Source organism: Falco biarmicus, chromosome 4, assembly GCF_023638135.1.
Source record: "Falco biarmicus isolate bFalBia1 chromosome 4, bFalBia1.pri, whole genome shotgun sequence".
Lineage (NCBI taxonomy): Eukaryota > Metazoa > Chordata > Aves > Falconiformes > Falconidae > Falco > Falco biarmicus.
Genome location: NC_079291.1, coordinates 431,582 through 501,840, shown reverse-complemented (window position 1 = coordinate 501,840; position 70,259 = coordinate 431,582). Strand labels below are relative to the sequence as shown.

The window sequence follows — 70,259 nt, the reverse complement described above, 5'->3', positions numbered from 1 at the left end:
CGCTGGCCTGGGGTCTCCATTGGTGGTGTCTTACTCTGTTTTCCTCTGCAGCAGGAGGGAGCAGCAGCGGGAGCAGCACCAGCAGGAGGAGGATGGGGCTGCCCTGGCCCTTCGCCCTGCGGCGCACCCCGGCCGCTGCCCAGGCGCCAGGGCAGGCGGGCTCCAGCTGCAGCAGGGTGCTCTTTGGGCAGCCCCTGGCAGCCCTCTGTGGGGAGGACAACACGCTGCCCCGGCCCATCCAGGTAAGCCAGCCTGGACAGACGGGGTCCCCAGCCCTCCCTCCGGCTGCTCTGGAGAGGGCCTGCGTGTCCCCAGCAGCTGTGGGGACAGGGCACTGGACTCTGCACCCCCAGAACCTGCTTCTGGTCCCAGACCCTTTGTGGTGCTTAGGCAACCACGTCTGGGGCAGAGCTCTGGTCCTTGCCACCGCTTGGTTCTTCAGCCAAGCAAGTGGCCTCCTGCCTCTCCTGCAGGAGCTGCTGGCTATCCTGCGCCAGCAAGGACCGATGATGGAGGGGATATTCCGCAGAGCTGCCGGTGGGACAGAACTTCGGCAGCTGCGCGAGGCCCTGGACCGCGGCAAGGACATCGATGTAGGAAGCCAGCCTGCGCTGCTGCTGGCCGCCATCTTGAAGGTGAGCGCTTCTGACCTGCAGCTGGAGGAGCTCCTGGCTGGCCTGCAGCGTTCAAAGGCTCACCTGCAGCCCTTGGCATTGCAGGAATTCCTGCGAAGCATCCCCACCAAGCTCCTCATCATCGACCTCTACGAGGACTGGATGGCAGCCATGGAGAGGGCCAGCAAGCAGGCCAAGGTGGAGGAGCTGAAAGCGTAAGTGTGGGCAGCAGCCTGCCTGGTGAGCAGGGACCGGGAGAGTTCTGGGACCTGCCTGCAAAGGCACGGGCTCCTCAGAAAGCTGTCTTTTCGGGCAGCTGCAAAGCTGTGCAACACGGCCACTGGCTCCCACCCGCCTGGGGCCAGCTGCGGGGACGGCTGTGGGCACCCTCTGCTTCATCAGCCTTGTCTTCCTCTTCCCTCAGGGTGGCTGACAAGTTGCCTGCGGCCAACCTCCTCCTCCTGAAGCGGCTGATGGCCCTGCTGCAGCACATCGGCCACAACGCAGCCACCAGCAGAATGAGCTGCAGCAACCTGGCCATCTGCGTCGGGCCCAACCTGCTGAGCCCACCCAACGAGGACCTGCTCCCGCTGCAGGCCATGCTGGCAGTGACCGAGAAGGTACGCCCTACCCAGCAGCCAGTGCTGCCTTCCCGGCCCATCGGAGCTTGGCTGTTGCGAGGTCCCTGGCTGCCTCCTCCCTTGGGCCAGTGCTGGTGGGCTGGGTGCCTGGAAGAGCAACCCCCAGCCGCAGCCGCCTGCGCAGACGAAGGGTCAGCAGTGGGAAAGGCTGCTTGACACATCTGCAGGCACCTGGCTTGAGACCAAGGCTTTGATGTCTGCAGGTGAACGTGCTGGTGGAGTTCCTCATTGAAAACTGCGGGGACATCTTTGGGGAGGAGGTGGCGGGCCTCTCCCCTCCATCAGCCGAGGAGGTGCCAGCACCCATGGACAGGGGCACAGGTAGGAGGCGGGACTGAGGCTTGTCACAGGCACTGGGGCTTGGGATGCCAGAAACCTCAACGTTGAGGAGACAAGCGGTGTAGGGCTTGTCTGGGCTTTGCTTAGGTGTTCTTGACTTCCAAGAAGTCACGCTGCTGCACGTGTTTTTGCTTTCCAGAGCTGCGGTGCGAAGAGCAAAGTGGCCCTGCAGGCACAGCAGAGACCCAGCTTCCAGCAAAAGCCTTTCTGGATGCAGCCGCCTCTCTGCTGGACATCGACAGCGGAGCTGGGGGAGACACAGGGGCAGGGCCTAAAGCGGCAGAGGTACGGAAGCTCCACAGACGCTGGGGCAACGTGTCTCAGGTGGGACAGTAATTTCCCAGGAGGCCAAGCAGCCGCTGGGCCTCCTCCTGGCAGCCGCTCTCTTGTGCCTTTGGGGCTCCTCCTCTCCCCCCAGCGTGGTGCGTGTTAAGGAAAACTGGAAAGGCTGTTTCTTGAATGCACTTCATTAAGTATGATCTGCTTCATCAAACAAAACATACCTACAAAATACCCACAAAAGGACAGAAAGGAGTAGCTGCCACCTTGAGAGGGCTTTCGCTCAAATCCTACTCCGTCGCAGCTTCATCAAGTCTAGGCTGCGTTGGCTGGACTGTGCAAAATGTGCACGATGCAAACCAGCATCTCCTCTGTAGAGCTAAGATGGCAATTTGGCAGTCAGGCCCTCACTACCCCAGGCCCTTACTTGCCACCCGTTACCTCCCAAGTTTCTGGTTTAGGCACCTCCAGATTTGCCTCCAGGCACCCCCGAGGGCACGGCACAGTCCCTGGCACGCCTGCCACAACTGACCAGCCTGCCCCAGGAAACCAGGTAGGAAGAGCTCCCCTTGCCTGACCTGAGAGCTCGCTGCAGGGGCTTGGGGCTTTCCCCATCTCATCACGCTGTGGGATGGAAAGGTTTGCAGGCTCCCACCAGGAGAAGGAAAAGTCAAGGAAAAGGAAGAGAAAAGAAGCCTGGGCAGAGGAGAGGGACAGCCAAGCACAAATAAAAAGGAGAAGAGAGGAAATGATTTCGTGGACCCAAACCTGAGAAAACGCAGGAAGCTGCAGCACGTCAGGAAGGCCAGGTGCGTACCACGCGCTGCTGCCCATCTTTCCCAGCCCTGAACACGGCCCTACGTCAGCCCAGCTGGCTGGCGAGGGCTGGCAAGGGCTGGTGCTGAGCAGGGTTTGGGATGAGCCCCATGGCAGCTCCCCGGGGGCTCCCCGTCGAGCCCTGCTGCGCAGCACAGGGGCACTGTCAGCACCCCTGCGCACACACAGCTCCCTAGGGACATCACCCCTGGGGAGAAGGCACCGGAGCCGGCCTCGAGTGGAGGCCAGCAAGAGCTGTCCCTTCTGGGCCATGAGGAATTCCTCGGAAACAGCGTCCCCCAAAGAGGGGGGAACCAAATCCTGCCTCTTCCTGCCTCTGGGGGTTTATCAGAGCTTTTCTGGCTCTGTCCTTGCAGGTGCTGACTGATTTTCACCGGCTGAACCGCTGTGACTCCTGGGCCCCTGCAGCTGCTGTTGACAATAAAAATTTTTTTCCTCTCCTGACTGTGTCTGCCATAGGGTCTTGTGGAGTGGGGAGCGCTTGTGCTGGGGTGGACCCTCGGGGAGGAGATTGGGATGGTCCCTTGCCCCAGCACCCTTTCCAGCGGGCATCGGGGCTGAGCTGAGGGGCTTTAGGAGGAAAAGCAAAGCACAGAGCCACACAGGAGGGGGGGGGGGGGGGGTTGGAAAGGACCAGTGGAGGTCCTCTGGGCCAAGCCCTCTGCTCCAGCACACTCACCTCGAGCAGGTTGCTGAGAACTGTGTGCCCTTGGCCTTTGAAGATCCCCAAGGACAGAGACTCCACAACCTCCTTGGACAACCTCTGCCAGCATTTGACCGCCCCGGGGGGCAAAATTTGCCATTTCTATCTCTCCTTTCACTGTACCACATTCCAGAACAGCCATGACATGACCAGCTTCAGGCTTGAAACCAAGTGCTGTGGCCAGCCTTCAGGGCCAGCAGGGACCGGGGGCGAGGGGAAGTGTTTTAGGGACGGACCGTGGGGGCCAAAGGGAGGGATTTGAGGGATGGACGCCGAGGAAGGCCTCATCCCTGCAGCGATGGCTCAGGCCCAGGGCAGGGCCCGCAGGGCTCTTCTCTGGATGCCACGGGGTCGATTGCAAAGGACCAGGCCGCCCCACGCAGGGAGCAGGTGCGTGCCGGGCTGCCAGGGGCCCTGCCTGGCTGTTCCCAGCCCAGCCCCGGCTGGGGCCAGCCCTGCGCTGCAGCCCTGGGGCCGAGGCGCAAGGAGCCGGGCATTGCTGAGGGTGCTGCACCCTGCCGGGCCCCGCCGCCGGCTGCCGGCTGCCCTGGGCTGCCCCTCGCTCTCCCCAGCTCTGCCTGCTGCCAGCGCCGGGGGCACCGCCACGGGGCTTGCCCCCTGCCCACAGCTGCCCTGACCCACAGCTGCAGCTGCACGTGGTGCCCACATCGCACAGCTGGGGCGGGGGTGGCAGGTCTCTCTGGTGGCAGCCTGGGACTGGGGGCAAAGCCAAGCCCGTCCCTCGCTTGTGATCTTTGTCCCCAGGGAGAGCCAGTGCAGACGTGTGCTGCGCTGGGGAGTGTCCCGCGGGGAGGTGACGGCCGACTGCAGAGCAGCACTGAGACCCGCGCGACAGCAACGGCAGCCGGTGGCCGTAGAGCAGCCCAGGGGAGATGGTTCCCTCGACGGGCCCCAAAGCAGCCTTCCTCAGCCCCTGCTTTTGGTGACGTGTGGAGCAGTGCAGGGATGTCTCTCAGGCTTACAAGGTTATGGTATGCCACTGGTTAAGCGAGTAAAGTGTTAAAGCGTGTTATTGTTACGGACAGAATCTGGGTTTGTTGGCCCTGGGTTTTTAGGGTAATGGTAGTGTGATCTTATCTTGTGTTTGTGGATTTGTTTTTGTTTGTTTGACTTTGTTTATTGCACCTTACAGTCACCTTTTATGCCTTCTTATAATTAGCTCATACATATTACAAAAGTTAAGCTCATTATTGGTTAGTTGCCTAAATACCAAGCCCGCCCCTTGTTTCTCTTCTGTAGTTATCTGTTCCCACCTGCAACATTCTTTTCCCACCAAAGTCTTCCTGTTACTGTATAACAAGGACAGCCAAAGACAGTGTATTTTGCTTTACTTCAGATAAGCTGAGAGCAATGTGCATTTTTGTCCAGCCAGCTGGACTATGTCTATGTGACCCTTTTCAGCTAGCCAGTTATCCACACATAACTTTAACAGGATGAATAGTAGTGCACAAGTCCTTTGTTGTCCCTTGTTGATGATGCCTCAATAGAGTTGCACTGCCTATGAATGGGGGCATTTCTGTGGGGAGAGCATCTCATTTGCCTTGTTTGCTTCACCCCAGTAACAGCTTTAAACTCTGAAGAAGAGAAGGATCCTCCAACCTACGAGGAAGCCTTCCCTGCGCTCCCTGAGAAAGCACCATGTTTGGAAGCTGCCCAGGAACCTGCTGGGCCCTGGAGTGAAATCCGACCAATAAAGGCTTCTGTCATCACTCAGGTTGGTGGGAGTGGGTGTCTTATGTCCCTCCTTTTCATCCCTCCAAAAAGTAGGTGAAGTGAAGCTTTCCCTGGAGTATGAAATCCCTTAGTGTGTCAGAGTAACTGCCTCTTTGCTGTACTTTGCCCTGGGGCACAAGGAAGACCGCAGCTGAATGCTAGGACTGCTCTGGAGGGGGAGGGATGTGTTGAAAAACTGCCCAGAAAAAGCACTGCATCCGTGTTGCACAGATAGCTGGAACAGGCCTGAAGGGAGGATTGCAGAATTCAAGGAGTGAGTGCTAATGCATTAAAGTATTCCCCCTCCCCCCCAGTAGCACGTTCGTTAGGAAGGCACTCAGTTTGGGACACACTGCCTGCTGCGGTGCCCTCGTACTGCAGCTGGTGTCTCCACTGGAAAGGCTGATGGGTCGCCTAAATCTGAGAACTTAGTACACCGGTGAAGTCCTCCTGTATGGCAATAAGAGAGGGAGGCACTGACAATCAAAAGCACACTGACACCTTGCTGTGCCCTGCTTTTGTCTGTCCCGTGGCTGAGCAGGTGTTCCATGTGCCACTGGAGGAGAGGAAATACAAGGACATGAATCAGTTTGGAGAAGGCGAGCAGGCCAAGATCTGCCTTGACATCATGCAGAAGACGAGCTCACCTGGAGCTGTCTCTCGCAAAGGACCAGGGCCTTTCGATCGTGGTCTCTGGCAAGCTGGAAGCAGTCACGAAGGCTCAGAAGCAGATTGTCACTCGACTGCAGACTCAGGTGAGGGCATCTAACTGTTTCTGCCTTCATCTTTGCTTTTCCCCAAGACTCGCAAATGCTTTGAGACCCTTGGGCACGTGTGCTTGTAAGCCAAAGAGGTATGTTGTTACGTGACTAATTCAGCTTCGCCATACGTTTTCAAAGCATCCAATTGGCAACTTGGAATGGAAATGAGGCTTAAAATAGGGTTCCAAGGTAATTACAGGCCGTGGTTTTGCATGACGCTTGGAGTCTGCAATCTCTGGAACACTTGAGTTGCAACAACTTTGTGCTGAGGTGCTGGTGCTGGAGGGGGTGCAGGAGCCTCACACACAAAGCTTGTAGTGTGTGAGAACGGGACTGTGCTTTTCCTGAAGTCCTTCAGAGGAGAACGTGGAACTCTGGGAGAAAAAAGTAGAGAAAAGGAAGTCCTGCCAAAAGCCGAAAGCTTCGGGGTCAGGGTTCTGCATTGTGTAACTCAAGGCACACTGGTAAGGAGCCACAACCCTGTTGTTTCAGTTGCTTCAGTCCTCTAGGTTTTAGTCTCTTACCTTAAGGTTCTTGAGCTCATAGTCAAGGTAGTAGCTCTTGTTAGGATGTATCGCAGCCAGGTGTTGCAGTGTGTTTTAAAGTATAATGCCAAAGGTAGTTAATGCAATGTTAATACCATGTCTGCTTAGTGCTGTTCAGCCCCTGTGTCATACCCTGCCGGAGGGAACAAAACCCTACATCCACAATGTGCATCTGAAAAAACAGTCAGGTCATACCTCCACAGATCTATGAGCCACTGTTCTCAAATATACCTCCTACTGCCCTGTTCCCAGGTCTGGAAGGTGTGTCTGTATTCCAGCTTCTCTTAGGCTTGGCTGGCTTCAGGACAGGAACACAGAGCTGAAAAGTCACACCGAGTGATCTTTTCTTCATCTTTTATTTTTTCCATTATAGCTTGCATTTTCATTGTCTGATTGCTGTTAGTGGTTACCTAATCAGAGGGATCAGGAGCATGATAGCAGTCATCAGCTACCAGACCTGTAAAAACTCAGTGAGAAGGGAAGAAGTCAGGAAGCCCTTGTATAGACCAGCCCTTTAATGGTAGATTGAGAGAAGCACACAGAAGGACCCTTTTTCCATGTGGGCCCTTCTAGAAGCAGTCCCAGGAGCAGCATGCGCTACACTTGAAGACACCTTAGCACTTAAGTAGCGGTAAGCATCTGCTAGCTGCCTGCCTCCTGCAGTGGGTTTCTGGTGTTGAATTTTTCTTTCCTAGGAGTCATACTGTATGTCTTGTTCTCTGTAACCTTGGCAGCAGATGTCAGAGTTCAGATAAACTCCACCTGTGAGCTGTCATCTCAGTTGTTGTCTGGTGTACTGATGCAGTATCTTACACTGGAGGAGAGGCACCTCCTCGTCTGTGTCGGAAGGCCTTTGCTAATTCAGAGTACTGCTCCTGTGCAAACAGAAGGGTTTTGAGGGAAAGGTGGGGTTTATACTCCTGGCATGGAGGCACTGTAGATCAACTGGTACAGTGTCAGCCCTCAGACAGAATGTGCTGGGAAGGCGTTGTGTTTGCTCCTCAGTAGTACCACTGAGCTGCAACTACCTTGCTTTCCCTGGCTCTGTTCCTGTGGATCTGCCAGTGCAGGCAAGGCTTTTCACAGATGCTTGGTTCTTCTGCTGCAGGCTTCAGCGACAGTTGCCATCCCCAAGGAGCACCACCATTTTGTCATTGGAAAGAAGGGTGAGAAGCTGCAGGACCTGAAGCTCAAAACTGCAACCAAAATGCAGTTTCCCCGCCCAGATGACCCCAGCAACCAGATCAAGATCAGCGGCACTAAAGAAGGGATTGAGGAGGCCCGGCACGAGATCCTGCTTATCTCCGCTGAGCAGGTACCTCAGTATGATCTCTCTCATGGCATTAGCTGGTCAGCCATTTTGCTTCCCCACGGTATAGTCGGAGTTTGCAGCCACCGTGGCTACAGTCAGTGGCTAACGTTAGCCTGAACGGAGACGTATACTGTGCCACTCACTGGCTGTATGAGCACCACTGCCAGGTCCTGAAACTTCTTGTGCTGCGTTTTGTCCATCTCTGAAGTCAAAACAAGCATTTAATAGTTGAAGCAACGCGTCTTAGGTGCCAGCTGAGATAAGGCAGGAGATCACAGGAGTGAATATCGTAAATAAGGAGCAGCAGCAGCAACTGCATTTGTAGCTTGAAAGAGGTGGAGATCTACAAGCCCGCAAACTGAGAAGGTTGCTTGGGCCAGAGTGTCAAGCAGGACACCCCTGGGAACTTAGCTGTGCCTGGCAGAGACTGTAATATAGAGGGCAGTTCCCACCAAGGTCTGTTGTGGGCTCTTCCAGGATAAGCGTGCCGTGGAGCGGCTGGACGTGGAGAAAGTGTACCACCCTTTCATTGCCGGCCCTTACAACAAGCTGGTGAGGGAGCTCATGCAGGACACAGGGACACGCATCAACATTCCTCCACCCAGTGTCAACAAGACAGAGATAGTCTTCAGCGGAGAAAAGGAGCACCTAGCCCAGGCTGTGGCTCGCGTTAAGAAGATCTATGAGGAGAAGGTACGGATGGTCCATAAAGCTTCCCACCTTCCCCTGGCACCTGCTCCTAGGCACTCTTCCCTTCTTGTTCTGCTTTTGTGCATCCCTCTGTTGCATCTGGCTCAGCAGCCCTTGCAGTACATGACCCTGAATCTTACTGTTTCCTCACTCAGCAGAGTAGGAGCTGGGCTGATACTATCAGGGAGGTGACAGATTTCTCACTTTTCTGTATTGTGGGAATTAGCAGGCCACCAAGAGCTCCCCTGGCTCTTGTTCACACCGGTGCTACTAAGGAAGGAAAGAAGTGTGAAGTCTACAGTGGTGGCCAGCTGACAGTATCAAAGTTGCTACCTAAGTAGAAGTTGCTGAAGAGTGAATGTCACTCCAGTTTATTTCCCACAGCCAGCGCTGCTGTGAATATCCTTGTTGTGGGTTGCTGGGCTGTTTTTCCTCGTGGTTAGGTCTGTATTTGTACCAGTCTGGATTTCAACAGAGATAATCAGCTTATAGCCTGCATAGTGTTGCATTACAGCACTGCCTGGGAGATGGCTGGGAGTTGAACCCTGTTGTGCAACAGGGGGACGGGGACGACGACAACGACATGTCTGTGTGTGTTTGTGGTCTCTTCCATGCCGTGTCCCAGGGAGCTTGACACAGCATGCTAGTTTTGTACTTCCACTGTGAATTTTTGAGCACAAGGCTTTCTGTAGGCAGGGGTCCAAGGGGTGCTAGGGTACTGCTGAGCCACTGTGCTCAGCTTGGCTTTTCTCTTTGCTGGGTGCAGAGTTTGACTGCATCTTGTGCCTCTTCCTGTCGCTCTTGTCCTTCCCCGCCCCCTTGTGATTGATGCCTCAGTGTCTCTGCCCCTACAGAAGAAGAAGACTACTACCATTGCAGTGGAGGTGAAGAAGTCCCAGCAGAAGTATGTCATCGGCCCCAAGGGGAATTCCCTGCAGGAGATCTTGGAGAAGACTGGAGTCTTTGTCGAGATCCCACCCACTGACAGTAGCTCGGAGACGGTGATACTGCGAGGCGAGCCTGAAAAACTTGGGCAAGCATTGACTGAAGTCTATGCAAAGGTACTGACAAGATGGGCTAGGCCTCCTTTGAAGGTCCGATGAAGATACATTTGTGAGCACTGACAGGTGTAGTGGGGGTGGTCTCTCTTGGGCCATTAGAGGTGCAGCTTAGAAGTCAATACTGGAGGTGCAGCATGGGAATTGGAACTGAATTGTTGTGAAGGCCTCTTCCAGTTTGCCCATCAAACAGCTTCTCTGTTTTTCTGTCTCTCAGGCCAACAGTTTTACTGTCTCCTTGGTCTCTGCCCCCTCTTGGCTTCATCACTTCTGAGATGATTTTTTTTTTCTGTTGTGGCAGATCTGTAAAGAAAGCAACACCAAAATTGATCTCCCAGCAAAGAACAGCAACTTGGAGACGATTGTTATCACAGGCAAGAGAGCAAACTGTGAGGTTGCTTGCCACAGGATTCTTGCCATCCAGAAGGAGCTGGTTAGTGAAGCAACTAGCCTTTTGCAGTTGAGGGACTTGACAATGTTGCTAGAAGACACAGATAAAGACGTGGTTGTAATGGGTGAGGGCAGGGAGGAGACAAATGCGTCAGTCTGTTCTTGACTCATGAACCAAAGTTTGTGACTGCTCCTGTCAGGAGTAGCCAGTCTCAAAGCCCTCTGCTCAGGCATTTCTTCCAGATCTATAAAGCTCCTAGCAAGGTTGGGAGTTAGAGGGTAAGCAGAGTGGGTGCAAACACATTTCTGCAGCTTGACTGAAGAGGCTGGTACTGTACTCCCTTGGGCCAACAGCACAGAGGTGGAGGTCTCTATTCCTTCCAAACTGCACAATTCCCTCATTGGTGCCAAAAGCCGCTTCATCCGCTCCATCGTGGAGGAGTGTGGTGGAGTCCACATCCACTTCCCCACCAAGGGCTCTGGCAGTGACACCGTGACCATCAGGGGCCCAGCCCAGGGTGTGGAGAAAGCCAAGAAAGGTCTTAATAAACAAACAAACAAACAAACAAACAAACAAACATACATACAAATAAATAAATAAAAGGCAATGCTAGTCTGAATAACTAGAAAAGGTGGGCACCTTAAGGAGGGAAGGAGACCAAGTCAGGAAATCGTTGAAGAAAATGGAAAGGTCTATTCCACCTAGATCCCCCCCCTATTATGAATGGAATGATTGGGTGTCCAAATCAAAAGAATATGTATGTAAAGATGTTGTGTAACATCTCAGGAAAACTGTATAAAATACCTAACGTTTCATTGAAAACTTGGGAGCTAGTTTGGTGCGAATCGGCTAGCTCCCCGACATTGCACGAAATAAATACCTTTGCTGCTTAAAGACAAAATTGGTCTGTGAGCAGTTACTCTGTGCATCAATTTGGTGAGCCCGGCAGGAGAACTCTCTGCTGGTGCTGGAATTCAGGGGCCTGGGGACCCTCTGAGCCCTCAACTGGATCTCCTGTTGGTGAGACTCCCCTACACCTCGACTTCTCACACAGGTGGGTAAGGACTACTGCACAACACAAAAGGTATTTATATTTATTCTTTGTTTTGAGTATTTGATAGTCTTAAGCTCTGGGAAGCTGAAAACTTCATTTAGGGTGTCTTAAGATTTGGGGAATTCCTAGAACATAACAACTGACATAGTGCTCTGTGTCTTGTTTGTCTATGTGTTGTCTGTTACATGTTCAAAATTGGAGATATGAATCGTGAGTAAAAAAAAAATAAATATTCTAGCAATTCTAGGCGAATAGCTGAAAACTTAACATGCTGCTTAGCGCCAGAAAAAATCAGAACTTGGTTTTTGGCAGTTGTTCGTTGAAACACGTACTTTGTGTGCTAACGCAAACTGTCAGCATTCCTAGAGTTGTATGTAAGTGCACGGTACCTTGTAACATGCTGCCTGTGTGGCTGAGGGCTGCCCGGTGAGTGTGATGTGTGTGAGAGACACAGTTAACTGCAAAGCAAGTGGGGAGTCCTGATCTGCATTTCCGTGTTCCCCGTGAGGGGGCTGGCCAGAGACGGACAAAGCGATTGAAAAGTCAATGTATGAAGTGGTGGAATGCACTATCAGATATTAGAACGGGGAACTGTGGACCAAACACTAGAACGAATATCATTTGGGAAAAGCATGAATGCGGGGGCTCAGGTCAGTAAAGGGGAGTCAGAGGTCTTGGGAATACAGCCTATTAAACCCTGTTCCACAAGCAGTAACGTAACATTTGAGAACTGAACGGCAAGTCAGGAAGATCCTTTCTTGCTGTGGCAGGCTGCTTGTGTAAGGCTTTTATTGTCTGCTGAGGCTGCTGGAGTAAATGAAGAGAACCAGTCCTTTGGGCGGGAGCGCTGATTCAAGGCACTTTGTAAAGCGTTCCCCAAAGCAAGGGCAACCAAGTCACGCCTCGTCCTGGCTTTGTGGCTTTAGCAGTGCTTCCTGGCTCTTATTGTTGCAGGTGCTGTTTTCCTGCCTGAAGCCCTGGGGCTCCTGGGTAGCCACCACCCCCCCAGCCCGCAGTTGATGTCCTCAATAAAATGATCTTTCCTCTCTTCTGACTACGTCTGCCATGTGATAACTGGGGACTAGGCAGATATTGTTTGGTGGTGCGTCCTAGGGGAGGACTTTGGGATCATCCCTTGGCCCAGACTCCTTGTCAGTGGGCATCATGGCTGAGCTTTAGGACTCACACCGCAGCACAGTCACACAGGGAGGTGGGGGCCGGATGGCACCTCTGGAGGTGTCACTGTCCTCTCAGCTCCTGCTTGGATTCTGGCTAAGACACAGCTCAGGCTCGATGGATGCTCCATTGGGGAGCAGCGCCATTAGCTCAGAGCCAGGACAACACACAGGCAAACACAGTGCCACCGCTGACCATCACCTGCAGCTTGCTGTCCCCTGTGGCCGTCATCCCTGCACACTGACTGCCGGGCAGTTTCTCTAGATGCCCACACGCAGGGCAATGGTATAAAGCAAACTGCCACGCTGGCCACTACAATTACGTTGGCTTACCCAAAAAGCTTTTCCAGCAGCTCCAACAGCAGCCGGACTGCTGAGGCTTTTGTTTGTCCCAATGTGATACGGGAGATGCCTGTAGCCTGATGGAGGATGAAGAATGAGCACTCTCACCATCAACCAGCTAACTATTTTGCTCATAGGCTGCTGTGGTTCAAGCAGGGCTGCCAGCTGCGCACCACACAGCTGCTCGCTCCCTCCCTCCCTCCCCAGGGGGATGGCAGGGAGAACTGGGAGGCTCAAAGGGAGAAAACTCGTAGGCTGAGACCAAGGCTTTGATGTGTGCAGGTGAACATGCTGGTGGAGTTCCTCATTGAAAACTGTGGGGACATCTTTGGGGAGGAGGTGGCCGGCCTCTCCCCTCCATCAGCCGAGGAGGTGCCAGCACCCATGGACAGGTGCGCAGGTATGAGGAGGGGTTGAGGGTTTTCAAAATCTGGGGACTCTGGTCCTATTCCTTATTGTGCTGCTGGTGGATTTTGGTTTAGGTGTTGTCCACTTCCACGAAGACACTTTGCTGCACGTGCTTTTGTGTTCCAGGAGTGTGTTTGGAAGATCAAAGGAGCCGTGCAGGTGGAGCAAACGCAGAGCCCCAGACAAAAGACTTCTTGCACACAGCACCCTCTCTGTTCATCCTCTACAAAGAAGCAGGGGCAGGTATGGTGGTGAAATCAGAAATAGTAGAGGGATGTCAGGCCAACAAACACTGACACGTTTCTCATGTATGACAGTAGTTTCTGATAGGTCCAAGCAGCTGCTGTGCCTCCTCCTGTCATTAGATCCCTTGTCTGTTTGACTTTTCCCACCCTGTAATGATAGAGAAGAAAAACCAGAAAGGTTGTTTCTCAGATGCATTGGGAATGTGCTTAATCTAAATACTTACAAGAAGTCAAATACAAAATCGCAGATTTAAAAATAAAAGGCTCACGCCCCAGAATGGGATAATGCTGCCCAAGGGATAACGGCAGAACTGTGTCCCAGGAAGGCAGAAGAAACCCCAGCAGAACGAAGCTGGCAAGGCTTTTCTTGCCCTCCTTTCCCCGCGTTTCTCTGAGGTCTGTCCTACCCTCCAAGACCCCTCCAGTTTGTGGTGCCCCAGCCCGCAAGAAGGGGCAGCCCATCATCCCAATTCATCAGAGCTCCTGAAGCCTATCTTATGACTGTGCAAAATGTGGATAATGCAAAGCAACCAAAGGGATCTTATTTGAGGAGCTAAGGTAGCAATTTGGAAAACAGTAGCTTACTACTCTAGGTGTCTTGCCACCTGTCAACTTCAACCTTTCCGGTTCAGGCGCTTTGCCTCCAACCACCCCCGAGAGCACAGCAGACTCCTCGGTAGACCTGGAACAGCTGATGAGCCTTTCAGAGGAAAGAAGGTAAAATGAGCTCCCTTTGTCCAGTTGATCGTGGTTTTACCTCTTTAATAACACTGTGGAATATCAAAGTTTGCAGGGTCTTTCATTTCAGGAAAATGAAAAGCAAAGAAACAGAAAGGGAAAACAGGCCTCTGGAGAAGAGGTGGAAAGCATACCAGAAGAGAAAAGGAGAGAAGAAAAGCTTTTGGAGATCAACCGCTGAAAAAATTCAGGAAGGTCAAGAAGCCCAGGTGTGTACCAGACACTGCTGTCCATCTTTCAAAACTCTGAACACTGCACTAAGTGCATGAACTATTTCTAGCGTGCACAAAGATGGCCCCAGATAGGAAGCAGACACCTGCCTTTTGGGAAAAAATGCGTGTCAGCAGGAAACTGCCATTCCCAATGTTGCAGGTTTGGTTTTGCACTTATTGAAGTACTGTTTGCTCAAGGGTAAGCAGACACAAGAGCCTCAACCCTTAGCTATTTACCTAGCTACCAAAATAAAGAGGCAAAGTCAGTCGCGCTCTTTCGTCCGTGTTAGCAATCCTCACGCTGCCCTGTATCATCTGAATCCCAAATATGCAGCAACGTTGTTCCAGGTCACTACATACACTTTAGATGCTCTCCTGGGGATGCATGCCCAACAAGAAACCTTCTCTCATTACAGTCATCATCCAGGTAAGCCTGATACAGCTGCTCGTGCAGAGAAGCAATACAAGGAACTCCCCAGCACCCCCTCCCAAAGCCCTGCTCGGTCCCCTGGCAGGGCAAGTGCTGCTACCAGCATGGACTCCCTGCCTTCTCAAATGCTCCCCTCAACATTCCCTCTTGCCCCAAGTCTATGTACAGCTCCATCTGTCAATGCCACAGCAACAGCAGTTTTCTTTGCAGTTAAATAAATTCATCCAGAAGAAAAAAGGCAGCTAGCATCTGCTCCCCGGCAGAGCTTGCAGCACACAGGAATATTGCTCCATTTCTACATGTTTTATAATGTTTTTTTCTCTTTCTTTCACTCCTCAAAGCAAACCACACAGGTCAGTGGGATCAGGCGCAGAACCACAGAAAAATACAGGTGGAAAGGACTCTGGATGCCTCTTGGTCCAACCCCTCCACACAAAATGAACAATTTCAGAGTTAGAACAGATTGTGCAGGGATGTGTCCATCTCCAGGATGGAGGTTCCCCAGTTCTCTGGATCACACAAGCCTTTACCTGCCTTCACAGTCACCAGACACGCGTTTGCCCTCAGCTTCAGCACAGGCTTCAAGCAATACTGTGTCTTGTGATTCTGCAGCCCTTGTTCTGGAAGTTAACCTCAGCTGTACACACCTTCAAAGTCCTCGACTCCTTGAAAAGAAGAAAAAGTCTCCTTTTTTGGGGGTGTTTTTTGGTTTTAAGCAGCCATCTGTTGAACTATTGTCTGAGACCAAAATGCCAGCCGCTTCATACCAAAAAGGAAAGCCAGTGTACAGCAGAAAGACATTGAGGTTATCTGCCTTGCACACACAAGTGCCCGAAGATGGGCAACAGACCAATAATCCCATGGAAATAAAAGCAACCCGTTTTAGCAGCCGTTGTCTTTGGTCCTGCACATGTCATAAGACACCCACCTCTTCTTCATGGTCTCTTGCAAGCCAACAGCACCAAGGCAGCCAGGCACCAAGGCCATGCCATAAACACTAGCACGTTTCTCTGTACATGGGGTGCTACTGGGGAACAGCGGGCAGAGAAGCCCCTGGTTACATACCTGTCAGAGAAGCTGAATATTAAGATGGAAGAACCACCAAGGTTCTCAAAACTAAGGACATAGAGTCACTAAAAGAACAGTAAGTGCCACTGTTTTAAGGAACTACTAGATCTTTAACTAGCAGGCGGGCCAGCCATAAGCAAACCCAGCTCATGGGCTCAGAAAAGCAGAGCCATAACATGTACTAAGCTCAAAGAATTGCTCAGCTAATGTATGCCTAACACTTGATAAAACAGCAACTCTGGGTTTTTTCCACTGGATGACAAACATTTTCTATCAGGATGCAATCAGGAGCCCAACTCAGGTTTGGCTGGAACAGCCTTTCCTCTGATTAGGAACCTGGAAATCTCAGCTCAGCCACTCACAAGTGTCTCGCTTGCAGGAAGATTGTTTATAACAGCTCAGCAGATTAAATACAACAAGCATTCACTGCAAAAAAGCAAGGCAAAACCAGAGCTGCAGCATGCCTATTCATACAGCTGCAGAACATTTTAGTTGAGGGAACAGAGCAAAAGATCATTCTTGCACCAATCCCTGAAAATTAACAAGTATGCAACTGCTTTCCATCACTCCTTTCTGCCCAAATTTACGAGACTGAAGGGGTTTCTTTCTTTCAGGAGTCAGGGCAGAATAACGAGGACTTGTCACCTCCACATGCCTGCACCTGGGACTCGTCCACATGTGACTCACCCAGCCACTGCAGTAACATCGTGCAAGAACAAGAGTCTACCCCGACACTTGATAACCAAGACTAGAAGGGTACAACTCACGAAACAGCAGGGCCAAACCCTGAAACAAAGATCTGCTGAGGACAGGGAAGAAGATGCAATGCTGGAAGCACTGGATCCTGAAGCTAATAGCAGCAGGGACGCAATCCAGACAAAAAGCTCTCCGTGTTGCACTCCCATGAAGCAACTCGTGGGAGGTTTAGCTTTCTGTACTTTTAAGGTTGTCCTGTACCTTGCTAGAGAGGTATCTCTCCTACAAATCTGCAGGACACGATGTCTTCATTCACTCAGCCTTGGCAAAACAAAGCTGCAGCCTCCTGGCAAAAAGCAGACCTGAGCTGAAAGATGGGACCGCTATGAAAACCACTGTCTGAAGTCCAGGACAGAAAAGCAGAAGTCTGTGGTCTCCATCAAAAGGGGCTACTTCCAAAGTGCCTCCTACCTTCTGGTCAGGAAAGTGGGCACTTGCAGACCAACCACACCCTTGAGAAAGTCTCAAAGCTCCCATGTGAACACCAGACAAGCACAGGGCTGGCTCAACTACTCACAGTCAGGCAATTAGCTAAATGCAGTTTAACTCATTTGCCTGCTTAATCTAGAGCACTGTTAAATCCCCATATATTGACCCAAGCTGCCAGAGATATTTTAACCCTTGAGACCCCCAAACTGTAAACACTGGTTAAGAAAACAATTTTAAATATACAAATATAATTTCCTTTGGTGTTTAGGTGGCTGTGAACGAACCGCTCATCCATCCTTGCTGACAGCTCTTGCTAGGAGGATTCATTCAGCTCTATCTTGCACGCGATGCCCGCTTAAAATACTGAGCTGAATCGGCAGATCTTGTCCTGGAGGAACAGATAACCCTGCCCTGAACCTCTGTGCATCACACAGCCTCACTTTGTCTCCACAAATTACAGGGCCAGAAGCAGGACAGAAACAGAACAATTAGTAAGCCGGCACAAACTGCTGGAATTTGGGGCCTGGTATCCCCCTTCCAAAAGACATGTCCAAAGATACCTGGGTTAAAGGATTCTTCCTTCGAGTACAAGAAGCAGTACAGCAAATGCTCTGATTTTCTCCTGAATCTGGTCACCAGAGAGCTGCCCATCAGCCCCTGGCCAGAAAAGCACGTATCCTAATTAAAGTCAACATGTAAAAGCCCAAAGCAACAGAAGCAGAGATTCAATGGTGGCATCTGGCAAAGTGCGACAGAAATACAGAAGCTTTTGGTAAACAATTCTTTGAAGGGAAATCTAAAGTTTAGAGGTATCACTGCTGAAAGGCTCTTGTGGAAGACAGCGTTAAACATCATCAATTGGCAGATTTAAGCATCTTCCGGAAAAAGTCCAGACACCGTCAAGATGACAAAGCTCTCTGCAGCAAAGCACCTAGCAAAGGACTCCTGCGGGCTCATCTCTGAGAACACAGACTGATGGGCCATCAGCCCTGCCAACAGAAAACAGCTTACTAGCAGGTGATACAAAGAGCTTGGCTTGCAGCAGCTGCACAGCTCCTCCCCACCCCTGCAGAGGAGGCAGACCCTCTGCTACTACAACCATTAGGGGCTAATACTCCAAGAAAAAAGACACCTGTTATCTAGTCAGTATTTGAGCGACAGGTGCCTTAACCACCTCTCTCACCGGTGATGTAAAGATGACAGCTATCCTTTGACAGGAAAGAAGGCAGAAGAGAGCAAACTTAGGGCAATACACCTTCCAAAGAAGATTAAAAGAATTAAGGCTGCATGAAACCAATCCGTGACCTTGACGTTCTCGCATCTATGCAGATATTACCGTGCTTGGACTGGCATAACATTAAAATCCATTGCACAAGGGAGAACAGAAAAGCTTTGGAGATGAGCACAAAGTACAGCACTGCAAACTCCTTAAAAGTCATCGGTGCACACCTCCTGCCGGGGGTGGCCAGCTCTAATTGCCACGTTGCTTCCCAGTAATGATAGGGGGAAGTGTCAGGACAGCTACAAAACCTCAACGAGACTTCTCAAAGGGGAAAAAAGGCAAAGAGAAAATAAGCAAGATTTTGACCATGCTATTTGTGACAAGAGCCATCAAAACATGAGTCTTGTGATGGACAGGTAGGAAGAACAGTCAGGATTCGACCACACAGTTCAGACAGCATGAAATCAGAATGAGAATTAACATTTGCCAAAAAAAATACTTAGTATTTTGCCTTGCCTTCGAGGTACCTCTGTGCCACAAGGTAAATATCCCACCCTGCTGGCCAGACACAGACCAAGACCACCCCTTTCCCAAGGGCCACAGCTCCAAGGCAGGGTGAGGATGGGACACCATCTCTTTTCCAGCTGGGGAACCTGGGGAAGTGGAGCTCCCTCCTGATCCAGCACACTCACTGACAGGTGCTAGAGTGGGCTGTGCTGCTCAGGCCTGTACGGTAGGATGGGCAATTGCTCATGGGCTTGTCACAGCCACAGGGGAAGCTAAATCCAAAGCTCAGTCACCCTAACCTTCCCCTTCTCCGATTTCATAAAGGTAATCAGTCTTGAAAAAATCCCACACAACTCGCTTTTTGTGCCAGTGATCCCACCCTCATTAGGATCTGCTCTCTTCCATTAAGAAAAAAGGAAAGGTTGGGGGGAGACTGAAGAAACTGTTTCCCTTCCACGGGGAGCATTTACTCAGCTCTCCAGCACTGGGAGGCAAATTATCTTTTGGTGCAAAGGCACAGAGCTCAGCACAGCTCTGCTCGCAAAGAGCTTGGCTCAGGTCTCCCTTCTCGATTCCCGCTTGCTAACAAGCATCCCATCACTGAGCCAGGAACAAAAAAAACAGGGCACCCACACAGCTGAGGAGACCCAGGCTCCCACTCCCTCCCTCCTGCCTTCCACAGCAGACCTAACACCCAGGGAAAAACAGACCTGAGACTCATCAGACATAACATTTCATTTATTGCTTACAGCTGCCCCTGTTCTTTCCCCCCTATCATTATGGTCAAAATACATGGCAATTACAGTCCCCCCCCGTGGGTACGTTCTCCACAAGGTTTTGAAACGCAGCTCTGAAGCACAGCTCCATCTGAATACAGCCAGCTTTGAGATCTGTATTCCAAAGCTCACTGGGAAGCGGGCATGTCAAGTCCTCAAAAAAATGTCAGTCCCCCCCCCGCCCCCAATAAGCCACCCAGGACACAGATTTCCAGGCCCTCTGCCCTGTGCCGCAGCGATTCCCTTCGCCACAAAGGTCTGCCATGTCTGATAGTGTAATTCGACACACTGCTGCCTCTTGTTGCTTTACAGCACTCCCGTTGTCACAGCATTGCCTCCAAAGCTTCCTGTGTCCCCTACAGAGCAAGGTTACCCCAGCATTTAAACATCAGGCAACAGGTTTCCCTGATCTTTACAGTCACCTAAGGTACAGATCAAGCCCTCAGCATTTTACGGTGCCGCTAGAAGCTGGCGACTACAGGTCAGGTAACTGCATTTATACAAATCCCTTCTCCATGCACAGCCTCACCCCACCTGCCATGGCCCCCTCACTGAGCCCAAGGGCACATTTTTCATTGCCCCAGACTCCAGAAGTCCCCCTTCTCCCTCCACACCTTCACATGCCCAGGCGCTTGGCAGCTCCAGGCATGTTACTGCCTGGATTGTGCTCCATCCCCTGATTCAGGTAGACACAGCCTACACATGGCAGCCACATGACCTCAGATGAAGACATCTAGTTTTCACCGTGAACTACCTTGTTGTCAAGGAGCTCAAAAACTAGGTAGGCCAACCCCAGAAAAAAGGTCAAGACTAGAAAGGAACAGGACACAGAGTGGCCCTAGCTGTAGCAAGGGAATAAAAATGTCAGACACAAACATAACACCTCTTCTATTTAGTTTCCAGAGATCCTCAACAACAGATAACTACTCCACTAACCAAGGGCTTTTCTATAGAATAACCTCTGCAGCTCGCGGCAATGCAGCTGTGCATTTCAGTATATGCACACTCAGCATGTACAGGCTTGTAATTGAAAGCTTTGCATCCTTCTCTTCATCGCTGCTCAAACATTTTGTCTCCCCAGCTCTAAACTCTGGTTCTGCAATAATTCCCCATACACTCAGACCCGGCATATCCCATTACCTGCCAAGGACGTGATCCTGAAAGTGTGGCTGTTTGCAGCTCAGTTTTTCTCTGTAGGAAACAGCAGGACAGAATGTGTGCAGGCACTTCAAAAATGCACACAACCTAAATACAGAAGGATAGCACATGCAACATGGAAGACTGAGAAACAGAAGCAATATCACTGGGGTTGTCAGCTGCCAATTCAACACCTGGTAAATGACAAAAGTAGTAAAGGAGATTCCACCTGCTTTTGGAATACTGACAAACAACTGCTTGCTTGCTTGCAGTTTAGAGTGGAAAAGTCCTTTATAACACAAAATTAAACTTCACGATGCCCTGAATCTGACCCATCTTCCAACAGATCACCATTCTGGAAGATCTCAGCTGCTTCACCTACGAGACTGAACACCTGGCAAATCTTTCACTGCCAGTGGTCCTGCTGCCTCTTCCAATCCATTACATTTTCATCATCACCTTCAATGCCTGCTGCTCACCAAGGTCAATTAAGGATGAATAATGAAGAAGAACAGGACAATGACAATAGTAACCAGAGTAGGGACTGACAGCAGAGCTCTGAAGCAGAAGCGACGGATAGCAAGGCATTACTGTACACAAGCTTTCACAACGCAAAGACAGTATAAGCAGGGGAATAACCTGCTCCCCAGGTCTGGAAAACCCAACCCCCTCAGCAGCAGCACTGCTGACACCTGCAAGCTTCCTTTCATAAGTTTTAAGGACAGAGGAGCTTCACTTGATCCAGATCCAGCTCACCTCTGCACTGTGCTGCCATTTTGAGGTGCTCCCTCTGCTGTGTAGCATTCTCAGTATCAAGGTACAAAATCTGAGACCAACATATATGCATGCAAGGTGGGGTGCAAGGCATCCAGACATCCTATTCCAAACAAAACGGCAGAGCAAGGAAGGCTGTCTTATCCTCAGACAGCCTGCGATAAGTGTTAACACTTGCGCTACCACTTTCCCTGCTTAGAGGAATCCTTCCCATCCCCACTGCCTGCTTCACCAAGTAGAAAATACTGCTCTGGGATCAACCCCTCCTTGTTGCCTGCCTTCTCCAGCACTGCCAGCTCGGGCCTGGGCACCATTGCTCTCCAGTCACGGCTTGTTTTAACAGTGGGTTTGATTTGTTCTGCTTTTTACATTCTACACTTGCTGTGGTACATTGTGCTTCTAGGCTTGTGTTTTCCAATTCTTCTTAGCAGTTTCAGGCACTAACCAAAAAAACAAAACAGAACAAAAAGTTCTCTTAGTGATAACACAGACAGCCAGGGACTCCACAAAAAGCCCAAAACAGAAAGACTGCTCTTCCGCACTTCAAGCAGAGTCCTCAAATATAACACAGCAGAACTGTGAAGGGTCCCACAAAAACACGTGAAGCCCTAACTCACGCTTTGCTTTTTTTTTTTAACCATCACCTTCACACAAAGACCAGAGACCATATCCATGCCTGCCACACCTGCTCAACAGTGCTCCAGATGCGGGAGTCCTGCCACAGTCTTGCAGGGTCCTAGAGAGTCACTAACTTTAATACTAACTTGATTGATTGGCTTCAGAATATTTTGCAACAAGTCGAACATCAGGAAGCTCAAGGGTTGCTTTTAAAACAACTAGCTGTGATAATGCCAATGAAAATTGTAAACGGGCAACTTTCACAATCGCAACCCCAACATGTGTCAAATGATTGTAACACAGAACTCACAGCAGACTGTAATTCTCAGGCTGAGTTCTGGAATGCAGCATAACACATTTTTGCTCCTCTAATCTCTTCTGTAAGAATAGTACACGCTCTTAACTTGCTTAGTAAATTAGGCTGCTAGCTTGCTAAACAAAGTAATACTACAAATACTATTCTTTTTTTGTTTTTCCTGGCTTATTAACAGATGTTGATTCTGTCCATCATATGTTGCTACAGAACCGAGTTGCTATTGATTTTTATTATTAGCACAGGGACACAAGTGTGAAGACTTTGATAGGATGTGTTATGTGAATCTGAGTGATCACTCTGAATTAATTTAAAAAAGTATACAAAACTCAAAAGCCTTAAAACAAAGATCTGCAACAGAGCCAGGGGCGGGATGCCTTTGGTCTCTTCTCACGGCTGGGAAACTTTGGGCCGTGACTCAAAAGTATTACAGGATTTATTATAATTATCTTTAACCACCTTATTGATGTTTGCCTTATGTCTCCCATGCTTTTTTTTTCCTGTATTCAGTGTTTAGTTGATTGTAACATAAATCAGGTCATGGTCACCCAGCTACACACACCCTTTGCCTCGTCGCAATTAAGCAAAAAAGAGGATAGAGAATGTCTGAAGAGAGAGATAGGAGAGGAAACTGGAGAATATTTGACCTAACAAGAGATGAGAGAACAACTAGGTATTGTGAAGGAGACTAGGAAAGATAAACATGGTTATCTAGTGTTTAATAGGTGTCTGCACGCTTGTAGTGATATATAGCTATGTAACTGCATGAATGATTCCTGCCCTGAGCCTGGTGGAGCATACAGCTGCGGTTTGTGTCCGGGCTCAGATGTAAATAGGGGCTTCTCTGTTATGGTAAAAGTGTTTCTCTTTGCATAAAAAAGAGAGGGAATGAAGGGAATGACCCCAGAGGTATGTTCAGAGAAGGCATGCGATGTTTCCAACTTTTTGACTGAACCAGTTTTTGTTTGGTGTGCCCTTCCAGCTATGTATAATGTTAATCCAAAAGAAGCTGATATTGTTTACACTTTGAATGTCGATAATTGTCTGCAAATGCTAATGTAGTAGGAGGCTATGATGGGAACGTGTCGCAGCGGTTCTTCTCTTATCCAGAGTAACAGCAGGGAAAGCATTAAAGAGTTAAATCACCTTGTTTGGTAGGCAGTTAAGAACGTGAGTCAAAATTGCCACTGCTTTTTGTTGTTGGTTCAAGGACACGGCTGTGAGGATTTTGATGGTATGTGCTGCGTGGATTTTAGGCGCCCCATTGCAGCAACATGTTATCAAAATCTGAGAAAATTTCAGCCTTTTTTGGCATCCATTCACTCAATTGGCAGTATTGTTTGTTTGCTATTGCCTTGGTTGCTGTCACGTTTGCAAGGGCCCTGCAGAACATGGCAAACCTGGTACTAGCTGTTCAAAAACAAAAAGGGGAAATTGTATAATTGTACGGAACAGAGACAGTGGGTTATTTTGACATTGATAATATGTCTCAGTTGGTTTTTTATTTGTTCTATTACTTATACCTTGTTTTTACTCTTTCAGTTTCAAAGGTTTTTTTTGTGCAACAGGAAGGGGGAGATGCGGGAGCGGGCTGGAAACTAGGACCATGCATGGCAATCAGTTAGCTGAGGGGAATGTGCTCGAGCTTGTCTAGACAACAATTAACATGATGGGACATGTTTACAGAGCACAGGGGAGTGGGGGACGGATGGCACCAAGGATGGCGCCAAGGAAAAGTAACAGCTTGCTGTTAATTGATGGCAGCTAACCACCAATCGGGGATTGCCTAGTATGCAAGGCTTAGCTTCAAGAACCAATCTGTTTAAAACGCGCAGCTTCTGAAAGTGTATAGAAACTCGTGCTTCTGTACAATAAATTGACATTTGCTTGCATCAAGCTGCGTCCCGTCTCTTCATTCGCCGCAGTCTGGCTGTGCTGCTCGCGCACCCTGCATGAGAAAGTCAGTAGCTACAACAGAGGAGCACAGAGGCTGCTTGGTCACACCGAGGAACCCTTCCCACTCCCAGCCTGACTAGCTCTGCACCAGCACCTGGAGCGCAGGGAGCAGCTTTTCCTTGGCATATACATGATTTCCATTTGGGAGATAGCTTTTTAAGTAAATCAAGTTGTTTGGCCTTAAAAAAGGGAGAGAACAAGTCTTTTGCATGCTGCATGAAAGAAAACAGGGAGTCCTGAAGGAAACTCTCCTGTGCAAGGACAAGAGCTGCAGCCGCGCACCATCTCTGTGGGCAGGCTGAAGAGCAGCTCTGGGCTGTCTTTTGGCAGCAAGAGCCAACACCTCCCAGCTGCACGCTCCTGCAACACCTGTGAGGGCCAGGAGTCCTCCACGCTACATCCCTGTGGCCCCCAGGAGCTGGATGCAGTTGCCTTACCCGCTCCTAATGCTGAATGCCCTCCCCTGCCCTGACAGGGAGGAAAAGTGTGGCTGCGGGTGCAATATCGGGGGTATAGCTGGGTGGCTCTGTGGGGAGGGTCTCAGAAGAGCCCTGCAGGGCGTCCCCACAGCAAGGGTGCTGCAGTGCAGAGCCAAGACAGCTGAGGTGCTCACTGGAGAAGCAGCACCTTTAACAGGGGAGGAAGGCAATTACAGGGCTCAGAAACTTTAGGAATCCTGCCCAGCAGTTTTCTCAGCTCTCTGGGACACCCAGGCAGGAGAGAGGCTATGCACATAAACATCCTCCAGTCCCTGCCTTGGGAGCAACGTGGTGCAAATGGTGGGGTAAGGGAGGGACCCATCCTCTGTGCTCCGGTTACCTCTTTGGTCACAGGGGTCTCCATGCAGCACCCTGCCAGCGTAAGCTGCACCGGCTCACTGCCCTGGATGAAGCACTGCACACCCTAGTACTGGGTGGCCTGGCTCAGCTTAGAGGGGTGGAAGGTCACAACAAGGGGACATCCATTCCTGGGGAGTTGTAATCCTTTGTGGGGCTGATGGAGAAATCTGGCTTGAAGCTCTCAACATCCCACTTAAACCTTGCCAAAGAAAACACAAGGACAGGGAGGAAGGATTAGCAATCGGAGGCTGCAAATTCCATGTGCTGTTTCTAAGCCTCCTCTCCCACAGGATCTCAGGCATGATGCTGAGCCACCTGGCAATAAGGCTTCAGAGGCTGGGTAGGACTCAGCTGCACCCTTCTGTAAACAAGCTTTTGGTTGCATCCCTTGCTAACTTCTAGGGCCTGACTGCACAGCCTTGGCTACACAACTCTCCAGCGGGATGGAAAAGCAGACAGGAGCAAGCTGGCTAAGCTACAGCTCCATGCAAGCCTCATCCAAGCTCTCAGCCCTCAGAGAGGACAGGTTTCTGCATTACTTGACTCCTATGTCGCCCATGTTCTGCATGATGATGCGCTGGGACACGTAGATCTGCTGCACCACCGCTCCAAAGCCGAGGTGTTCCTGGTTCAAGCTCACATGGATGCCCTGGCAGGAGCCCTGCACTGTGAACAGGGAGTGCACCAGGCCACTGCACTCCAGCATCACTTCTTCGCTGAATGGCTGGATGCGGCATTTTCGGGAGAAGATCACCTCCACCTTACAGGTGTCTCCTTTGGGCTTCAGGCTAAGTTTGCTGGTGGGGTTCAAGCAGAGAACCTGCCCAAAGAAATGAGGGGAGACTACTTCATCTCGCAACCAAGCTGTGAAACCTCCATTGCTAAAGTCAGAGAAGAATCTTCCGATTCCTGTTCCATCCCCACCAACACTGCCCCAACCCCATTCTCTCTCCCGTATGCATTCCCAGGTACCAAAGGTGCTTTCCTGTGGTGTGTCCACCTGGCCGTGGTGAGATGAACTATGTCTTCTAAAGTAATTTCTTGTAAGCTCCAAGAGAGCTGTAATTCTTAAGTCTTTAAAGATTCATTTATCTCCCTTACCTTTCCAGATCTAAAGTACATGGCTGCATCCTGATGTAGTTGTGTCTAAAATTCGTTAGAGGAAGTGTACCTTCTCTCTTCTGGCTACTAGGTGTGATAAACGCAGTCATGATTCATGTCAAAAATAAAATGTAGTGTGATAAAAGTGTAATTGTTGTGCCTGTGTGTATCTGGGACCTGTATCGCAGTTGTGGTGAGTGGGCACGTGTGGTTCTCCTTGAGACAATGTGATGACTTCGCCTTCCCCTGAGGCAATTGCTGCTTGGAAAAGCCGGCCAAAGGAGATAAGGGAAGCATGCCAGGGAAAGCCTGACAAAGGAGACAAAGACCCTGAGATTTGAAAAAGCGTGCCAAAGGAGAGCCAATAGGAGGAGAAGGCGTACCGTGACGACTCAACTGGGAAAGAGCTGGACGAACATCCGTGAGAAGAGATTGGTCAAGATCCGGGCATAAAAGACGCTGCTTTTAGGACTCAGGTGTGTGTGTGGTGGAACTAATTGAGTTCTCCGTGCACCCAGCACTGTTTTTGCTTATTGTTTCTCAACCTAAATTGATTGAACCCAAAATAAAAATGTTTTAATTGTTATCGTTTATAACATAGGGGATCCCCAACACCTCACTCAGATGAGGTGTTCACATCACATCTGCTGGTGGAGCAGTCCCAGCAGGGAGGACAGGACAGTGTACAGGCAGCCAGGACAGCATACAACTGTAATTAGCTACTAGCTCCTGCCCAGAGCAGCTCACAGCTACCTGCAGGCACACTAAAGTGCTCTCCAGTGAAGGAAGGGGCCTTACCCCAGCTTCTTGCAGCTCGGGCGTGGTGGACATGATGCTGAGCTTAAAAGCGAGAGGGGCAGCACTGTTTTTTGCCATGGTGACAATCTTCTTCATTGTCTGTCATGGGATCGCGATGCCGTCATATACCGCTGCCAACCCGAGTGGGGAGGCGCCACCGCGCATGTGCGGCGCCAAGGCTGCGGTACCGATTTTTGGCCGCCAGGTGGTAGCAGCAGCACGCCACCAACAGGGCGGCTGCAGTACCCAATTTTTTTCTCTAGACGCCAGCATCGCTCCACCCAAACTGAAGGCAGCGCCTGCGCAGAAGCGGCTTGACCCCTAGGGGCGGGGTTTCCGGCCTCGTACGCATGGGCTACGCACACGGCCCCGGGAGGTGGTTCATTGCCGGCCAGTGCGGCGCCCTGGAGCGGCCGTGGCGGTGCGGGGCCTTCGCCGGGACCCTGGAAGACTTTCGGGCCGGGACGTGTGGCGGCGCACTGGGTGAGCAGGGCGCCTGGGGGCCGGTGGGCGAGCCCGGGTGCGGCCGTCGGGAAGCGGCCGGCTGGGGGGGACGTGGCGGGCCGGCGCTCGGCCGCGGCAGGGAGCGCCTGGTGGCGGCGGCGGGCGGGCTGAGGTGGGGCTGAGGTGGACGGCCCGGCCCGGGACTGGTGCGGCTGCCGGCGGTTCTCGTCTCCCCGGCAGTGGCGGTGGTCAGCGGGCTGCTCACGGTGCTGCCTTTTTTTTTCTCGGAGCCGCGCCGCTGCCTCAGCGAGGAGGCGAGGCGGAGCGGCCCCGGTGCTCCCTTGTGGCGGCGGGGCCCGGGAGGGGCGTCGGCCCGCGGCGCCCTGCCGCCCCCCCGCCGCCTCCGGGTGCCCGGGCAGCCGCCGCAGCTCTGCGCGGGGCTTTGTCTTTCCCCCAGCCGCCGGCCGGGGCCGTGGCAGCGGGCTGGGGCCGCAGGGGCTGCCCTGGGGCCTGCGGTAACGCTGGCGCAGGGGGGCGGCTCCGGAGCCTCTTCAGCCCCTGCGAGCGGGCACGACGAAAAAGAAAGCCGGCGGCGGAAATTCCCCCCCGCCCCCGCGGCTGCTGTCTTTCTGTACAAAGTATTACAAAGGGCAAGCGCGAGGAATTGCTGGTGCCTCGTGGTTACGCAGCCAGGCCTGCTGGGCGCTTGAACCAGCGCGTCCAGTCAGGTAGCATTGTTTTTCTAGTTTGTAAATGAGCCTGAGGTTTAAACCCACTTACATTTCTGTATGGCGGTGTACTTGGTCAGAGAGCTCAGTCGCACTGACAGAGCTGGCACAGAGTTCCCTTGGGACTCCAGACTTCACTGTCTTGTTGAAAGGCTCGAGAGCCTGCTTTGGAAGTCACTTGGCAAGGCACAGTTTTGCCATGATTTTGGTATTTGAATTGTGACTGTAATGCCACGCCATGTATGTCTGCTATAAGGTTCATGGGAACAAGGGATGGCTGATTTCAGAGCGTTTTAAGCACCACAAACTCTGGCATCCTATAAAGTCTTCAAATCTATTACAGATATCTGGCAGGTGAGGCAAGCTCCTGTTTGTTGGTAGTTTTGCGAGGCAAGTCTTTGCCTAGGCCCTCTGAAATTGCAACAAGGACTCATGGCTGCATTTCGGGAGTAAAGCTGCCGAGTGAATGGGCTTTTCCTACGAGAAATCAAGCAGCTGTTCTGGCAAAACTTGACTTTGGTTGCATCTTTAAACCCTAGGAGGATGACTGTCCTGGTTGTAGCTGGGATGGAGTTAATTTTCTTCTTAGTGGCTAGTCAAGTGCTGTGTTTTGGCTGTGATGTGAGAACAATGCTGATAACTGCACTGATGTTCTTAGTTATTATTGCTGGGTGATGTTTATACCAAGTCAAGGACTTGTGGGTTCCTTGGGCCCTGCCAGCCAGAGGGCTGGGAGGGTACACAGTCAGGACAGCTGCCCTGAAGCAGCCAAAGAGGTATTCCATACCGTGGGACACTTGGAGGGTTAGCTGGGGGCAGGGAGGGGCGGGGAATCATTGCTCGGGGCCTGGCTGGGCATCTGTCAGCAGGTGGTGAGCAGTTGTACTGTGCATCACTTGGTGTTGGTGTTTTTTTTTCCTTTTCCCTTCCTTGGGATTTTACCCTTTTCTCCCCACCTCTCCATCCTAACTGTTGTTGTTGTTGTTATTGCTGTTGTCCTTATCTCTTTATTCTGTTTAAATTATTAAATTGTTCTTATCTCAGCCCTCGAGTTTTACATTCCTTTCTGATTCTCTTCCCCACACCTCTGGTTGGGGGGGTGGGGTGTGGGGGTGGTGAGCGAGCGGCTGGGTGGTGTTTGGTTGTCGGCTGGGGTTAAACAATGACAGTCTGTTTTTTGGAGCCCAGCGTGGGGCATCGAAGGGTTGAGATAACGACAGGTCTAATCAGACTGTGTTAGATTAAATTGTTTGCAGTAGTCATTGTATTAAATTAATAGGCTACAATGCTGGCTTATCTGTTTTTGAATTTGCTGCCCAATCTTTACATCCTGGTAGGCTGACAAATGGGACAAGCGGTTAGAGGAATGAGCCTCTCTCCAGGGAAGGCTCCAGTGACTTGAACTTTTAGCCTAAACTATCATCTTACTGCATTTACTTTGTGTGTGTTAATGCTTACCTGATAAATGTATTTCAGTTGATTTATCAGTTTAGTTACAAGTTGGAGTAAGTGGTCCTTGGCTATACATAAACCTCTCCTCTGCTTTTTTAACATGTTGTGTGTCATAACACTTATTGTTGTACTTCAATACAAACCAGGAACGAATCTGGTAGTGTTGCAATCTAACGGTAATACTGCATTGTCTTTTCTTGTCTGTGAAGAGAAGGGAATCAAGCCGACTGTCGCTGTTCCACCAGGCAGGGTGGACACCTGAACAGCTTCTGTCTCAATGCCCAAGCCTGGGCCCAGCCCAAGAAACGACTGGCTGCTTCAATAATTTGGCCATAAGGTATTAACTGGTTGCGTGGCAAGGCGCCTAAACAATACTGTCTGTTCTTCGCTTCGGTATGTCTCATCTGTAATGGATGCTTAAACGTTGGGTGTTGCAGGAGGCTTGGAGAGGCTGTGTTGGTCCCTGGCCAGCAGGCCGTGCCCTGTGGCAGGGGCTGGGGTCTGCGGGTGGGCAGAGCTGCGGTGTGCAGGGGTGCAGCCCGTCCCCCGCTGAGTCACTCTGCCGGCTGCTCCGGGGAGGCTGCTTTGGGAAGCACTTTTGGTTTTGTATTCCTCTTGCTGAGAGGCAACGTTTTATTTTGTTCTCATGAGATTTTGTCATGTTAGTTTTAGGCCCATTTCCCGCTTATTAGTTAAAACCTGGTCTGCGAAGGACTGGGGCTGCCCTTCTCCCACCCCTGCTGTGATGTCACGTGCAGATTTTGTATGTGAAGTCTCTGCTCTGTTATCCGAATCTTGAATGAAGATACTTAGCAGACTAAAGCTCAGGGCTGACCCCTGTTCAAATATCTGTCTTGTTTGACAGTCAACTGTCGAGAATTGGGCTCCAAGTGCAGTATTTTGCACACCCGTTCAAGCCGCCCGCCTTATGGTAATTACAGCATGACAGTGTTTCCCTTGTTTGCTTATAGGAAAGTTTCATGGAATAGGGTTATGGGGCCTGAGAAGGTTAGGATACAGTCCATCCCCTGCTTCCCTCTTCTTCACTGATCTAATTATCCTCTTAAAGGAGTTAGAATGGTATGCCACTACTGGCTCTTGGTGACTGTTTTCTAGTGCTGTGTTACTTTTTAGGTGCTTGTACATTTGTTTTGGTGTCCCATTCCCCTGCCCTGTGGTTCATCCTGGTATCTTTTCATATTGAGTTGAGGCCGACCAATGTGTCCCTTACTGCTGCTCCTTTCACTATAGGAGCAGGCAGATAGGGCAAGTAAGAAGCAGTGGTAAAAGTGCCGAGCAGAGGATTTGGTTCTCCCTTTCCCAGCCATCCCTTTGATTTGCTTTGTGACTTACTCTCTGCTCCTTTATTACCTCTTCTTTAAGAAAAGATAGGTATTTACCATACTGCCATAATGTGAGTTTTAATTAACCCACAGCTGAACAAAGCAGACCAGACCTAGCACAGATAGTTCTGTCATTCATTGGCATGCTTTAGGCACGTAAAATGGGAGGAGGTTTACCCTGGAGACTTTTCTTCTCTAGTTGTTCAGCCTCTGGCGGCACCATCTATCCATCGCCCACCTCAGTCCTACCTTTCATTTCAGGGCTGTGCAGATTATCAAGGCATATAGGTTGTGTGAGGTCTTGATTTTCGAGCCTTCCTTCTTTGGAGGAGATGCCCTTGTCTGCACAAGGGGTGAGGTATGTGTCACTGTAGATGTCCACCCAGAGCTGGACACCTGGCCATCCTGACATGAGGTGTCTTGAAATGGATGTGTATCAGTCATGCTAGTCTATACATGTGCAAGATATTAGGAAGAACTATAAGAAAGCAAAGGCAGCGTAGTCGTGTATTCTGCACATACACACCACACACCGTGGTGTTGTTCTAAAGCAGCCTTCTGCTTTCAGCCTCCCAGGCAATGTTACTTTACAGGACTGTGCCTTTTTGTGATGGTTCCCAGGCTCCTTCAGTCTCTTACTGAGCCCTTCTTTTATGGATGGATGGGTTTTCTATCGTAGGTGGTGATCAGGGCTTGTATGTAAATCTGGAGTTTGACAGGTAATCTCAGTGGAGCAACAGTAGTGGGTAACAGGGTAAACTGAAGCCTGAAAAAGGCAAGAGCATGCCGGCAGTTCCAGGCAGTGAGGCTGTAAAGAGGCTGTGTAAGGACACTGGTGATGACTAATATGTTGTCCTCTCGAGATGCAGACTTGTGTGGTTTGCAGCAAAACAAAATAGCGTGTCAGCACAGGATACAGGTGCATTTCCACAAGTCATGACAAAACAAGCTGGTTTGCCTTTACAATTCATTTATCAAATCACTTCCTGTTCCCATTTTTAGGCTAGAGGCTAATGATAAGTATCACTTCAGGAACACTACATGATGCTCAGCTCAAATGATGTTCAGTTAAAAAGCAAAACAAACAAAAAAACCCCACCTCCACGAAACCGGAAGAGGGTCTGTTTTGGCTTGAAGAGTATTAAGCAACCTGGGAGGACAGCTGAAAACACTTTGCGTATGCCAAAGTGAACAAGAATTTGTGTTGCCAGTTTGGATTTGGGGAGTATACAGAGATGTTAATGCAACAAATCAGTCCTCAGTTCAGAACTTAGATGGTCGTTTGACTGGGGGGGGGACGACGACACGGACACGATGACCCTCCGTTACTTTTTTTTTGTATTTAATCAGTGGAAACTGCTAGCTGGGAATCGATTTGGGGATCAGATCCAGAAACACCTTTCTCTGAAAGGCAGCAGTAACAGCAGTTCGGTAGAAAGGATAAACAGCTGGATAGTTTGATCCCAAGCATGCTTATAGGTGTCTTCTGACACTGAATATTGGTCAAGACCCAGATTACTAGAAATGCTGTCCTTCCAGGCTTTGATGATAATTAAATGTTTCTATAGGTTTTCTATTAATTAGGATATGTAGGGGTGTTTATTGACCATTGAGAAATAAGCTCAGTGTTTATCAATCTTGCTGTGTTGTTGGCCGCTTCAGCTTGTTAGAATTTGCCACTTTTAATTTGAGGGCAGAACTCTGTGGTTTTTATGCCTATTCCAAGAATTCACGAGGGAGAATAAAAGGCTGTGTGTTGTTTTCAGGTGGGTTTTTTTTGTTTGGTTTGGTGTGCTTTTTTGGTTGTGATTTTTTGTTTTGTTAAAACAGAAACCACCTCAGACACACTGTCATGTCTTAGTCTTAGTCACCTCCTCATTTGCTACTTCTGTGCAAACGTGCTGCATTAAAATGACAGTCTCTCTCGGTCTGCCCTTACGGAGCCAAGGCAGTTACGGCTGTGATTCCAAAGAGAGGCTATGTCCTTTATTTCATTTGTTTCCTATTAGCTGTAACAGAGTCACTGGACAGCACTGAAGGATGCTTTACTCAATATCCTGTCCTATTTTTATTTACCCAATTGCCTTAACGGCACAGAAACCATTAGGAACAGCCTTCAGCAATAAGTATTTAGACCCTGTTCAGAGCTTTGAGCACAACCATGTGAGTTATCCACTCTGTTTCTCTGTGCTGCTTCAAATTTAAGTTTTTAGGGTAAATGTGGAGTGTGATCAAGTACATTTCAGAGCAATTTTCAGGCACTGCTTTTGGAGCCCGTGACAAAGTGCAAAAGTGAAATAACGCCTCCTGCACCGCTCATCTGCATGGGAAGCTGTGGGAACAGCACTAAGCGAGGGTTGAGGGCAGAAGGCTTGAGTCTTCTACTTCTTGCCTACAGGTAACAAGTCCCAGTAACTTGCCCCGACAAGGGACTGGGGCTCTGTGGCGGAGTCTTCCCTGCCTGCCACGTCCAGTTCCTGTAGCCTCTGGGGAGGGATGGTTTCGGCAGCTCCCTCTGTGCTGACGCTGCAGGCAGCAGCTGAACCAGCCGTGGGCTGGAGCCTATGAAGAGGATCGGAGAAGTGTACTGAGTTTTCTGATGTCCCATCCCCGGCTAGGTGCTCCCTTGTTTTTGGACCAAGGGCTCTGGGGATGAACTGTGCTGAACTCTTTACAGTTTATTGAGCCTCCTGTGACCAAATGTGGCAATGACCCCGCTTTATTGAGACGAAGGATGTCTGATGCTAACTAGTCACGTCCAGTGGAAGCCTGTGGGAGTTAACATGGGCATAGAGAGCTCTTTAATCCAGTGCTTGGTGGCACCAGCTGCTTTAATTTTGACTTAAATGAGACCAGGCACTTGGAATGCACACTGCAGAGATGTTCCACTTACAAGCAAAGCATTTGGCATTTTCGCTTTTTAAAAAACCTGAACGGGCATTATAAAAAAGGAAGCAAGCTGAATTGTAAAAAAAAAATAAAAAATAAATCAGTGAAGCTATCAAGGAACTATGTGTACCCTCTAGAAATTCAGCTAGCGAACATACCAATGGGTGAGATTTGTGCATTTTTCTTGGTGGAAAAATATTTCTGCCCTGTGAGCCCTGAGGATGGCTCTGATAGCAGGGAGAGGCAGTTTCTATCACTGTGCAGAAGGGTGATGCTTCTGCTTTCCTGGCTGGGTTTGGTAGTGCTGTCAATGGTGATTGTGTGGCTCTACCAGATCAGTCATTTGAAATGTTGCCACTTGTTATGTATAATTGGTGGCTCTGGTCTGGTGGGAAGCTATATCTACCGTTCACGCTGTGTGACAGGCCATCAAGACCATGTGTCAGACTGGTTATGCCTTTACTGGTGGCTATAGACAAATAGAAGATCAGAGGGCAAGTGCTGCTCCTCACGTTTGCTCTTTCCACCTTTTTGCAGGCTCCATGAGAGAGCACCTAGATGTGTTTGAAGCGTCTGGGAGTGAAGCAGACATGGCTTTGCCACCTCCGTCAGGATCTCGGAAGGGGAAAATAGCAAGAGAAGCTACCAAAGCCCCAGCAGAATTGGGACAGGGGAGATGGGAGCCCTCAGTAGGGTTGGACATCTGGGAATTGTGTGCCAGACAAGTACAGAATAAATGCTACATGTGAAGCAAAGACACCATAAGGTGAGGAGTGTGTGAAGGGCGTGTTTGTATGGGAAAGAGCAGTCTGATGGCACAAAAGGAAAACTGGTTGAACACAAGGATAAAATAAATGAAAACATAAAGCAAAAGCAAGAAAACAAAAGTAGTAGGTAATGTTTATTTGGAGGGGAGTATGTGTGTGTAAATCCCAAAGCTTAGGAACAGCTTGCAATTTCTAAAAAAACACCCCCAAAAAGGGCAGGACAAGGGGAGAGAAAAGAGACTGGTCTAGGAGAAACATCTAAGACCAGGGAAAGAACCTGGAAAGGGCATGAGGTTTAGCGAAACTTTGAGTTGTCACTAGCAGCAGGGATGTCCACTGTTAGCCTGTACAAATGTGTGATCTAGTAGTGACACGGCCTCTCCTCTTTCTCCTCTCGGTCCCTGTGCTCCCCTAATACATCTGCCTAGTCTGGGCTCTGGTCCTGCCCCATCGCCAGGGTGTTTGTGCTGTGGCCAGGCTGAAGGGTCCTTAGTTTCTATTGTGCTTGTGGCGGTTCACTGCAGTACAAATAATGGATATAAGCTAATTATTAATGTAAGCTATGTTGTCATAGGGACACTGAGTGGGAGAGGAAATTGACTTATAAAGTAGAGGTTTTCAAAGAAATTATTTACCAAAGAGCTTTCTTTGTTGATGTGTTCTGTACCTTGGAAATGGAGACAGACTGTTAAAGAAAAACTCGAGTAAAACAAGAATAAAAGAAAAACAACTGAGAGGTTACTGTACCATGTGCACGCTATTGCCAAACAAAGAACTTCGAACTTGATGACAAAGCTGTATATAAGCTTGCATGATGAAATCTGAAGTTGGATAAACACAGCTTGGTTTTCATTAATAGTCTAGTGCTTGTAATCTGTCCAGCATCATAAAGATCTTAAAGCTGAGCCAAGTTTTACGAGACCTTGGGTAAGTTATAGTTTCTGAGGGAAACCATACAAAAAAGGATGGGCTTTCATGCCAAAGCAGACAAAAGTTAGGGTTTTGACTGTGTTATGCTTCACGTTTCAGAATTAAAGGCTAAGCTCAAAGTAAAATAAAACTGGGACACTTCTGGCCAACAAAAGAAAGTTAACTGGAGCTGCTGCTTGCTTGCTGCTTTGTTTTTGGGTTTGTTTCTTTTTTGTTTTTGTTGTTGTTGTGACAGTCTGTAGTCTGCCTTTGTGGTTTTTTTTGTACTTCCCACATTGTCATAAATGAAAATGGAATACAGATTCTGTTCTTCCTTTTGTTTTCTTGTTGACAAACATCTGGAGACTCTGCTTCTATAATAACTAAGCCTTAGCAAGCAGGCCTTGCTCTACAGTGTCTCTTGGGAGTGGTTATATTACTACTGGCTCTGCTCTAGAGGAGGAAGACGGCTCAACTTGTGTTTTCCTCTTGCAGATGTTGTCCTGGAGAAGACCATGCATAAGTGCATTCTGAAGCTGTTGAAGAGCCATATTGAAGCGATGTTGAGAGAGTTTCATACTGCAGATGGTTCTTGGAAACAACTGAAGGAAAACCTTCAGTTGGTGCAGCAGTGGAATCCTCAGGAACTGGGCGTGTTTGTTCCAACACCAGACTTTGTGGATGTTGAAAAGATGAAAGTCAAGTTTGTGACCATGCAGAAAATGTATTCACCTGAAAAGAAAGTCATGCTGCTGCTGCTGAGAGTTTGCAAATTGATTTATACTGTAATGGAGAATAACTCGGGTATGGTGCTTCTTGTGGTTCAAGGTCATTGTTTTTCTAAAGCTGGGGTTCTTTTTTGGTGGAGGAAATGAGACCACCTGATTCTGCATGTTTGTTTCCTTCTCCTGGAGCTCTTGTGGCATCTCCTTGCCCTTTTGAGAGGGATTCTTCCTCTCTGCTTCCTTCCTGATATCTCTGCATCTGGCAGCACATCTTACAAATTCAGTGTGAAGCAGAGTTGTGAAGCGGCTTAAACAAAAACCCCAGCCACCAGCTTTGCTTGACTGTAGGCATTTGAAGTTGGCTGTCAGAAAGGCTGTCCTGTAAGCCTAGAATTTGACACTGGTTTGAAATTAGTATTTTCCTGGAAATAGTAATAAAGGATACACCCAGTATTTAGCTGTAGTAATTCAGCAGTGTGTATGCAATATGGCAATTATAAGGGCTCCGTGTTAATGGCTGGAGTGAAGCAGGCCCCGATCCAGTGTTTTTGGTTTGCTGTGCCTCTGAATGTTCTCATTTGGACAGTTTCTTTGTGTTTTTGCAAGAGAAATAGCATCTATTTCTATGCTGTAGCAGGAGTCCCAAAGTGACCTTGAAACATAGATCGTGAAATGGAACCACAGACCAGTTAAGACCTGCTTGATTAGGCAGTGGCACAATTAAAACGCTTTGCTGGACAGCATGAATTCATAGGTGCAGCTCTGTTGCCTGACGTCTTATCATACACTGCCGTGGTAGGTCACAAGCTACGGTGAAGCAATGCTGGTGGTAGTGGGAGATTTTTTTACCTAAGCGTAAGCTGCTGCAGGTGGTTGGCAGTTTTCTTTCGAGCGCTGAATCTGCAGCTGGGCTCCGTGCTGATCAGGATGCTTGCTTTCTTTTGAGATTTGAGGTGAATGGTGAAAGCTTGTGGCTGTAAAACACCCCCAGGCACTTTGGCAGGATTTGGGCAGGAGCTTAGACCTGGCTTATTTCTGTGCAAAATCCTGCATTTTAAAATGGATATAGGAATCTTTGCCCAAAGTGATGTAAACTTCGGTTTTTTTCTCCATACTGTTTTATCACATTGAGTAAGGTATTCCCAGCATGCAAAAGAAAAGTACTGAGAGGCTGCTGGTGAACCATTGTACTGAGGGGCTTGGGCTAAGATGCAGCAAATGCTCCTTGGGTTGTCTTGCTTTGTCCTGTAAAGTTTTAAAATGTGGCATCAAGCCAGCACCTGTTTCCAGTACCTGCATTGTCCTGTAATCTCAGCCAGATAAGTGTAATACCTGGAGGGTATGTCTTAGCTGGTCTGACTTTCAATATCAGCCCTTCAGTCCTCTGGAGTTTCTCCATAGTTTAAATTGGCTCCTGATCTTGATGTTTCAAGTGACCATCACACCGCTTCTGCAATGAGCACAGTTTGGCCAGACCCAGAGATCTAGCCACATAGTGTTTTCTAAAGAGAAAGTTTAAATGCGATAAAAGGAACACAGACAGACCTAGGTACAGCAGAGCCTCTGTGTGTTGCGTGCTGTCCTTACCGATGATGCTTCACCAGCTAGCTGGGAATTACGTGAGGCTTTGCTCACTGGTGTTTTTAACCATGCTCCATCAAGGAAATGTGCAGAGTTTTCATGTAAAATCTAATAGGCTTTTATATGCAGGCTTCTCTGCTGGGTTTCAGACTCAGGAACTGGTACTTGTGGCTGGATCCTTCCAGAAAGGGGACATCGTCCATGCATGTATAAAGAAAATGCCCATTATCTCTTAGCCACTGACAGAAGTGCGGGTGGAGGTCAGGCCAGACTGGCATGGCTGCCTTTTGTGAGTTCACCAGTTGAGCTGACGCCAAGGTGAGCCCAGTCTTTAAATTCCCTTACGTGCCTCAAGGTCTGCACCATCCAATTTGTGCTCGTTAGAAGTACAGGATGAAGCTGGACGCTGCCCACCAAGTGTCAGATGATGTTCTCTTTGCTGCACATCTGTAACGAGAGGCTCTAGAGTAATACAAATGTACTGGTCAGTAAAGGCAGCAAAATAACGCTTTCCTTTCAAACACCGGAACTGGTTAAAGGGTGTGATTTGTCTATCGCTGCCTGTGTTCTCTTTGACCCAGGGAGGCTGTATGGAGCTGATGACTTCTTGCCTGTGTTGACATACGTGCTAGTCCAGGGTGATACGCTGGAGCTGGATACTGAAACTGAATACATGGTGGAATTGCTGGATCCATCTTTGCTGCATGGAGAAGGTAATCAACTTATTTCTATTAGAACTGAGTGGAGGGCTGGGGAAGGGGGATTCTTCCTCACCTCGTTTGAGTAGAAACCCTTTTGACGGAGTCATGTAGTCGGTGATGTCGGTAGTGTAACAAGAGAACCTCGTAATTATTTCCACCTTAGAATAAGGGAAGGCTGGTTAGCTTGCAGAGTTACAGCCCCAAGTGACCTTGGAATCTACCGACGTATATACTGCCTTAGGAGGGAGTGTGTTGTTTTCAGCCAAGAAGGAGGAGGTGTCCTGACTTAGCAAGCAAACACAGGCTGTGCAGGTGCCAGCTGTGGTTATCCTCCTGTGCCTGAAAATGTCCCGAGAGTATGTATGGGTCTGCAGCGTTCAATTGAGTGGTGAGACCTGGAGTGGGACCCGGGTTAGGTGCTTTGTAAAAACTTCTGGGGGAATTCTCTGCCCCTCTGGGAAAGTGCTTTTGAGAATGTTGTCCCCCTTAATGATCCTGGCTTATGCCCGATACTTGCTTCTCGCAGAGTATTTTTGTGAGGCCTAAGAATATGTTTCTTAAGGCGCTCTTGAACGATGGCTGAAGTCTGCTAGAGGCAAGGAAATCTCCCTCCTTTCTGTTTTCACGGTGGTGGTCTTAACAAAGAGGTATTCTGCCAGCCCTTGGTAGGCCCCAGAATCTATCAGTTTATGAGGAAGTTTCAGAGGTTCTTGTGACCAAGCTCAGCTGTGAGTTTTAAGTATAGGTGTATATGTCCCATTTCTGCCATCTCTTGGGTTGCTGAAATTGCTGTATCCTTTTACATGCCGATACGCATGACAGAATTGTGTCGGGTTTCCTCCGGTTCAGTACTAGTCTGTTCCCTGCTTTGTGTGCAGAGTGCATCGTTCAGGAATCTTAGGACAGAAAATACTTGAGATGTGAAGCTGGAGATAATTAACATGCTGAAAGGCAGAAATATTTACTGGGCTGTTAAGTCGTGTTGTTTTTAATGTAGCAAAAGTTGTTCATCTATTGGCTGGCCCTGTCTGTGGCACTAGCTAAACTATATGGTGCAGGAAAAATTTAGTGCTTTGGGGTTGTGCGGTTCAAATGTAAATGTATTGTCCGATTTGTCTGGTGGGTCTTGTGTGTCTTCCACGTATTGAAGTTGTCACAGAGCTGAAAGTGAGAGGATGCTGTCGGTAATACAGAAAACACTGCTGTGAGCATAGACTGCATCTCTGAATGACTCCACAAATAGACTGTGCTGCCTCTTAATCGAACACTCCCACTCAAACAGTTTGCTTAAAGAGCAAGAGAAATAAATGATAGCCTGTCTTTTGTTTCTCCTGGTTGCTGAGGACTGTTGCCTCCTGTTGAGACTCCTTTTCCTTTGTGACCTGCAGCTCCTTTTGTACATCAGCAACTCTGTTGTGGCTGCACTTTTTTCTCCACTCATGTAATAAAGGTGAAGTCTGGAGAGCCGTACACGCTGCCTCCCGAACTAGTTGGACGTAGTGTTGGACATAGGTGAACAAACACAGCCTGCCTTTTAAAAAACAAAAGCAAAACTTATGGGATGCTTCTGGGTACAAATCACACGCTCGGTCATTGCTTTGCTGCCACTAAGGGAGTCGCTTTTAAGTTCCTGAACAGTCGTAGTTGGTCTTATGTTGCTTAAACAGCTATGTTTATTTGATCCCCACTTGAAGCTCAGGAAGAAAACAAATCGCTGTTTGGAAACCATTTAGAGGAAAACTCATGTTCCAACTTTGTAAAAACACTCGGGAGTAAAGGAGCAACACCGGTCATTTAAATAACCGGCCACCCCCAGCGCTAGCGGACCCAGAGTTAGATACTATTGCACCACTTTGATAATACGGAGCCCATGCAACCACTGCATGTCTCTTAGCAGCTGAGAACACACCATCTGGTATTTTGCAGGCCAGTAAGCTGTTTTTCTTTACGTATAAATATTTTGGCCATAGAACGCAGGCATTTCCGTGTGTGTATATTTATTAAAAAAAAATAAATTGTACTTTTTGACTGTGACCAGTTGGAACTGGTGTGGTGTTTGTGACCACTCTGAGTTGTTCTTCCCCTGCTGTCCTTCACAGGAGGCTATTACTTGGCAAGCACTTACGGAGCACTTGTGCTGATCAAGAACTTCCAGGAAGACCAGTCTGCCCAGCTGCTGAGTTCAGAAGCTAGAGATACTCTCTGGCGATGGCACAAGAGGAGGACAACTAACAAAACAATGCCTTCAGTTGATGATTTTCAGGTAGAGCTTAGGGCTGAAGAAAAAAAAACAACAGGGGATGGTTGTTTTTTTTGAAAATCTCCATTTAAGAAGTATGATTCATAATGGTTTCCTTGGGGCCACGAGTGGTGTGAAGCAGTGCCGAGAAGATGGCTGCCAAATTTGTCTCTGTTTCAAAGTCTTTGCACTTCATAACAGTGTGGTTATGATGGTATAAAGGAAACACTAAATAATGGAGCTTTCCCACTGTCCTTTGTATTTAAGTCGTGCAGAGCGAGGACAGACCAAATGGTGTTTTAGATTCAGCTTCTTTGTATGCTTTGCTGTTAAAAAGAACAAACCCAGATTTCCAGTGGTATAAATCAGCACAACTCCCCAGTAGTGACTGGTGCCTTATTGCAGGTAATAGAGAGGAGACTTGGCAGAAAAGCTTGCCTATAATTTGAAAGTTTAAGCAAGGAGTAGAGTTCTATACTGTGGATGTCTTCATGTTTGTGGTTTGTTTTGTGGGTTTTTTTCTCCCCCCTCCCATTTCTTGCTGCTCTTTCAGAGTAGGGCAGTAACTCCAACTGAAGAATAACAAAACAGTCGGGATTACTTCATCTTTTAAAACCAAGCCGGCATGCCTTTCATGTAGGAAAAGATTGTTACATAGGTAGGCATGCTGTTGTCTGTCCAGATGCATCAGTTTGCGAACTGAAGCAAGGAGGATGTTGGAATCGAGAAGAAAGGATTTACTCCTTTGTGTCCGGTTGTTTACAGTTCATACCACAGTGCAAAGTTGCTGGAGAGGCTAACGACACCCATCAATAAGTTATGATGTAGCTAAGAGCTTGATAAATGAAGGTACGGGGTCATCAGGAGGTAACTAAACCTTTCAGTTGTGGCTCCTTCTGCTTTATCAGTGTCCATGCAAACAACCACAGCACATCACTGAACAGGAAGGAGCTGGGAAAAGCAGCAGTCTCCCACAATTTGCCTCTCTTAGGAAGAGGAGAGCTGACGAACAGAAATTCCAAACTGTGGCCAGTGCACAAAGCTAGTCCATCTTACTGGGATCCATTTTATATTCTGCTTACCTGTAGTTAGGTGTCACATTCAGGTAGCTTGAGTCTGTTCTTTCTAGCAAAATACTACATTTAATAGGAAAATTAATCACCTTTGTATTTCTGCTGGATGACTAAATGACAGAAGATTTTTCAGCAGGATCTTCTATTCAGTTTCACTTTCTCTTCCTCAGCAACTGAACCTCAGCCAAGCTACCTGTACAGCTGGATGCCGTGCTGCATGCTGGAAGATGCAGGGGAGCACGGGAAGAGCTGGCACCAGGTGTGTCCAGGGCTGCTCCTTTTGTTGACTCTTTCAAAGAGAGCCTCAAATCAGTAAGGTTGCTCCACTTCCAGGCTATGCTTGGCACAAATTCAAGCACTTTGCTGCCTGCCCAGAATGCCAGTTTTCCATCTCCTTTCTCCACATCTGCAGTCCTGAAATGAAGCACCTTCCCTACAATGAATGTGTAACAGCTTCAGCTTAACTCATCTTTCCCACATTGAACCAGGATGTAGTCGCCACGCGTCTGTGGTGCTGTCTCACAGCCTTACCACCAGCTTTTGGGTCCTAGAAAGGCCTTCATCCTCCCTCCCTCAAAAAGATGGAAAAGCAAAAAATCCAGTATTTTGATGATGACGAAATACAACTTGCTGATACTGCACAAAGAATTTTGATACTTCCTATATGAGTAACAGGCATTTGCACAAACCTCAGCCTCTCCTTGAAGCAATCCTGTCCATCTGGAAGCATCAAAAAACAGGTCTTCTGTGTGTTAACTCTGTTAGAAATTGAAACTGTAGTGTGCTTTGCCTTATTTAGAGCTGATTTGATTTCTTTTATTATTTATTTATTTCTTCACACGGGCTAACAAAAATGGATTAGTTCTGCTCAGTTGTAATTGTTTAAAAGCTGTTGCAAAGTTCCAGTGCTTCAGTCTGCAAGCTATCAAAAGTTTATTAAAAACCCAGAGTGCTCTTCGGAACTGAAGTCATATGAGCATTCTTCTCAGTCTTAGCTTTTAACAGCTTGTTCTTAGGAAACATAAATTTTTACCATTGTGATTTAGCATGCTTAATTTATTCAGCGTACCAACATAAGTATCAGCTCAGTAAATAAAACAGGTCTTTCTTACTGTCATTTTCTCCATCTCCTTTCATTTTACTGCTTTTAGTTTCTAATTGCCGTTAGTTTCTTTGCAAAAAAGCACGTGATGGCAGACTGCTTTGCTCATGTGTCCAAAAGTGTTTTGTGGTTGGGTGGTTTTTTTCCAGTTACTTTTTATTTTACTTTTTAAATACTTTTTGAAAGGTAGAACTGCGTTTCCTTGTAGGGCTTGTTTAGAATTCATCTGTTACCAGTTGTGCACACGTGTGAATTTCAGCAGAGAAAAAAAAATCCAGCTTTTGCCTCATGATCATACGGATTTACTTTAATGTTGCAGAGTAAATTTTCATTCTGCCTCCCTCTAAGCCTGTTGCATGAAATTTGGTTACATCAGGCTCAGACACCAAATTGCCATCGGTTAACGTGATGAAAATGTCCTGCATGAAAATGGATTGCCTTTTGCATACTGCAGCATAAAGAGTGAATGGCTTATCGTGCAGCAACCTGTGGATCAGCACCCTTGTGTGTTGCTGGCAGAGGGCTGGGTTTTTTTCTTTTTCCTTCTGACGAACATAATGCGTGAAGCTTCTCTTCAATAGTATTAACCCAGCATTTGCAGCATCATCTCTTGGACGTGCTGCCTCTGATGTTTATTTTGCTTCACAGCATTTAGTTTCCTAGTAAGGCCAAACACCAAGTCCCGTTAAAACCACTGACGTTTTCAATGGGGCTTTAAGACTGCTATCTGTTCATTTCTAATTGCAGGGTTAGAATGTGAGCCAAGGAAAGGAGGATGTCAGCTTATGAATTTGTTATGCCTGCCACAGTCCTACCACCAACATCAATTCACAAGGTGGCTGTAATGTACAGGAATCACTAGTGTGTTTCACAACTAGAACATAGACAGGCTTGCTCTTTGTTGCTGAGCTTTCTGTTTTCAGAGGATGAGGTTTGGAGGTTTTGTTTCTGATGTCTGTTTTCTCATTCTACAGAACTGCCTTCGTGTTGCATTCCAGGAAGTTAACAGTGCATGTACAGGAAAGACCTTACTAGTAAGACCCTATATCACTACCGCAGATGTATGTCAGCTTTGTGCTGAAAAGTTTAAAGTGGACAATCCAGAAGAATATAGCCTGTTTCTTTTTGTTGATGACACCCGGCAGCAACTGACAGAAGATACGTACCCTCAGAAGATTAAGACAGAGTTGCACGGCCGCCCACAACCCCAAGTCTTTCGCTCTGTCTACAAGCACATTAACGGTGATCCATATGGTGCCATTTTTCAAAACAATGAGTCAGCTTCTTAAAACCAGCAACTCCTTTAATTTCTGTTCCTTGTTAACTCTTGAAAACATCTTTGTTGGCTGCCTGCCTTAGGAGCTAAAACAAGTCTTAAACCATAAATACCTAGTTAAACACACATATTGCATACAAAACCCTGTGTAAACCGTGCGTATGGCCAGTTATACAGAGTGTTCCACCTGTGTGTTTGAGCCAACAGCCCATGAGGCTGAATTTCTTGTACCACAGACTCTTTTGAAGCATATTATACCATGGCCCTTTGCAGGTCTCTTTCTGTAGTGTGCAAAAATGTATTTTCTTGCACTCACTCTATAGCTGAATATCATTTTGACTCAAGTATATGTATGCTAAGACAAGTATTTCATTAAACTGGCTGATATGAGCTCAGTTTCACCAGCATGAGTTTGACAAGACTGTCCGATGTAGCGCATCAGTTAACTCCTCATTACTTGGATGATTGCAACCTTTCCTAATTTTTTTAATTACAGAGAATCGCCTTTTTTTTGCATATATATATTTGTTCCTTCCAATTGTTTTTTTTCCCCTTGTTTTGGGGGGTTTGGGAAGGTGGGCACAGAATTAGAGTCTTTGTGGGGACCCAGAAAATGAAGTGTTTAATAGTAAAGCTTAAAGTGTTTGCTGTACGGAAGGTTTCTCTGTACCCACCGCATCAGTTGCTTATTTAGCAGTGCCTGATCTTCATAAGAGTGCCCTGTGGAAGTCTGCATATTCATTAATGAGCTAACAGTAGCTTGGCTCTGTGTAGAAAGGAGAGGAACTATGAAGAACACACACCCATCCCTGCTTTTATTTTTTATTTTTCCTTAAACGTCCAGTGTTTCCAGGGCCTTTGCTTTCTCTTGCCACATTGGCAAAGCTTCCCAAGCTCTATTGCCCCATAGTCACGAAAAGTCTTCAGTAATTGCTGGGATGGTGAGTGAGTTTTGGGCTTCTAGCCCTCCATTCCTTTGGTCGTGAATTCCACTCAGTTAAAGACTCGAGAGAATTGCTTAAAACTTGCATTTGAAAGTCACGCCTCAAACAATGAATTTGTGGAGATCCATTTATTTACACTAACGAAGAAAAAACTCTAATACTGCATCAAAATGAAACTTAGTGGCTGCTGAATCACTGAATAATAGCGTGAATTGCTGCTTAAGCCTTTACCACAATCATTGCAATGTTTGTTTGTAGATTGCTTGTTTTTTTGTAAAGTCGTGTGGCTGCGTGTGGTGCATTATTCCCAAGGTGCTCCTTACTGCTCTGATGCTCTGTATGTTCGCAGCACTGGGTAAAGTGGAAGGCTCTGTGGCTGGGGAAGAGTGGCTTGGACGTGTTACTGCTCTCCCTGTTGCACCGGAATTTCAACGGCTGGGTTTGGTTGCTAAATTGATGAAACTACTGGGAGAAATTTCAGAAAAGTGAGTAGCATGTTTATCTCTAATCTTCTAAAAGTAACCTCTCAACTGACATGGCTTAGGTATTTGACTTGCATGAAAAAGACCCAGAATTTTGCTTTAAGCAGTGTTCTGATTCGCTGAGGATTCCCTGTAATTAGAGAGCAAGACTAAAAATGTTATGTGGCTGTGTAAGATCTCAGGGTTTCTGTGAAAGCTAACTTGCCAGAATGAGTAGGATGTAGCCTAAATTCCAATAGAGATACTGTATAAAAAAATGTCCTTGTTTTGACAGCGAGAGAATTTCATGGAGTGTCAACACTTTGCTGTAGGGTCTCCAGCGTGCATGTTCAGTAATCAGTTCAAGTTCCTGCAGGCAGCCTTGGAACCAATTTTGAATGGCAGACACTACCTTAGCTTACTTTCTTTGTCATGCTTGGCTGCTTGTACCTGCTGAAAATGTAATTGAGCATCAAATGAACCCACAGGGAAATGTCCTGAACTCATGGTGGTAGGGCAACCCCGTTATAATTGGTAAAATGGGAAAACTGCACATTTTGAAGAAGCTGCCTCATGAGAAGGGCTGCATTGTGTTAGGTGACTGAACTTTGTGACCCGTTCTGCCACTGCCCCCTGCCACACACGTCGAAGGAGGCCGTCCCTAAGCCAATGCAATTGAAAATGTGGATTTTTAGATTTATTTTATTTTTTAAATAAAAGATTTCTTACGTGTATATAAGACCTGTGTGAGTGCTTAGCTTGCCCTATTCTTTCTGTTCATAATTCTGAACCCATAGGCTGGTGTAAAAGAATGGTTATGTGACAAAAATAGAATAAAATCTGAGCTTCTAGTGGGTTTGTCCCTTGGGAAAGGAGTTGCATCTGTTACTGCAGTGTGAAAGGTGTTTGATTAGCATATGACATCATCAGACTTGCTCTTGGTCGGATTACAAGTTATTGGTTATTTAGCAATACATTCACCTGCTATTCTTTACTGTGGTTTTCCTTTGGTTTTATCTTTCCAAAGAAAGGGTGGATTTTTCGTTGATCTCTTTGTGAGAGTATCAAATCGGGTTGCAGTAAATATGTATAAACAGCTTGGCTACCGTGTGTACCGGACAGTATCGGAGCGCTACTCTGCTAGCAGTGGAGAGGCAGATGAAGATGCTTACAGTAAGTGGTTGTTGTGCCTTAAGTTGAATGGAAAGGTTCTTGTGTTGAGGGTTCCTGGGCCTGTACAAGTTCAGATAGTTGTTGATGAATGGGATTCTGTATACTGCTTTAGATAGCTTTTCCTACTGAAGAGTACATCAGTTATGAGACTTGATTGCAGGAAACGGAATGAAGCTGTGTTAGGGGAAGTTCAGGTTAGGATGTTAGGAAAATCTTATCCACTGAAAGGGCGTTCAGTCAGGGCACAAAACCTGTCAAGAGCTCAGGGAGCATCTGGATGGTGCTTTCAGTCATATGGTTTAGTTTCAGGTAGTCCCACGAGGAGCATGGAGTTGGACTTGATGGTCCTTATGAGTCACTTGCAACTCAAGATATTCTAGGATTCTAGGAAATCTTCTCGAAAAATGATCTTAATGTAATAGAGAAGTCACTTAATGTGGCTTTGTGCAATGACTGTCTTTAATAGCGTTATTTTCTTTTGCCATAGATACGAGGAAAGCTCTTTGCAGAGATACAGAGAAGAAATCAATTATACCTCTGCCTCATCCAGTGAGACCAGAAGACACTGAGTAACTGTAAACTGTGATTCTCAGACAACCTAGTAAGGGTCAGTTTCCTTCTCCCCAAAGCCCACAAGAACTTACAGATGAGAAGTATTAGGCTCAATGCTTTTCCCCATGAAATATCAAAAAGCAATATTGAGAAGCTTACCAACGCTGCTTCTGTTGGTATTGGCTGTATATTCGTGCTCTTACCCTATTGGTCTTCCTTTTGAACCGTGGCACTTTGGAGACTATTAAAATGGAATTGCCTCCTGTATGGTGTTGTCATGGTTTTCCTTCTTGGCCACAAAACAGTCCCCTCACTTTGTCACTCTCACGGAGCCCTGCTCCGAAACTGAAAACGTCTGGCCGCTGCTCCCACACAGAAGGTGCCAGGAAGGAGTTCTGTTGCTGCTCTCGCCTTCCCTTTGCAGCCATATAACTGCTGCGACAAAACCTGGACTCTCTTCTTTCTGAGCCACAAAACCAGAAATTTGGTACATCAAAATACACTCTCCAGAACTCAGAGGTCTCTGTTTCTCTGTGCCTTTTACTTATCTCATTCCCTAATTTAATTATTGGACCCACCTATCCCTTCGCAGTCTGTCTGGATGTTATGGATGCTGTTACTTGGAGGCGTTGACCAGGCACTTAGTTCCAACACAGGTTTCTGTCACTGTCTTCCCTGGAATTTCTTGGAGAAGAGTGCAGAGGAGTGAAGGCAGAAGGTTGATGAGCATTGATAACATGCAGCTGTGGCCTTGCCTCCAAGGCAGTGGGTTGAGGGACATGGGTGATGAGCAGCTGTAGCTCGTTCCCACAAAGTGGTTAAATAGCCCTGAGGAGTGTGGGAGAGGGGGTTGGATGGAGGGGGAGTGGTCTGCCCTGCCCCTGCCCTGCAGGATGAAATTCCTGTCACAAGCTCTAAGGCACATTAAGGAGAAGGGGGCACAGTTTGAGTTTTCCTCCATGTAGGCATCAGGGAGGTACAGCTCTGAACTTAGTACTGGCCGCTACTAGGAGATGCTTTAAAGTGATCTGAGTGTGGCTCTGGGTACCCAAAGCTGGACAGGGTTGGCAAATGCTGATGTAGAGTTTTGGTGGTAAACTTGACCAGCCTGTCTTAACGAGCAGGCATGTTCTTTGTTTGCAAGCACTGTTTAGTCCCGCCTAGGCATCCCACAAGTTTGAAGGGCCGTGGTCACACAATGAACTGTTGCCTGTGCATGTTTGCATTTTAAGGAGCATGCTGTAGTTGTATTTTCTCTGTTTGGCTTTGCATTTGGGAAACAATGTAGCAGTTAACAGCTCAGCTGAAGAAGCACGATACCTGACGTGGCAGAGAAGGAGGTGTGTTTTACTAATTTTTTGGTGTGCATCAGTTTGACCCCAAAATGACATTGTGTCAAAGCTTGTGGCCAGGTTCCGCTGTAGATGTTGACTTGGGGAATGAATGGCTCCAGGTGTGCTTTAGGAGAGCTCTGTTGGTGTAGATGTGCTGAGCAATTGTTCTGCTGTGTGCAGCTGTTCTGGTTTGGCTTCCAGGTGTGAGCATGCAAAAGAAAACTCACAGCTGTGGTCAGCCTTGCTGTAAAGTCAGAACGGTTTCTGCTGCTGCCTGGATATCCGAGAGCCTCCTGAACATTTCAGGCAGGCGAGAGTTGTGCTCCAGTATGTCTGAGAGTCCACAGCTCTGCAGTTCCCTAGAGGGGCACTACAGGTAAGGTTGTAAGGTCGCAGAGCTCTTTGCAAGTTACACTAATGGAGTTTCTTTAGGTATATATTTGGATACATGTGCGAGCTGAAAAGGTATTGTTTGCTTTCCTGCTCAGTAAGCACAGATCACTTGGGTGGTCATGGACACTTGTCATTTACTGAGGAAGTTTCCATCCGTTGGATGGAAAAGGAAACAGTTCAGAGGCACTGTTTAGGGTTTGGGTTTTTTTTGTTTGTTGTAAAACCTGGAGTTCTAGCATTTTGTTCTGTGTTGTCTGGTAAAGTATTTTGAATTAAGAAATGTAAGGTGCTGAAGCAGCTAAGTGGCAGAACCATGCCTCATCCCTAGTGTAGCCCTAATCTAAGGCTGGTTTAAAACTCAGTCCAGTTAGTCGGTGGGAGAACAGAGAAACAACAAATGATCAATTTGTGTTCACAAGTGCTCTCAGAAACGCAGGTGTTTTTGGAAAAATTTGACTACGAGAATAGGAATTGCTTGTTCAAAGACTACGTGTGCTTGAAGGAGTGTGTGAGTTAAAGCAGGCAGAAAGATCAAGATTAGAGGAGCAGCCTGGAACAGCAGCAGAGCCTGGAACTGAGGAGATGAATCACCTGGGACAGAGTCAGGTGATGGATTTGCAGAACTGACAGGACCAAAGGAAACTCCTAAAAACTTCAGATGCTGACTAATGATTTGATATGCGTATATAAGCTGTGCTGTATCCCTTGGCTCTCTGCCACTCACTGGGGTGGCAGACCAGCTCTGAGTTGTGACTAAAGCAAGCCCAGTGGTACCTGCATCTGTGTAAATTTTTTCCTGTAACAACAGCAATCGCTGGGGCTTATCCGTAGGACCCCACCATCCACTGCCCCCCCTGCCCCTTGTGCCATGGGTTCCCCATGGTGCTGCTTCTCCCTCCTGGTGGGGTGGGGGCATGGACAGAAAGAACCACCCAAATTTATCCTTTGCATCTGACAGCTTTATAGCCGCTCGAACCACGCGGGTGCTTTTTAGTACGGAGGCAACGGGTAATAGTGGCTGGGCTGCGAGTGGGCAAAGGGCAGCGCAAAGGGAGCCCCGCAGGTGTGACCTGAGCTGAGATCCCGGCCCGTGCGCGACCGGCCAGTGGTCAGCACAGGGTTGGTGGGGCGCTGCTGCCACCTAGCGACACAAAATCGGTACTGCAGCCGCGCGCTTGGTGGAACGCCGCTTTTATCTGGCGACCAAATATTGGGTACTGCAGCCGGGCGGTTGGTGGAGCGCTCTTGCCACCTGGCAGCCGAATATTGGGATACTGCAGCTGCACGCTTGGTGGAGCGCTTGGTTAGGGCGAGGCGCCTCTTAGGGTTAGGGTTAGATGCCGGGGTCGGGTTTAGGGTCAGAAGTTGGGCGTGGTTAGGGTCCGGGTTGGGGTTAGTCAGTGGTGCTTTAAGGAACTCTCTCCTCATCAAACTATTTTCCTAAAATGTCTCCTCCAAATCACCTTCCCTACAAGTGCCCTGTATAGCTATGTGACCAGTCTAAGTGGATCAGTACTCTAACCCTAGAGGAATTAAACGTCGGGGAGAAGTGAAGGAAGTTTTATCTGGGAGACAAGGACTAATTCTAAATTAGCTGCTCCATTCTTCTAAATCATGGGTAACTTCCCATGCAGGGAACACATTTTCTGTTCTCTCTCTGACTTGGTATAGTGGTTACACTGTAAACAGTCACCTGGCCTACAGCTTAGAGACCTTTGTACGCTGCTGCACATACTGCACAGCAAGAATCACCCTGCAACTGCCCTGGGAGGCTGGCTGTGCACCAAGTGACCATTTTGCTTTGTGATGTGCTTGTCAGAGGACATGGCACTGGAACACCTATGAGATGATAGGAGGACTGATGCATCTCTCTTCCTTACCGGTTGAAGTTCAGCTGTCTTGGGGTTATGTAGATCAGAATCAACCTTGAGATCTGTACAAGAAGTTTAAATTTAAAGGGCACAACCCTATTTCCATTAAAACCAACAGCAAATTTTTACTGACTTGACACTTCAGTGTTCCAGTTCTCCATAATCTAGCAAGAGATTGCTCTTCTCTGCAAAGGTTTTGGGAAACAGCAAGTTTAGCTACACTCAAGTGATGTCTCCATGATGTAAAAAAAAAAAACCCAAAAACATTTACAGAAATCACTAATGGAATAAGGCTTTAAGTATCAAAGCTGCTGTTATAGTAACCATTCTCTCTGACCGTTCTAAGGCAGGAGCTGCCACCTTTGCAGTCCCAGTTGCTGGACAGCTTCCCTGTACTTCCCTCTGCATTTACTATGCTTCTTTGTGCATACTGCAATTAAAAATGCATCTTTCTCCCTTCTCTATTCCTCTGTTCTCAGAGGTTATTTATTGCTAATTCATAACTGTTGTGAAAGACTTGAGATACCAGAGATGTAATGCAGAAGAAAGCTTCCACCAGATTCTCTCTTTCCTCTAAAGCCTTTGTTTGTGCTACTCCACTCTGCGCCACTGCTCAGAAAAACTCACTGTGTCAAAAGACGGTGAAACGATGGTCACGTATTAATCTAAAGCTTGGCTGTGTCCCAACACTTGTGTATCACTCTGTGCTACTCCCCTAACTTCCCGCCTGCCTTCCCTCCTACAATCATAGTAACAAAAAGATACACTGAAAAACTGGCTATCCAAGAATCTGGGTATGGTTGCTGGGTTAAACCAATAAAAAAATTGTGATCATTGGAAAGAGGATAACATTAGGTGTGCCATCCCAACATCAAACAGTGCCACAGACAAATAAGCCATGGGTCTCTCCCTTAATTCATATGCATATACAAATGTGGACAAACAGCACTTTTTTTAGGATAGGCAGATGAACCTTGTTAGCTAATCCTTTGGAAGTAGTGTTTCAGAAGAGTCTAATGCAATCAAGGTGTCACTGCTTTTAATACATGCTAGAAAGATCAAATTAAACACTAGGCAGAACCTGCCTTGACCAATTTAGGGGGTGCTAAAGTACACACCACCTGAGCTGGCTTACAGCTGTCAAACACATTAATTAGAGCTAACACGTTCAAAAGTCTTTAAATCGTTCATTGGGCATCTCTGCAGACAGGTTTTGTATTGTTCTTATTCTGCTCTTCTAGAAACGGATGTAGTGTAGTCACTGCCCTACTAATGGTGGGATTAGCTTACATCACCTCTCCACTAGTATAACTGCACCCCACGAGAGATCTGTGCAAATGCCACTAGGAATGTTTCTGAACAATTACTGTTACAGCAATGTGAAACTATGTACAAATAGGCCCTAGTCAGAGCTGTGTCTGTACTGCAGTTTCAGATATGACTGCAGCCAAGTGCCTGTCTGCCATAGTTAAATGTTCCTAAATTAACACCGGTACTCTGAGAAGACATCACATAGGAGCTCCATCAACGTGGACCTACACTTGTGTAGGGAATTCTCACTGAAGTTTGTGCTGCTGTGCTTTCTCTGTGATTGTTTCACGGACTACCCAGATCAACGCCAGTACAGGCAGGCAACTGTAACTTCAGCGTCACTGTGACCAGAACTCTTACATGGTCTCTTCTACCATGTATGTTGTATTTGGACACAACATACTCAAAGGCATACCTACAAACAGTCACAGGCACAAGCAGAGTCTCCAGTGAACTCAAGGAGACAAATGCACATAAACAACTTTGCACTCACTCCTCACTTGCACCTCCTCCATGACTATGAATAAATGCTGGGTCAGGACCACATGAAGGCTTGTCTTGTCTGAGTTTGTTTTTCTTTTCTTTTAAATCTTACTTTCCTAGAAAAAGAGAATCAATGAAGTAAACTTGTTGCTGTGACTACACTGCAACAGAGTGCTTAAATCAAACAAAAACTTAGATGAGATTAAGAAAAGAATAACAAAAAGTAAATAAAGGGATTTTTTTTTTTAAAAATGTAAACAGGCATTTACACATTTGAATATTCTCATGGGGATTTGAGTTCCTTGGAAGATGAGCAACTTTTCTGCTCCTTCCTTTGCATTGCTTCATAGCAAATGCAGCATGCTTGTGGACAAGAGAAGTTGCCTGCTGTAACTAGTTAGCACCAAGTTTTATTTGTTTGTCAGACTTCCAAACCTGAACTTTTCTACATGTGGAGTCAGGCATTCCCGTTTCTATTTCTGCCTATTTTGCGTCGCTGTGTGACTGCAGCAATTCACCTAGTGACTCCAAACTCAGGTTCTTCACTCATGAAACAGAGAGAAAACATCTCTGTAAAGCAGAGTGGGGAAGTACTGCTCTTCAGGTGCTCACACTCCTCACTCATTTCCGTCTCATACTACAGATTTCTGTAGCTCGGTTTCTCTCAAGTTCAATAGCTCAGTCACTGAGCAAAACCAAGTAATTATGAGCCATAATGCACCACAAGCAGCAAAGGCAGAAATGTCAGAGCATGCAGTTTGCGCATAATTTTCATGCCTGATGCCTAAAATTGTTCATCTAAACTCTTTGGAAAATACTTAGAAATAACTATTTTGTTCACAGCAGGAGAAAAAGATTTTGTTTGTCATACATCTTCCTTTTCTTCACCAAAGCTAATCTGCATCCAGACATGGCATAAAGCATTTTCACTCTTCACACTCAAAAGGCACACATGCAAATAAATACATTGTCAGCACACACTTAGAAAACTACTCTGTACATGGTCAGAAAGTTTAAAGTTTTGCACCAAAAGAAAAGGATAAAAAGGCATTTTGAACATTGTGCTGTTTGCAAAAACTATTCCTTGCATCTGTTGTCTGTAGCACAGAGTTAGCCATAGCTGTGGATAAAAAGATGGGAACAGCTACAGTCCTGTAGCAACTGACACACACAGTAGTAGTGACAGCCTGGCACCAAGGGCCATCCAGTGTTAGACACAGACACACAGAGATGCACGGGCATGTGCACTCAGAGAATAGATTCTGGGTAAACAAGGCTAATTTTTCTTTGTTTTGTGCCCTGAAAAAGACAGGAAGAGCTAAAATATCAAACCTGAGGTTCTGTGCATATCAGTTGGTAAGACACATGCTGCTGAAACATTAGTTTGGCTTTATGGAAGCAGTCATCAGAAATTCAGTCACTAACATTTCAGCCATATGGTAATGTGCATCTCATCCTCAGCAGATGAACAGATGTGCCAACAGCTGAAGGGGCAAAAAACTGGGTTCCAACACACATTTCATTTTTCACTACCTGGAAAAGACTTAGGAGGAAGTTGGGGCCAATTATGGAAAATGAGTAGTGCAGGAAAGAGATCTTAAGTCCCTGTCTGCCCTTTTAAGTACATCAAGCATACAGAAATTTCTCACACATACTTTGCACCATGAAGCAATGCTGGCATTAGCCACAAACCACTGCATATAGGTTAAGGCTGCACTGACCCTCAAATAAAAAAGCCTAAACCATTGTAAATATGCAGAAGACACTCAATTCTATTACCACCCACTGCTTGTTACTTTCATTCAGTTTGTAAGGAGTCTGCCTCTGAGGTATGGTCTCTAATCACAATTACAGCAAAACACTGATTAGGATGCACGTGGTAACATCATAGGAAAAAAATATAAAATTGTCTTGACAAAGTAACTGAATGCATTTATTGGGATGGTATGGCTTTTAATTAGCCTTAATTTCCAAAGAATTATTACTTGCTAAAAAAAAGAAAATCTTTATGGATCTTTAAGTTTTTGAGTGCAAGATTCTCCCTCTCTCTCTTTTTCTCTGGCATTCTGTTTCGAATTTTACATGGAAATCCAGCCCGCTCTGCCAGTGACGATGTTCCTCCTCCTTGCAGACGATGCCAAGATCGAGCCGCTGAACTACAGATGGCTATCGCGAACCACTTCCTTCCCACAGCATGTGGTGCAGAGCTGTGTGCAAGAGACCATACTCTTGTACTCTTTCCAGCTGAGGAACAGGCAGCACCTTGCCTTCGCCTTCAAGGACATTGGCGTTCTGTCCTTCACCGATGATGTCCTGTGCATGCGGTTCTATCGCGACTGCGTCACAGGGCTGGAGAGCAAGGCCAGCTGGATTGCGCTGCTCAGCACTGCGAGTTGCTCAGGCTTTGAGGGTGATGCAGTGACTTTGGGAAGCCTCTTGAAGGGTGAGCAACCCGATGGCTGTTGGGCAGCCTGCACGTGGCAGGCCAGTCCGACACCTTTCCACGTGCTCACCTGCGCTGACTTCTCCATTGGGAAAGAAGTTTTATTCTGAGCTTCTGAGTTCTTGCCCTACAGAAAGGCTGGCAGCGTTACTGCGCAGTCTCAGTGTTTGCTGTGCAGCTTCTCCAGAGCAGAGCAAGGGCTCATGTTCACGGAGGAAGATTTGGAGGAGGGGTTAGGAGAAGTGGCTTCCTTTTGGAGCAGGAGGCAGGTTTGCTTCCTTTGGGAGCCAAGAGCAAAGTGCCTTGGAAACCTTCTAGCAGCTCTGTGTCACTTTACAGAGGCTGTGGATGCCCAGTGCAGCTGCCTCCGGTGGAGAGACCAGCACTCGGGGGATGCAGGCTGCTCCTGCCCACGCCTTCCCCAGGTGAGTGCGTTTCCTCTGCAGCCCTCGACTGACCGAGCGGGCAGATTCCCAGCTCCTCAGGAGTGCGCCTTCCGGGGCTCGGCGTTGCACGTTGAGTCTGGGAGGGGGCCTGACCTGAAGGGGCTGGTTTCTGGTTAACTTACGATGAGTTGGGGTTACACGTGTGTTCTCCTGGAGTGGCCGAGCAGCGTCACTGCGTTTCTCATGCCCAGCCTGCCCGCCACTCCCATCAGAGAGAGCCAGCTGCACACAGGGAGGGCTTTAAGCTACATCGTCTGTGTTGGGGGGAGATTGCTAATTAAACCCATGCGTGGCTGCATGGCCATGAGGAAAAGGGGTGCCATGCCTCACACGAGAGTCGTGAGGATTAGTGCTGGGAAGCTGCAGAGGGTAGGGGTCACCCTTCTTCAAGCCTGTGTCATCATTTACTGCCCAGGTTTCGCTTTACGGTGGTCAGCAGAGCAGTGGCCAAGGCTTTGTCCGCCTGGGCCAAGAAGGCTGCAGCAAAGTCCAGGCTCAGACAAGGTATGGGAACAGGTCTCTGCTGCCCAGCTGAGGCCCTGCCCCGCGCTGGGTGACCACAGCTCCGTCAAAAGGCACTCCCCAGGGGGCTGCTCTGCAGAGTTTCTTCCTTTGCCAGGTGCAGAGGCGCATCCTGGCAAGCTGCTGCAGAGACGGACGAAGCTTTCCCTTCCTGCACTGCCAAGTCAGGGGCCAGGCACAAGACAGAAAGACTTGGGCAAGAAGACTTCTGAGAGGTGAGACCCTGGTGGGAAGGGATGAAAGGGATCCTGCACCCGTGGAGGAGAGACATCCCCTCCGGACACTCCGGCTGCAGGGACGCGGCAAGGTCCCTGACATGTGCCGCATGGCTCTTATGTGCTTGTTTCCCCTGTTGTGGGCCCCTCCCTGGGGAAGGTGGTGGATGCTGAGTGCACCCCACGTCCCTGTGGTTCCCTTACGAAAGAGCTGAGGTGCAGTCATCCCCCGTCCATCTGAGGGGGCTCAGGAAAGGCTCCCCGCTGCCAGCAGAAATGGCCCCACCTCACGTGCTGCTTCTGCCAGCCTGGGGAGCTTTGGTACCAGCCAAAAGCGGGAGACCAAGCTGCCCCGTGCTCATTCTGACTGCTCCTGGTGCCTCTTTGCAGTGTGCTCCCCCCGTGTCCAGGCAGCTCCCCCAGGATGAAGGAGGCAGGCAAGGCAGGCAGGCAGGAGCCCGCTTCTCCAGCCAAGCCCACCTCTACACTCCCATCCTCAGACGACTGCCAGAGAGCGCTGCAGGTACGTGCCTTGCTGTAGCTACCGCGCTGCTGGGGACTCGGCAAAAGCCTCTTTGTGCAGAGAGCCAGCCTGATAGGACTCCTTGAAATGCACTCCTTGTCAGCTGTCTGTCACCTCCTTCAGATCTTCTTCATGAAAAGGAAGGTGTTGCACACCCTCCCCACATGCCGTTGCCCCATGGGTTGTCACAAAACTCTTTCTCCTGGCCCAGGGGCTATGGGAGATGCCCAAGTCCTTTCTCGGCTGTTCACAGGGGAGGGCTTTGGTCGCAGCTGTGTTTGCCAGGAGCCTAGAATGACCCCACAGCCCCCGTTCTGTTAGGGGCAAAGCCTTGCCAACCGACCAGCTGAGGCAAGGGGCGGCAACACGGGTCAGACTCAAAGGACACCCGTTCCAGGAGCTGAGAGTCATCGTGCCTTCTGCTGCCTTGCCATCCCCTCCAGGAGGTCTGGCAACTGTCTGCAGAGTGGGAGCAAGTGAGGCCCAAGTGGCAAGTGCATCTTGAGCAAGCAAAGGCAGAGTGGGCGGCGTGGGAAGCCTGGTCTGCGGGGAAGGACCGACAGCCGCCCCAGGTACGGGCAGCGATTGACACCGCTGAGAGCAGCAGCGACCCTCTCCTTCGGGGCACCCAGGGCGGCAGGTCTCCAGAGGAGGGGAGCAGGACAGACACCCAGCTGCAGGGCAGGGGTTTGCCTGCTCATGCTCGTAAGGGAGAGACTGGCAGCAGGATGCAAGCGGCAAAAGCAGCCGTGATGATGGGCACGTGGTGCTGGGTCTCTCGGCTGCCAGGTCCTGCTGCAGGCTCCTTTCAAGATGTCCTCTGGAAAACTTCACCGGTGGTTGCCATCTGCTTTGCTGAGAGTGTCTCCTCCTTGGCAGGCACTCGGCACTGGAGGCACATGGACTCCCCACCCTCCAGCCCAGCCCAGGAGAGAGGCAGTCAAGGAGAGGTGGAGAAAGGCTCCAACCCGTCTCCCAGCAGAACAGAAGACAGCAGCAACCCCGCTGCAGAGACTCCAGCCCGAGTAAGTGTGTGCTGGCTCTCGCCACAGCCTGGGGCAGCCACATAGCTGTGAGCCCACAGACATGTCCACATCCCACATTCCTGCATCCTGGGGTTGCATAGGACACCCTCTGGTGTCTCCTAACACGGGCATGGCCTGGGTTACCCCACAGTTCACGGCCCAAAGCTCATGACCGGCTGCAAGGGTGGGTACCCATGTGTCTTGGTGGGCACAGGGGCTGGACGAGGGGAGAGGCAGGTGGGGTCTGCAGCAGAGGCTGAGGAGACAATGTTTCCCTGTTGTTGCAGCCGCCTTTCCCCACGAGCGGTCCAGGTCCTCAGAAGGCTGGAGCCATACCTTGAGCGCAAGGAAATATTCAAGTACGTCGCTGAGAACAGGAGGCGGCTTCAAGAGCAGCAGAAGCAGCTCCCCTGGTAACAGTCTCCAAAGAGACCCCTCCACTGAGGCCAGCCCTGGGGGAAATGGGGGATTTCCCTGACGGCCCTCGTGAGACAGAAGCAGGTTCAGGAGGCTGGCCTTGCAGTGGACCTCCCTGACACCCAAGGGCCTGCCTGGACACCCAGAACCGGCTTTCCATGTGGGATGTAAAAGGCCTGGCAGAAGGCAGAGGGTCCCTCTGATGGCAGGCTCTCCCCATTCCAAACCAGGGAGCGTGTCCTTCCCAGGCAGAGTATTGACCCAAGACACCTATCCCCAAGCGGGGACACCAGCAGGGGACACTCCAGGTCTCGGCCCCAGGGGACTCAGCCCCAGGCTGGGCAGTTGCGCCTGGGCCCCTCTCATGGCCTTGGGCACAAGGCGCCTCTCCTACTTCACAGGCACCTTGCGGCTTCATTGCAAGCACACCCCATCCCAGGTGGCCTGAGCTAAGCCTGCAGGAGTTCTCTGCCTTCTCCCTGTCCATACGGTCACACACTTCTCTCTCTTCCTCCCTAGCACCAGATGCTGGTACCGCAGCAGAGGGGAAGGTGCCGGGAGCAGTGGCTGTAGCAGTGGCTGTTAGCCAAGGGGCCGGGAGGCTTCTCACCTGCCAAGATCCACCTATAAATACAAAACCTGGAGTCCTGGGGTGGTTCCCAGATGGACTGACTGGTCTGTGCCCGGTGATGGATTGCTCTACAGGCATTATACACACCCCATGTGTGATCTCACATCTGCTGGTAGGGGCAGGAGGGAATAAAGTGCACACACGCTCCCCAGCATGAACATTCTGGCACTTCCCAACACACAGGCAGCACGACAGGGGAAGCTCTCACCCTCTTCCCAGGAAAGCAGCAGAGCTGGTGCCTCCCTCATGTGTCTGCATGCTCGTGCATGCAGCGTGGGGAACCATCAGCAGGGCCACAAGTCTGTGTGTTTACAGGGCTGTGAATGCACTGGCACCACAGCGGTGCAGTGGGTGGCTGGCACAGCCGGAGGGCTGTGGTGGGGGGACGTGGGCTCTGCAGGAAGGGCTGTCCAGGAAGGCAAGGAGGTGGGCTTGCCTCTTGCTCGTGCTGGGACAGGAGCCAGCTAATGGATCAGGATCAGCAGGTAGACCAAAGTGGGTGCCATGTTATCAGGTATCTGCTGAAGGTGCCTGCATCTGCGATGGCACCTGCATCTTCAATGGCATCTCCATCATCAATTGCATCCTGAAATTGCATGTCTCCAACCGTCCCCCATTGGCGGGCTGGGGACAGCATGTGCATGACAGCTGGGGATGTCCTGGAGGGTGGCACTTCCCTGGGCCCCAGGAGGGTCCCCTGGTGCTGCACTGCCCCATGGCCATGTGCCCTGGGGCTGGGGGCTTGGCCATAAGCCTTGTGCGGGGGGACGGCGTGTTCTGGGGACTGTGCCTGGCACAGTGGGATTTTGCCTCTCATGCTGCAATACCAGGTTAGAGCTGCCCACTGCTGTCATGACTTCTCCCAGCCTTGGCTCACCCCATCACCCCAAACCTCCGCCAGGCCCGTGGGTGCACGCATCTTGCTTGCAGGTTGGGGCAAGGGTGTTTGTTACTTCCATGGCATTTCACACAATTTTTGGCATCACGGCGTGAAAGCATCAGCCAAGCAAGAGCTGTTTACCATATTAAGTATGTCTAATGAGGGCAGACGTGGTATGCACAGGTTTCTCTTTTTTTTCTTTCCGTTTCCATTTTCTCGCCACCCTCCCCACCCTCCCCAGCATCTTCAGATAAGAATATTACCATTCAAATAATCAAACCACTCTGGCCAGGCATCTTATGGACAAGATGCCTTTGTAAAAGGAGCCTCTTGGGGCACAGGAACTCTTCAGCCACGTTCCTCTAACCCAGCCCGCTGACTGCGGCATTTGGGGAAGCGTAACAGAATGCCATGTGCCCAAGCACAGGAGCTGTAGCTGAAGCATGTGAGTGAGGAACGGGAGGCAGAGGCAGACCCTGCTTGACATCCAGCTGCCAGGATCCTTCATTCCCAGGGTGGCATTGGGTGCTGCCAGCTCCTGTGGCCGGGCCCTGCAGCCAGCTCAGCCGGGAGGGAACTTTGCACCTACGCCTGTCAGATGCCAGCTGGAGGAACAGCACTAAAGGAGACTTGGACCCAAGCTGACTTTGTCCTGGGCGGCGAGGTTGTGGTAAGACAAGGAGATCCAGCACCGCACTGGTAGCTGGTGCCAGGGAAATGGTGCTGGAGCCCCAGTGGTCCTGCTGTGGCAGGGGCAAAACTGGCTGCTCCCAGCAGGGCAGGGGCAAGGTGAGATGCCCTGAGCAGGGCAGGGACAAAAGTCAATGCCCCCCACATGGGGCAGAAGCAAAGCTCGCCACCCATATTTGAGCAGTGGCATAGAGAGCCCCCTGAGCAGGGCAGGAGTCAATCCAGGTCCCCTGTGTGGACAAGGGGCAAAAGCTGCCTCCCCAGGGCTGGGAGGGGAAACACCAGCCATCCCCAGAGGCACGTGATGAACAAAAGCCACCCAAGCAAGGCCGTGGCCAAACTGGAGGTCCCAGGCAGAGAGTGTATCTTGGGGGGGGGGGGGGGGTGGGGGGGCGGGGCAGATGAAATTTATCAGCAGTGAACCTGTCAGAGCCCAGGTGCTTTGCTACATGAGTGTCATGGGCTTGACATCCTGAACAGTGGGCCAGCGAAAGCCAGCTGGGCTGAGCTGCCCTTCGGAATAACTCGGCTCCTTCTCCGGCTCCTTGCTTGGCTACCTCTTGCCAAGCATTTATCATTGATCCTCTTCTTGCATCCTCACTCAAGGGTAAGTTGGATTTGACTTTTGGGAGAGATCCTAGAGGAGGTAGATCGGGCATAAAAGTGTAGGTTGGTCTCTACCTCCCAAGCTGTAGGCTGAGCTCTTCCACGTTTATACGCTGGCCAGAAGGTCACTATGGGTAGAGTTGTGTTTGCTAATTTTTATTTCTTTGCCGTAGCCTAGGCTAGGTAAGCTGGGAGGTGGCAGTCCGAGGTGTTGAGCTCACCCTAGACTGAGCAGAAGCCCACCTTAGATGGTGGGGGAGGAAGGGAGACTGAAAAAGGAGCCTGTGCTCACACGTGCACAAACTTGTGTGCTGGCCCCATCCCTTCCCCTTGGACAGGAAATTCACCTCCCTCTCAAAATATAGCTTGGGGTGGGAATGGTGGGGACTGGAGACCATTGGGATAGGAAACCATCATGGGGCTGAGAAACCATCGCTGTGATGGGAAACCATGGAGGGGATGGGAAATCAGCATGGAGGACAAGGAATCGTCAGCAGGATGGGGAATCATTGGGGTGGGAAGTTGGTATGGCATGAAAAGTCACAGGCTGCTGCGTGCTGCACACCCCTGCCCAACTGTCGTGATCCATCAGGCTTGCCACCTGCTACACAGAGCAGGGAATCCAATTCACCAGTTACGGAACCGGGTGGCGCAAACCAACACTGGGACTCACCCTGTGATGAATATGATTGCTTTCATAAACACCATAAATCAATACCCACCAGCAAACCACTACCCCTATTAAATAGAATGGAGACAGCGATCATACATTGATCACCCTTGATTTCGTCCTTTGGGCTGTGTTCCCTTTGAGACGCAGGGTGTGAGGGAGGCAGGGCTCTGAGGTATGCACAGGAGGGATCGAGAGCCTCAGAAAGGAGAAACTCCCCAGCCTGCGCTCGGTCCTGCTCTCATCTATGGTTTCCATGGCAGTTTCCCTTCTTCAGCACAATTCTTCTTTTTCGCTTTTTCCAACCAACAGCCTGAACCTCACACCCAGCCCTCTGTTGTGTGCAGGCAGGAGAGATATACCATAGAGGGCATCCTGCCCCATCCTCCTCTGTGAGCTTGGCGCCAGGACACCACGTAAGGCCACGTTGCCCACCCTGGACCTGGCAGAGGCTCTGTCTGCTACTGCACAGCCAAGGGAGGCAGCACCTGCAGCGGGTGAGGGGGCTGCCGCACCTCACAGACACAGGGAACGCAACCACTGGTGTCCTTTGGCAGCAGGGATTGCTGGCTGAGGCCATGATGCGGGGTGTTGCAGGCCAGGGGCCCGCGGCACGCAGCTGCCCCTCACCCTGCTGGGAGCCGGCACAAAGCCCTGTCAGCCTTGCACTGGTGGTGGAGCAGTGGCAGCAGCTGGAAGCACTAGAGGCTGAGCTGCAGGAACTGTGGCTTTGCACCCAACAGCAGCATGACTACACTGCTGCTATAGCCTGGCAGCTGAAGGCGGCTTTGGAGAAGCAGCGGCAGCTCCTGTTGGAGCAGATGCAATACGAGTGGGAGCAGCAATGGGCTAAAAAGGTGTGGTGGTTACAGGAGCTAAACCTTTGGCAGCAGGTGGCTGAGACATGCCAGCTGCTGCACTGGAAGGAGGCTACGCTCCGCAAGGGATGGGAGCTGCTGTGGCAGCAGTGTGCCACTACCATTCGCCAGCCGCAGGACCTGCAGCCACAGTGTGCCGACAAGAGGGTGAAGACCAGCAGGAGCGGCAGGGGAGCCTGAAGCAAGCTCGAGCACGTAGCCAGCAAGGTACACAGGGAGATGGACATCTCCCAGCCAAGGAGATGTCACCTGTGTACCCGTGCTGGGGCAGCAAACACTGCTGTAAAGCCTAAAGATGTCCCCGGGAGCTGCTCCCAGCTCTGCCTGGGAGCTGCTGCCGTCAGATTCACCCACTAGCAAGCAGTTCCTGGTGCAGGAGTGATAACTGCGTGGAGGAGAACAAGTCTGGGTGTCTAATACCAAGGTCTCCAACATCAGCTGAGCAGCGTTTATTTTAATGGTTTGGTTTTCTTTTTTTCTCCCCAGGAGTTTCCATAGTCCCCCAAAGCCATTTTCTGTCAGAAAAGGTGCAGGCATGTGCACGAGACAGCCGTTTCTCTGTGTTGTAACTGGGAACAAAGGCAGCTTTTCTTTTCATTCCAGCTCGAAAGGGAGCACAGAGCGTCAGCCCCAGGGAGGCAGCCCTGCTCCCTCGTCCTGGCTGTGGGTGTGAGCCCTTGCACGCTCCACCTCTGGAGGAAAGGCACTGAGGAAGAGCAGCCTGGGAGGGACCTCCCAGAGCCGGCTGGGGAGAGGGCTGGTCACCCCGCGGCCCATGGCGACTGCCGGGAGCAGCTCGGCGTGGCCAGTGGCCTCTGGGCACGGGCCTGCGGGCCTCCCCTGCGTTGCTGTAGGCGGGCACCGGAGCGTCCCCAGGCCTGGGCGCCCTGCGTGGGAGCCATGCCTGGGGACAAGGCCCCGGGCGGTGGCACCCAGAGCTGCTGCACGCACACAGGACTGAGCTCTGCAGAGGCTGCTGGCACCGGGGGGATGTGGGAGGTGCGGGCTCGGGCCTGCTGGGGCCTCTGTGAGGGGCAAGCAGGGGCTGCCCCACGCCGGGCACAGCCGGGCACAGCCGGGCACAGCCAGTCCCCGCCAGGTGTGGGTGTGAGCATCTCCACAGCAACCGCAAGGGCTTTGTGATGCAGGCGGCGCACCATGCCCAGAGGTCATTGTGATACGGGTCCCCATGGCGACCCCGCGGGTATTTAAGGAGCCAGAGCCCTGGGGTGCCCACTCCCAGGAGAGCCACTCCCTCAGGAGGCAGCATCTCCCCTGGGTGACCATGGCCGGTTGTCGGCAGACGCCGCCGAAGATGCCCACGCAAGAGGAGGCAAACGCCCGCCCCCAGCCCAACAGCAGGCTGCCGGGCCTGCAGAACCAGCGCCAGGTGAGGGACGGGGCAGGAGGGGGAGGCCGGTGGTGGGACGGGGCCACGCGGAGCTGCCTTAGTGCCAGGGCCGGGCTTGCCGCCACTGTGGGGGCCGCTGTGCCAAGGCAGCCGCCTCCAGTCCTTGACTTCTCCTCCTCCTGCCCGCAGATGGGCCACAGGCGGCCGCTGGCAGCGCCGCAGGACAGCCAGGGACAGGCTTCGTCCCCCCATGGGAACAGGCTGCGACGGCTCCCCTGCCCACAGAGCTCGCAGGCCGCTGGGAGCCGACGCGCACAGGTAGGGAGCCCGAGGGAGACCGGGACAAACGTCTTCCCGAGTCCAGGAGCTGCCGACCGGCAGGCGGGAGCTGCAGGAGGGGACAGGAGGGCCCGGTCACATAGCAAACTGAGCCCCACAAGCCGTGCCTGCAGGCTGCCCGGGCATGTCGGGGATGCTCCCAGGAGTCACTGTGGGCCATGGCCGGAGCAGTGCGCTCCCCAGCCAGCTCTGGGAGCCGAGCGGCAACTCCCTGTGGGGCCGAGTGCTGCCCTGGGGGCTGGCAGGGGAGCCGGCACAGGGGCTTTTCCAGCTGGGACACGGGGGCACGGGCGAAGGGCCACAGTCACGCAGCCTCTCTCCTCGCATTCTCTTGCAGACGGACAGCGCAGCATGCAGGGTGACAATGCCCTCTGTCAGGGTGAGGCGCGAGGAGACAGCCCGTCTGCCAGCAAGGCAGGCAGCAGCACCACAGAAGGTGCACGCAGCTCGGGCACCAGGAGCTGCCAGAACTTGCTGCAAGCTCCCGCCTCTGCCAGCAGCAGCCTATGCAGCTTCTGGCCAGGGCAGGGGAAAGGCCAGCAGCACTGCAACCGGCAGACACCGAAAGCTTGTCCCATCTACTCGGGGCATCCCTGGTGAGCAGGGGAAAGCCACCAGTGCGCAGAGCAGGAGCCATGCCCCACGCAGCCCTGCAGCCAATGCCGCAGCTGTGAAGGAGACAAAGAGGTGCCTTTTGAGGAAGGACCTGGACAAGGTTTTCACTGGGAGCCAACGACCCAGCCAGCAGACAGCGGCACAGTGGCATCGGGAACACAGACTGGGTGCGACAAAGATGGCGAGAAAAGAGGAGGTCCGGACGGCCCACAGTGGCAAGGCCTCTGCAGCTCTTCCCATGCGTGACGCACGTAAAAGCACTGGTGCTGCTGGCAGACTTTCTGTGCCAGCTTCCCTGGGCAGGAGGGATGTGGCTTCAGGGCACCAGGGACAAGTGGTAGAGTGCCACCCCAAAACACAGCTGTCTCTCATAAAGACCAAGTGCAAAGGCAAATTGCTGTTGGAGCACCAAGAGGCTCTTAAGGAGAATGTGGCCATCTCGTCAGTGAAGACGGAGGATCTGAAAGCCCCGCACAGCAGGACGGGCAGTCCTGCAAGCACAGCAACCCATGTTTCCAATTAGCATTGGGCAAGGGCTGCAAGGCCACAGAACCACCCAGGATCCCTGCACGGGGACGAAGACTGTGAAGATGATAGAGACAAAATGCTTTCCCAAGAAGAGGATATCACCATTCACACCATGTGGGTAGACTCCTCATTCCTGGAGTTCTTCCAGGACCACCACGCTTTTCCCCAGGATGGGCCCTGCTGGCTGAGCAGTGCACAAAACTTGAACGTGGCGATGGTAGCACCAAAACTTGACGCACCTCAGGACAATGAGTCTTATTTGTCTGGAGAGCATCAGGGAGAGCCCAATTCAGCCACTCTGGTGCCAGCAGAATGCGAGGGTGGAGAATACAGGGCTTCTACCGTGTCTGGAGACCACTAAGGAGAGGCCAGCACAGGCATATTCTCCCCAGCAGCGCATGAGGAAGATCTGGCTTCACTACTGCCTCAGATCTCTCTGGATGATGCTGCCACACCCCACCTTGACCCAGCAGTAGAAGATGAAACAGATGCCACAGGGTCTCCCTTGTCCTGGGACTCTTGGCACCAGGTGAGCCAGGGGCGCGTGACCAGCACTGAGCACCACGAGTTACTGCCGGCAGGTGCAGTGTCCAGGCCATGTGCAGCAGGGAGATGGCTGGTGCTGTCTGTGTCAGCCTGCTGACATCCCCTCCATCCCCTGCCTGTGCTCTTGCTCTCCCCATGCAAGTGGCCTCCCAGCACAGAGGTGACGCACAGCCCTCCTCTGGCTGCAGGGACCATAAACCTAACCAACCCAACACATGGCACTGCATAGTCTACCACTAAAGCATGTCCCTAAGCGCCTGTGTTTCCCCCGGTACCCAATAACGGATGCTTAGATCTCCTTTTGCTCTTAATGTTTTCATAGGAGGAGCCAGGGTTCTTGTCTGAGGAGGACAATTGGGAAGATGATGATGATAAAGAGCTGTCCCAAGATAAGAACATCATCATCCACAGCATCTGGGTCAACCCCTCATTCCTGGAGTTCTGCCAGGACCCCCACGCTGGTCCCCAGGATGGACCCTGCTGGCTGAGCAGTGTAGGCAGAGGGGCAGCAGGAGACACAGCTAGAGACCTGAAGAGCATGTCCCGTGTCCCAGAGGAACCCATGGATGCTGAGGCAGCAGCTGTTTCCCTGGCAACCACTCCTGAGGAAGAGGGGCACTGTGCACCTCTAACTCTCATAGGAAAAGAGGTGGCAAAGGCACAGGATTCTCCTCTCCTCAGTGAGCAGCCCACAGCAGCCCAGGCAGAGAGCCAGGTGGCTGCTCCACACAGCCCCGCAGCCTGCGCCGCACCTCTGCAGGACACAGACCAGTGGGACGTGAGTGAGATCCTACACAAGGCTGTGACTGGGATTCAGGGACCCAACAGGCAGCTGGTAGAACAGCGGGACCCAGCACAAACCATGCATGTGGTGATGGCAGCAACAACACCTGCAGCACCTCAGGACAGTGAGTCTTCCTTGTCTGGAGAGCATCAGGGAGAACCCAACTCAGCCACCCTGGTGGCCAGAGGAATGCAAGGATGGAGATTACATGGCTTCTGCCATGTCTGGAGACCATCAAGGAGAGGCCAGCACAGACATATTCTCCCCAGCAGTGCATGAGGAAGATCTGGCTTCACTGCTGCCTCAGATCTCTCTGGATGATGCTGCCACACCCCACCTTGACCCAGCAGTAGAAGATGAAACAGATGCCACAGGGTCTCCCTTGTCCTGGGACTCTTGGCACCAGGTGAGCCAGGGGCGCGTGACCAGCACTGAGCACCACGAGTTACTGCCGGCAGGTGCAGTGTCCAGGCCATGTGCAGCAGGGAGATGGCTGGTGCTGTCTGTGTCAGCCTGCTGACATCCCCTCCATCCCCTGCCTGTGCTCTTGCTCTCCCCATGCAAGTGGCCTCCCAGCACAGAGGTGACGCACAGCCCTCCTCTGGCTGCAGAGACCATAAACCTAACCAACCCGACACACGGCACTGCGTAGTCTACCACTAAAGCATGTCCCTAAGCACCTGTGTTTCCCCCGGTACCCAATAACGGATGCTTAGATCTCCTTTTGCTCTTAATGTTTTCATAGGAGGAACCAGGGCACTCAGCACTGGAGAAGGACAAGAGGGAAGACGACAGTGACAAAGAGCTGTGCCAAGGGGAAGACATCGCCATCCACAGCATTATGGCCAACCCCTCATTCCTGGATCTGTTCCAGGACCCCCGTGGTGGTTTCCAGGAGGGGCAGCCAGCCCCTGAGCAGAGCGATAACACGTGGCCCTGCTCCAAGCCCAGGGATGAGCCCGAGGATGAGCCAGGTACATCCCCGAGTGTAGCGCTGGCCCTGCAAGGGAAGGCTTAGCCCAGCCGTCCTGGCAATGTGCACCCAGGCCAAAGCAGAAGGACTGCGTGCATGGGGGCTGGCCGTTCCCTGGCCACCACTCCCTGGGGAAAGCTCTCGGTGGCGGGGAGCAGGCAGGATCTTGCCCGGTACCTGCCCAGCCCCCTGCCCACACTTGTCTTCCTTCCACAGGCATGGCTGCCCTCCCGCATGCCCCAGCTCGACGGCGACGGCCCTCCCTCCTCCGCAGGGCGCTCAGGGCTCTGCGCAAGGCTTTCTGCTCTACTTGCATCACAGCACAGCAAGAGCAGCAGGGCCGTTCTGGCAGAGGGGTCCCCAGAGATGGCAGCTGGCCCTGATCCTGTGCGGTACCCAGAGGGTGTGGCACAGGGAGGCACGCGAGGCATGGGTGCATGGACGGCGCCCAGCACGTTCAGCTGCCATGAGGACATTGTACTGCCAGACTCTGCTCCACCCTGGACACATTCTGAGAGCAATAAAAGCTGAGCACATTCCCCCAGTGGTTGTCTGTGCCTGGTCCATCCTGGGAGAAAGATGCATTCAGGCAAGGCCCATGCCGGCAGGTAGAGCTGGAGAGCCCCTGTGCTCCTTCTTCTCCATGCCAAGCAGAGCCCACGCCTTGGGCCTCTGCCCGTGCCTCTGGCGCTCCAGCTGCTGACCGGCTAGGGCCTCCGCTGCCCTTGCTCTGTGGGGCCTGTTATTTGAGTCAACCTCTGTCCTCAGGGTGTCCTGGCACTTGCTCAGGAGAGCCCTGGGCTGGTGCTGGCAGCAAGCCGGCACTCTGGCTGGAACTTGCCTCTAGCTGACTTCCAGCTGCCTCTCTGCCGTTCAAACCGAGGACTTTGACCATTTCAGTTCCATCGTAAACTTGGTCTGGTTTAACTAATTCTTGCTCTGCACCACCCCGCAGCACCTTGGTCTCACGAGGAACCTGCCCATGGCAGGGGGGCGTAGGAGCACCTACATAAGCCACTTGTTTTTAAAGCCCTCCGTTTTTAAGACCTGGTCCTGAGAGTAGCTGTTTTGGTGAGAAAAGCCAGACCTTAGGTGGTTTAGCTGTTGGCCAGATGTTTGGGGGCTCCATCTGAGCTGGATCTTGACATTTTGACATATTAGCAGGGCAGCAGGACCGTGCTACGAACGAAATGAGGTGCACTAAAAATCTCTCAGAATAAACTGAAATAGATTTTTACAGATGTTTGAAACAAAAGTAGGGAAGATTGGATAAAGACGGGGAGGAAGACTGATGAGAAGGATACTTGAACCTTGCTTCCTGAAGAAGCAAACCTCATAAGTAAACTGTTACGTGTATGTGCATTTATGTCTTTGTCTCAGGCGTCTTTCCACTTGTGCATTTCCCTCACCTTTGGTCTTTCTTAGAAGAGAATCAGTTCTGGAGGAGAGTGCTTCCAACTTCTTTCTGTAACACTGGGACCCAGGAAGTGCCTCGGTGGCACCCCTAGCTGTGACGAGAGAAGGATTTTCCTTCCGTGGAGCCTTTCCTTCACTGTGGCTGTTTAGAACAGGAGGAGGCATGGGAGACCTTCCAGGGTGCCTGCTAGCTGAAATGATTCTAGCGTTCTGTGGGCAATATAGCCACACCTTTCTCTGTCCTCCTTTATGGAGAACATCTGGCATGAACCTTGGGTGGTAATGGGTGTATTTTTGATTCTCTTTTGAAATGTAATTTTTCACAGTTTAAACTTCAAAATGCTCTAGTGATTACACGCGTGCATGCAGTTGGGCATCTCTTACCTTCCCTGAGAGAAGCCTAGAAAAACCTCAAGCATGTGGTGTAGCTGAGAGTTGCAACGGGTAAGAAACTAGGCAAGGAAGCTCTTTCTGACATCAAGGACCAAGCGGGTTGACAGTTTCCCCCCATCTCGCTTGCCACTGGAGTTTCAAACCGTGGCACCGCATGCCTTGCGGCACCATTTTCTGTGTTGGCTGCCTGAGGCAATGGAACAGCTGAATTCAGAGGGATCCTGTGCCCAGGGCTATGAGGCCTCCTGCTGGGCCTCGCCGCCCTCTCACAGTGCAGCCAGGAGCTGCTCTCAGGTGAGCGTCCCCTGTGCCTGACGGTCGGCATGAGGAACAGAGTTGGCTGCTTTGGGAAGAGCCCTGTCAGAGCGGCCATGACCCAGAGAAGGTGACTTTTCGACGGAGGGGACCTGCAGGCTGTGCTGGGCCGTGGCGGGAGGCCCACCCGATGCCACCCAAGCTGGGGCTCCCAGCAGCTGAGCCCTGGTGGCACTGGCTGTCCTGTCCTCCTCTCCCTCTGAGGGTGACCTCCAACAGCAGCAGCTGCAGAGATGCTTGGCAGAACCTGAGCGCCTTTCCCACCGCGATGGTAAAGAGCCAGCCCTGCTGGGGCCGGGGGGGCTGTTGGGGACAGACTGTGGGGCCGGGGGAGAGATTTCAGGGACGGACCGGGGGGTGGGGGGAAGGACTCTCTAAGTCTCTAGCTGGGCTGTGGGGGCAGGGTGTGTGTGCGGGATTTAGTGACAGACCGAGGGGTCGGGGGAGGCCTGTAGGTAGTGAGAGGGGGGTTCCAGGGAGGGTTTTAGGGGCTGCCGGGG

At 50.2% G+C, this 70,259-nt stretch overlaps 2 protein-coding genes across 2 annotated transcripts; both read left to right on the top strand.

Moving 5' to 3' along the window:
• The first annotated feature begins 4,928 nt into the window (after positions 1-4,928).
• On the top strand, positions 4,929-10,966 carry LOC130149129 (vigilin-like). Its single transcript, XM_056338430.1, is given in 9 exon segments — positions 4,929-5,148; positions 5,689-5,786; positions 5,788-5,902; positions 7,562-7,768; positions 8,243-8,458; positions 9,310-9,516; positions 9,731-9,771; positions 10,258-10,442; positions 10,959-10,966. Coding segments are annotated over 9 exon segments (1,287 nt in total). The 5' UTR covers positions 4,929-4,938.
• A 16,174-nt stretch (positions 10,967-27,140) lies between these two features.
• LOC130147306 (ras and Rab interactor 2-like) lies at positions 27,141-47,428 on the top strand. Its single transcript, XM_056334244.1, has 8 exons — positions 27,141-27,285; positions 35,830-36,138; positions 38,222-38,353; positions 40,441-40,604; positions 43,730-44,030; positions 45,325-45,460; positions 46,464-46,609; positions 47,097-47,428. Exons 1-8 carry the CDS (start codon positions 27,153-27,155, stop codon positions 47,180-47,182), a joined length of 1,407 nt encoding a protein of 468 aa, XP_056190219.1. The 5' UTR covers positions 27,141-27,152; the 3' UTR covers positions 47,183-47,428.
• Positions 47,429-70,259: the final 22,831 nt, after the last annotated feature.

Excerpts from the sequence above, each read along its gene's own strand:
- LOC130147306 (XM_056334244.1), top strand. The coding sequence starts at position 27,153 with ATGGGCTACGCACACGGCCCCGGGAGGTGGTTCATTGCCGGCCAGTGC. Across the intron at positions 27,286-35,829 it reads GACGTGTGGCGGCGCACTGG|ATGTTGTCCTGGAGAAGACC; the intron begins GTGAGCAGGGCG and ends TTCCTCTTGCAG. Across the intron at positions 38,354-40,440 it reads ATCTTTGCTGCATGGAGAAG|GAGGCTATTACTTGGCAAGC; the intron begins GTAATCAACTTA and ends TGTCCTTCACAG.